The sequence below is a fragment of the Castanea sativa genome, chromosome 11 (genome assembly GCF_040712315.1).
Source record: "Castanea sativa cultivar Marrone di Chiusa Pesio chromosome 11, ASM4071231v1".
Classification (NCBI taxonomy): domain Eukaryota; kingdom Viridiplantae; phylum Streptophyta; class Magnoliopsida; order Fagales; family Fagaceae; genus Castanea; species Castanea sativa.
The window spans coordinates 14,266,069-14,328,635 of NC_134023.1; the positions used below are offsets into that span (position 1 = coordinate 14,266,069).

Sequence of the window (62,567 nt, forward strand, 5' to 3'; positions counted from 1 at the left end):
TAGAGGGTGGCAAGAGCAAAAAAGCAGTGATAATTAGTGAGATAAGGGGGAGGAATGCTTACCCGAGTGGAACGACGAAGTTTAGGACCAACAAGAGACTTGGGAGAGGGTGGTGCCACAGGATCCAAGATAGGCAGGTCATACGTTGGGGACAGAATCGGAGATAAGTCGTCTAGAAAGGAAGCCGATGTCAAAGAGTCCTCCACAAGCTCAGGATAGAAAGGGAGGAAAAGATAAATAAAAATGGGAGACAAGGAGGAAGAGGACACAAGAAACTGCTGAAGACTCGTGAAATGACGATTTTCCCAAAACTCAACATGACGGGAGGCACGAAGGCAATGAGAAATAAGATCATAGCAGCGAAACCCATTTTGAGATACACCATAACCAAGGAAACAACAAGATGAGCACGAGGTTGGAACTTTGTTCGTTCATGAGGAGGAAAAGAGACAAAGCAAGCACAACCAAAAACCCATTGAGAGAAGTAGTCAAGGGTTTGACCAGCTCAAATGGTGATTTGTTGTGTGCAGTTGGTAAAGGAATGCCATTAATGGTGTACACGACAGTGACTGTGGCCTCACCCCAAAAGCGCTTAGGAAGAGAAGCAAAAATGAGAAGGGTACGGACAACATCAAGAATGTGATGATGTTTTCGTTTTGCACGACCATTTTGTTGAGAGGTGTAAGGACAAGACCATTGAGTAAGGGTTCCATGACTATCTAAAAATGATAGGAAAGATTTATCACTATATTCTTGAGCATTATCTGATCGAAAGACTTTGACGGTGCAATTAAACTGTGTTTCAATCATTTTATGAAATGTTTGGTAAATAGATACAAGTTAAGACCTATGATGAAGCAAATAAATCCAAGTATATCGAGAAAAATCATCTATAAATATGACAAAATATCAAGATCACCCCTCAGTGGGAACAGGTTCAAGACCCCAAATATCAGAATGTATAAGATCAAAAGGTGCAGAAGAAAATTAGTCACTATTATTAAAGGGCAATATTGTTTGTTTGCCAAAATGACAGGAAGTACAATCAAATTTTTGAAACTGAATTGAACCTAAATGACCTTGAGAAGCTAACAACTGAAGATGAGATAAGGATGGATGACCAAGTCAAGCATGCCATAGATCAAGTGAGGATGTGGCAGTGGTAGCAGCTACATAAACAACTTGTGAAGGAATCTTCAAGTCATGAACCTCAAACATGCAACTAACCTTATGGCTTGTCCCAAGCACTTAACCTGTCCGGGAATCCTGTACATCCACACCATGATTAGTAAATAGAAAATCTATGCCTAATTCACAAAGTTGACCAATAGAAAGCAAATTGAGGGATAACTTTGGGATATGAAAAGTATTACTAAGGGATAAACAAGAAGAAGAGATTGTTCCTTTATAACTAACAGGCATAGGAGTTCCATTAGCAGTGTAAATGGTGATGAGGTGTTCTAAGGGTGCCTTATTAGAAAGTTGGGATTCATCAAGAGTCATATGGTTACAAAATGCAGTATCAAAAAACCAAGGTTGTTTACCTGAGGTGACAGAAAAGGTAGTGGGAGTTCGGGATAAAACTTGTTGAATTATTGCCTCAATATCAGCCATAGTAAGTGAGGAGGCCAAAGATGGACATATAGGAACCGATGGATCTAAAGGACATACAGCAACTACCTGAGGAAGAGAAGCTTTATTCTGCTCTTACATAAATTTCTTCAATTTGCAACAAATTGAGATGTCATGGCCTTTGGCACGGAAAAACTCGCAGCGAGTACCCTTGGAAGACTAAGAGGTGAGACGCCCAAAGTTTATTCATGAAGGAGTAGTGAATGCAGCAATGGGAGGCTGTGGAGATGGTGTAGCCAATACATGATCAGATGATGACATGTGATGAGTAGGTCAACGGTTCTCCTAAAAAATAAGCTCCTTAATTGCAACATCAAGAGAAGGAGTAGGAGACTGGCTAAGCAGAAAAGCCCTAAGGTTCAAAATCCTCATGTAAATCCATCATGAAGTGCATAAATTTACGGCAATCCTGATATTTGACAAAGAGTTCAATGTCCTTAGAACACACTAGTGGAGGATCTGCAGCAAAGAGTTGTTCCCACATAGTAGAAGTATGAGAATAAAAATAAAAAATAGACTAATCTGTCTCTTGGCGCATTTGATAAAGCTTTGATTCAATGTGAAACTCCAGGCTTGAATCATTAGTGCAATTATAACGATCGGTCAGAAATTTTCAAGCAGTCTCAGCAGTCTTCAGATGAGGAAGAAGATTATGAATGGAGGGAATAGAGGTATTAATAAGCCAAGACAAGATCTTACCTTGAATACTCTCCCATTCCTTTAGGCGTTATTCATAATCATTCGTTGTAACAGCAGTATTAGAGTCATCTTCAACAGTTGTGGCCTTGGACTGAGGTTTTGGTACTAGCTTAGGAATTGAACCAGACACATATCTCCATAGTTTATGACCCTTGAGAAAGACAATTATATTATGAGACCATGCATGATAGCTAGTAGGGCCATCCAACATAATGGTGATAGGACGTATGATATCTCGTTCATTTTGTTAAGCCATAATGAAGAAAATGACCAAAAAGTGGGATTTAGAGACCTCAAATGTAAAAACGAAGCCCAAAATCAGAATCTATGCGAAAAACTAAGCAAGACTGGCCTTGTTTAAAAAATTTGACTTTGGTAAAAAAGTCAACAGTCAACAGTGTTATGAACAGTCAAAGTCAACTGCTAACGTGTGCTAACGTAGGTGGATGATGTAGATGCTAACGTATGCAGGATGACGTCAACCTAGGGCTGATGTGGACAGACATTGATGGTCTTAGGCGCGTGGAACGCGTGGTGCACGTGGCGGCTCGATGTTCGGTGCGTGTGCACTGCTGGTGGCGCGTGTGGGCGCATGTCAAGTCCTTTCTGGCTGTTCTTGGTTGGGTTTTGCTCAAGATTGGCTGTTTTGTCACTCTATGCCTTTGCTTTGTCAGTTGGATGAACAAAACAATGAGATAGTTATAGGGACTGTAGGCGTGACAGTGGTGACTCGCTTCTGACAGTGACGACTCGCTTCTGACAGTGACTACTGGATGAAGGCGAGAGCGGTGGAAGAACGTCGGAGATGTCCACAGGAACCAGAAAGTCAGAGGAATAGCTCTGATACCATGTTAACAATATAAAGTGAGAGAAAGACTGAATAGTCTGTATATTGATATGTAAATAATAATGTACAATAGAGAGTCTTATATAGGCTAAGTATGTATGCAGTACAAGTAATATGAATAAACTACAAGTACAGTAAACTAGGCTAAGCCCAATGGGCTAATCTAGTCTAAGCTATACACTAACATTGAGAAGATAGTAGAGAACTATTTATGGGTTTGTGGGACTAAGAACAACACCGGGTGGCAAGTCGTACATGGCTAATAGTTTTATGCACAAATATGATTAGAATCTTGACGGTGTGTTAAAAAAAGTGTTCAAAGGGTTTGAACTTTGAAGTTTGAAGAGCAAGCAATGTTGGGCTTTGTGGAGCCTAATTGTGTTTGATCCGAATTATGACCTAACCCGAAATAATGTTGTTACAATTTTTAATGGGAGACTTTTTTAAGGCTTAGTCTATGGAGCGAAGGCTTAGGCTGTTTTTGTAGCCCATTGTGAATCTTGTGCGCAGAATATAAAAACTGTTGTTTTGGAGATTAGGGTTTTTTTTATGTCATTTTTTTGAGAGAGAAAAAACTGTACTGCCAGACTCTGTATTATTCCTTGAGAATATTGAAATCCCTGCAACTCCGTAGACATAGGCAAACTGCCGAACCACATAAATATTGTCTTGTGTGTAATTATTTTTCTTTGGCGTATATTTTTCTCTATTTTTGCATCTCACAGGTTTAGGAATTTCGTACATATTCCCATCAAGCAAGATTTTTTCTCTTTTTGGAAACAAAAGAGAAAGTAATATTGAAGTTAGATAATCAATGGAAGAAGATTAGGGACCTTAGGGTTGAGGTTTTCGAATACTTATAGGATTATTATCAGAGATACAGAGAATGCCGGTTTAGTTAGGGATGTGCTCCAAATATTCAAAATTTAGGATTATTTTCATAAATTTCTCAGAAAATAAAATGAGAATGACGAGAAAATTACATACCATGAAGGGGTCATGGATGGCAAAACGTTTAAAGTCCTTCACTGACATGTCATAACATGCACTTACTTCTTTGTCAGTGATAATTCCTTTGAATGTCTTCTAGGCATAGCCTTCGTCTAGTACCAAGTTAGGAGGACGAGGGGTTGAAACTGAAGGATGAACTCTCTGAGGACCTTTGGCTGCAAGGGGAGAAGTTACCATCTAGACGATTGAAGGAGAAGCTTGGGGAGGGACTGCGTTCACTGCCGTGTCGTCCAGGGATACCATTGTGTCTTGAGGCCTCGAAACTTTGGGAAGAGGGGTCTTGCCAAAATTTGGCATCTTCTGGCCTCTACGACTTGGGAGGTCTCCAAGGTCAACATTGCTTGAATTGCCCTTCCTCTTCCCAATAGAAGTCTGGACAGCAGGCTTCTGAACGGTAGGGTTTTGGACGATAGACTTCTAGACGGACAAGGGAGTTGGATCGTCCTGAATCTAAACATCGTCGTCTTCTTCAGTGCCACTTGCCACATTTGTTCCTTTGTTTTCCTTTGTAGTGGCTAACCCTATCATAAGGAAAGATAAAGGAATATTAAAAAATAAAATAAAAAATAATGATGAAATGAAGATAGACGACACTTACTTTGACAAGTGGTCAACTCGTGGGCGAGATTCTCTTCAGTAAGCTCTAGACTAAGTCCTTAGACAGCAAAACAACGCAAAGTCACTAGGTTGTGGAAAGACCTCTCTAGATGAGCATGGGCTCTGTTAATGCAATCTAAATGAAACTTTTCTAAACGTGGACAAGTAATGGCTGCACAAACATAAAACAGAGTTAGACGAGGAAAAGACTAAGTAAAACAAACAAAGTAAAGGAAAGAATGACATACCTCAAGACAAAGACGGCCTAAGGCACTGGTAAAAGGAGGAAAAGGGCAATTATTTACATCAATTTGGTCCCTAGCCCAATCTCCAGAAATAAAGAAAAATCCCCTCTTCCATATCCTATCAAAAGAACTACGACCCTTAATCAAACTAAATTGAGGGCCCCTAGATGAAAACTAGTAAAAACCAACAAACTGCTTAATCTCTGAGGGTTTATAACAATAGAGAAACTTGTCCACTGTGATTGGACGGTTCCCCACAAAAACCTCACGCCATAACACTTGCATGGCTACTATTGTCCTCAATCCATTAAGATTGAGCTGGTTTGGTTCAATACCCAACCTATGGAAGAGACTCTACAAAAAGAATTGAGAGCAAACCTAAGACCTACTAATAGGTAGGAAGTATACATGCCAAAACTAGAAATAGGAGAACAACATCATTCTCCACTTTCAGGTAGACAAGGCCTAATATCATCAAGAAGCTAGTATCTGCCTACAAGGGTTGCCAACTTACTTGAATCTAGGGTGGACACCACCTCAGGGGCACAACTATAAATAACATTTTCGTCCTCCTCTTCATCTTGAGGAGGGCTTACTGATTTACTTCTTCTAGAAAAGCTAGCCTCAGCCCTAGAAGTCATCCTACGTTGCATCTCTAGGAATTCCTTTAAAGGAAAACTAGGAACCCTAGACGAATAATGCTCGTCTTAGGAACTGTTGTTACCACTACTACTACTACCCTCACTACGACTCTCACAGCTGCCACTACTACCAGAAGACACATCCTGATACTCATTTATTGCTCTCTCTGTACTACCACTAGACACAGACATATTTATAAAAATGTGTAGAACTTCCTAAAGACCAAAACCTAAGGAAGAAGGGAAGGAAGTACTTGACGAGAGACTACAAACGAATAATGCTCGTCTTGGGAATTGTTGTTACCACTACTACTACTACTACTACTACCCTCACTACTACTCTCATAGCTGCTACTACTACCAGAAAACACGTCCTGATACTTGTCTATTTCTCTTTCTGTACTACCACTAGACGCGGACATATTTATAAAAATGTGTAGAACTTCCAAAAGATGAAAACCTAAGGAAGAAGGGAATGAAGTACCTGATAAGAGACTACAAATGAGGATGACTAGATGAAGCTCTTGGACAAGATGCTAGAAGGGAAAACATTAGAAAGGTGAAAGGGTAGGAGAGAGAATGTACATATTTATAAGCCCCAGAGGTGGGCCAACAAAGCGACGTGGACCAATCAAGAGCTGACACGTGGCATATACAACGAAAAAGTGAATCAACTCGACAAGTCAACCAATAAGATTGTGGCACGTGGCATGATCTGAAGCGACAAAAATCTACCTACACAAGGACGACACGTGGCATACTAACTAACCATTAAAATATCGAAGTTCTACTACAGTGTTTAAGACAACCCTTGGACTGAAGGGGCAACTGATGGTGGACCAAAAATTGAACCATGTCCTATTCATCTAGAGGGTCATCCAAATCAAAAAAGGTCGTCCCAATCCAAGAAGTTTGTCCAAAAGTAAGACAGTCGTCCAAGAGTAAGAAGGTCATCCAACATCAAAACACCTGGACGACCTCCCGACACTTAGAAATTTTTAGGATGAATTTATATCCAAAAGCTTATAATCCAGCCACGTTCTATTATTATGAAGTATGAGCAAAATCCTTATTCATTGCTCTAACTTCCTACTAAGTTCTTAACATCTAATGACAGTTGTAGAAGATAAGTTTGAACCTTCTAACTTCTATAGCAGTTGTAAAAGATAAGACTAAACCTTCTAACTTCCATCCACGTTAAGGAAGTTACTAAACAAGTTACCACTCCGAAGCTCACTATAAAAGGACTCATCCATATCAAATGAAGGTAAGTTTTCCACCACCCCTAAAGTTGGAATTCTTGAGTTCTAGCGAGAAAAACTAACTTAAGCATCGGAGGATTCTTAGCCAGTTCACCCCGGTCACCTTTGATCTAGTGCTTCTTTCTTTTTAGGCCTTCCAAGCAACTACTAGCCCATTGAAGCCCGGAGCATTCAGCCTACTGATTTTTTATGCATCATCAGATTTAATATTATTTTATGATAGCAATCATGATCTTATTAAACATGCTATGTTTATAATTTTATGGAAACTAATATTTGTAAAAACCAACATAAAAATTAATTACAGTGAAATTAAAAAAAAAGTCACATGCTCATAGTGTTAGACAATTTCTTTCGCACACATACAAATCAATAACAACAAATAAAAATGAGAAATAGTAACATAAAATTTTTACTACTTAGGAAACTTAATTTAATCTAATAACACACATATAAACATAACACATATCCAGATGGAACCCTTGTTGTAGGAGAGAATACAAAATTTGATAATTCTTGAATAATAAATAGATAAAGCATAAATATTTATAGAGGTTATATAATGGATGTTATAAATTTAAAATTGCATTTATGACTCATAAGCAAATCCTTACAAAAAAACACAAAAACAAAGAAGAGAAATACATGCCTATAATAGTTTGGATGGTATGTTTGATAAAGACTTCTACTATAGATTTCACAAACATCAAATTGCCTAAGTGATAAGAAAAAGAAAAGGAAAAAGAAAAAAAAAAAAAAAGGAGAGTTAGATTTCTAAACAATATATAAACTATAAGAGATTGAGAGTTATTGATAATGGGGGAGAGAAAAGAAGAAGAAGAAGAAGAAGTTGTGCCTAAGAATCTATAAGAATACACTGAAGAACAAAATATATATATATATATATATATATATATATATATATATCTTTGTGTGTTTGTGTGTGTGTGTGTGTGTGAGGACGAGAATCCGAGGATAGGGTTAAAAGTGAGAAGTCCAATGTTAGAAGAACATACCTTGGAAGGAACTGACAACGAGCCCTCAGGAAAAATATGAGCAATTGATCACAAATCTAGGGAGACTACAATGCCCGAAGACCCTGAGGACACTCTTATGTCCTCAGAAGGGTCAAAGACCAATTCTGAAGACCATCAGGCATAATAAACCAAGGAAGATGAGGAAGATTTGTCGACAAGCAAAGAAGGGAATAATGTAGATAAAGCATCCATCACCCTTGCATTCAATACTCTAAACCCACTTAACTGGCCACATTAATAGAGAAATGACTCATAAACAGTGTCATCACAGCTTATAGCCTAGTGTAGAAGCCTTCCAGTGGAGTCCTAATGGGACAAGTATCAAGAGAAACAAATCCAAGCCCTCTAAATGGAAGACTAAGATACAACTTGGGAGGCTATATAAGGTGGAAAGACCTTTGTAGAAAGGGGAGGAACAGATCAGAGAAGAAAAGATAGCAATACAAGTAGTGTGATGTACCCAAGAACAAGTGTAACATGTACCTTGGACCAAACCTAAGGAACATAATATAAGCCCCCGAAGCTCATTTTGACCAACTCTCATTTTATACACTTATGCTTAATACTAATCCTTCCATTTCTAGTTCATCCAATACAACTTAATAGGGGTATTAAAGGTTGATTAGCATCCCACATAAGCAAGTCTGACTTATACATGCAAGCCAAAGAAGAAAAGGAAAAAAGAAATTATACTGGGATGGTTGGAGGCATCATCTGCAGGCTATAGCTAGTGTTCAAGTTTGATCTCTCAATCGATATCATCCCATGTCTTCAGGGGTGGCACTGCATTGATGGCAGGGGTTTCAAATGAACCCCCTGATTTGAAGAAAAAAAAAATTTTATATGGTGTATTTTAAAAAAAATTTTGTTTTGACCCCCTAAAATATAAACTTAAACAACCTAACCCAAAAAAAGAAGAAGATGAAGATGACAATATAGAAAAATTCACAACGCAGGATTAGAGAAATGTTCATTTTGCAGTAGAGGAGATCATTTTTCGCAGCTTTGCAGCAGAGGAGGTCCCTCTATCACGGTGGCTTGTAGTAGTGGCCATGCTAGTTGTAGACGGTAGAGGATACCACACTCATGGGCTATGGCTTTCTGGTGATCTCCATAGAGAGAGAGAGAGAGAGAGAGAGAGAGAGAGACTAGTTGGTCAACAGCAAAATAGAAAGAAAGAAGTTTTGAGATAAGTGGGGAAATTAATTGGAATGACACGTTCTAATTTGCTGAAAGTTAATATTTATTTTTAAAAAAAATCAATATATTGATAGATTGCCCCATTGTGGCATTGCAACCTTTTTTTTTTTTACGGTCAAATATATGCACAAAACAGTGAAACACTATCTAATAAATGACCAACTAAATTAATGTTTGCAGATTTTTTTAGAAGGAAATATGTATAGTAAATATATTATTATAAATTATTAAATTACTAAATAACTATTATAATGTCATCTAACCAAGAATCACTCTTTTTTTTTTCAATTTTTTGATCCACCAATCTAATTTTTAAAACCAGTGATAGAAGTATTGAAAGACTTCAGAGAAAATAAGGAGGTCTTTTTTAAAACTTTTGATTAGATAATAAGTTTAATATATGTTAAAACGGTACACCAGTATATACACGATTACTCGAATATTCCATTCCATTAGTCAACTCAAATTATTCACTAGAACATATTTCAAAACCTTGTGGTTATTATAATGATAAAGACCAATAAACTGTCAAAATTGACCCCCCTAAAAAACATTTCTGGAGTCGCCATTGCATGTCTCCATCTTTTACTTTTTGTGTTCTTCCCTTGGAAACCAATAGTTAGTCATAACCTGAAAATCAATCAAAGATTTATGTCAGTTAAATATTTAGTTTTGATAGTATTGTAAACATTTCGTTGAAGCCGTGTCCACTGTGTGAATAAACCTCAATATGGTGTAGCATGAGATATTTGTATCGTTTAGTGTGATTTTACCAATTTCAATTTGGATCTTATAGAGTATTTCATGGTGGCATTGAAGTATTATATGAAATCTTAAAGAAAATATAAATCTGACACTTAACTAGACAATGGTTATATTGGTATTATAACCTATTAGGACTTGATGGAAATCTTAGTGAATCGCTAGTATGCATATTCTCATTGGATATATCCTTATGGGATGGGAATACCTCTATTAGTCTCAAAGAGATAATATTAAGGAGAAATTAATAATATATTATGGAGGATTGTAGCGATGTTTAAAGATTAGTAAATTATTAGGAAGTATCCCTTACATCCATATGGTATACGACAAGGTGGATTAATTATATAATTGTGTTACTCCTTTACTTTCAGGTGTGGAGAAAGAGCTCATTTGATTTTAGATCTAGACTACGAGTATTAGCAAGAAAGGTAAGTAATTATACATGATATGCACAAGTTTGTTCAGTAGCAATTCTGGTAAAAGTATTAATTGAATAAGTTCCCTTACAATTCGTCATTGCCAATAATAGGTACTGTCTCTAAACCTCTTGGGAAGAATGCAGCGGCCTCTAAATAGCACACCAAATAGCAGACCACCACAACAAATCACAACCATGGTAATCTCCAATTTCATTTTCCAAATGGATTCCTTAGCTTGGGTAGTGGTTATGGAATTTGAAGACAGTTGAAGACCTTCAAAGTAAAGAGGATCTGACTTTGATCGCCTGCTTTCAATAGTTCCCTTAGCAATTTCAGCCTGCTCTGCATGCAGTGGAGGGAACTGAACTTTAATCCTTGTTTCACAGTCCAATGAACCATTTTTAATCGAATTTTTACATCCATTTGTATCTATCCAAATCATTTAAAGCTGTAAATGTATACAAATTCTTTGAATTATATTAATATATTGAAATAAATGCATCTAACATAAATGCTAAATTTGGATAAGGTGGAAGCTTAAATTAAAAAAAAATGTAATACAATGCGCCACTTGGTAGAACCTCATACTCACCCGCATGAGATCTCTGTTTATATATAAATATTGAATATTGACTAGTGTGTAGCCGTGTGTATATGCATTGATAGAATTAAAAACAATCGCAATACGATTAAAATTATACATTTTTTTAGAAGAGTTTCAAATTATACATGGTATTAGTTTACACTTTTTTTAAACCATGCATTTCTAAAATATGTAATTTTTTTCTCATTATATATATATATATATATATATGATTTAGAATTTAATTGGCTTTAGACTCTTCGGTTTTTGCACTCAATAATTCACTTGCTACAAAAATTAAAAACTTAGATAAATGCATGGTGGAAAATTAGACTCTAATTGAAATTCAATTTAGAATCTAATTGGATTTGGATTCTTCAATTTTCATTTAATAATTCACTTGGCACAAAATTAAAAATTAAATGGGATACATGACGCAAAATTGAGTATCCAATTAAAATCTAATTGGATTTCCTTTAAGCTCCAACAATGCTAGCCATCAAGGAAACTCTCCAACTATTTGTACCATAGATAAACTCTATAGAGTTACCCCTAAGATTTATATTTATAAGTTAGTGGGCAAAAATTGTAAATTACAAGTGAGATTTTAAAACTAAGGATGAAAAATAGAAAATAAAATAATTTTAAAATTATCTTTTAAAGTTCACTAAATTTTTTGTTTTTAAGGATTTTTTTTATAAACATTTAAATTTAATTTCTTAGCAATATATATATTTATTTATTAATTTCGTAGTTTTATATTTCTATGATTTATTAATTATTTAATTTATTTTGTTAGTTCATACATCAGAATATATCATGTTTATGTTTATTATTTTTTCTCCATTTATATATTTTTCAGTTGTGTCTTTGTGTGTATGTGCACGTGCTCACTCCTCTATATTTGCACCTTTGACACTAACATTTCTTTGTTAAAAAAAATAACCTATGGACATCACCTTGAGATTATTAGGCCATCTTCCATTTATATCAATATCAAAGTAATTGTTTATATAAAGCAAATCTACATGAATTATTTCTGCACCAAATTAGTAAAATAATAAAATTTATCAATACAATAATTATAATTTTTTTTAAAAAGGACAACAAATTAAGAAAGCTAAAGGAGATGATAAAAAATTAAGGTAACCACTAATAATAATAATAATAATAATAATAATACTTATTGACATCTAAAATTAAGGTAAATACAAGTTGTCATGGTTTACCTCCAGTTATACTGTATTAAATACATTGATTGAAAATAATAAAGTTTTGTAGACTGTGGAGCTCACGTGTTTTTTTATTTAAGACTAAAATAGAAACACTCACGTTTTTTTTTAAGAATTAAAATTACTCACATTAGTTACATTTAGAATTAGAAATACTCACGTTAGAAATACTTTTTACATCACCAAGAGGAAGTGCTAATTGGCGCAGGTTGTAAATTAGGCCCAGATAAGATTAGCTTAGGTCTAGGCCTATCAAATTCGATTTTTTAGGAATAAAACCTGACCCAATTTGTATATGCTAATTTTCTAAACATTCATAGCTTTTTTTTTTTTAAGCAGACACACCTCCATAAATAAAGGAGAAAATAAAATTCAGCACCCCCTCTCTCCCTTTACATTAAAGAAATTCTGGAGGCTCTATTTTAAAGAATATTATCAATGGCATTTGTGAAGTGTCAGTTAGCACACTCGCAGTGCCAACAGCCATTGGCCTTAAATCCTAATAGGCACGTGTAGAGTGCTGATTGGCTGATTGACTTGCCTTCCATAATCATGATTTGTTTGCCCATTTCAATCAATTTTTGCTGCTAATTTCAAACCAAATCAACTTAATTTTTGGCTTCTATTTTTTATTCATTTTTTTTATCTACTTTCCTATTTTTAGCCATGTTTTATATATAGTATGCACTCATTGTAATCAATGAATTAATTTTTTTGAATGAAAATCAAGACAAACGTGAAGTTTGCTTCTTCTATTGGTTCTTCAAAAAACCTGTGAATTTATCATGGATTTTTCATTATGGCATTCAAATTTTATACCTTCGATTTGTGATTCAATTATAATCATTGGGTCGAGGTTTGTTACTTTATACCTTTGGTTCGCGTTTCATTTATAGACGTTGGGTCGGGGTTTTCTATCAAAAATTTGAATTTTAGATTTCTTGGGCAAATATTCCAATATTATTTGTTGGTTCTCAAAGCGTGTTGATTGAGGTTCATATCAGGGAAAAATGATATAAATAAGTAGAATTTCAAATCAAAGATAAAAGTGCAAAATAAAATAACTTTATTGTTTCCTTTTAAATTTTTGTATATAAACATTTAAATTTATGTTATTAAAGTATATTTTTACTCATTTAGTTTTTATTTGTTTCTCTAAATTATTAATTTTTCGTTTAGTATGTTATGTATATACTTATGTTTATGTTTATGTTTATGCTCTGGCTTTTATTCCTAACTACTTGTGAACCTGTTTGAGAACATATTCAATAATGATAGTAACCAAGCTATGATGTAGAAAAAAATATAATGATGAACTTATCTTGTTGATATTACTTATGGATGAAATAATATTATTTAAATTATTTAAAAACAGAAGAAGACATATTTCTTTAAGTTCAATATAATTCTCCAAGAATATTTAATGTGACCAAAAGAAAAAAAGAGCAAGAGACATGAATGTTACATTGTGATTAGCAAAAAAGAACTCTAGTCAATTTATATCATTCTCTAGTGTCTCGTGCTTAAGTCTTAGTTTGTTGAAATGAATAAATAACGTCCTTAAGATTTTCAAACCATAAGGTGAGAGAAAATTCAATTAAATCTCAAATTAGAGTCTACTTTTATGCCATACTAGCATTATTCTTGTGCGTTGCACGATCTTGGCAATAAACTTTAAGAATAATTTTATTAAAAATCACTAGAGTCTTGATCATATAAATTGTATATAAAGTATTATTCTTTAGATTCAAGCAATCACACAACATATTTATATGAAAAAACTTCCTAAATTTAATAATTAAAATCCTAAGCAAACTTAACCAAAGGTTTTTCATTTTCCAAAATATTTGTGGTTACATCTAAAATGTGTTATGCACTTGAAGAGTATAGACTACATGGTATTTTTTTTTTTTTCAAAATTTATTTAGAGTTACATTTTGATACACAAATGGATGGGAACTCCTTAAAAAAGAGTAGAGTCGTGAAAATTTAATATTAAAGGAGTCCTAAGGGATAAAAGAGATATATAAAATTGTTAGAAAAAATTATTAGTGAAAGCAAATAGTTGATGTGAATTCCTTTTCATGATGTAGATTTAATATTATTTTATGATAGCAATCATGATCATACTAAACATGCTATGTTTAAAATTTTATGGATATTGATATTTGTAAAAACCAACATAAAAATTAATTACAGTGAAATTAAAAAAAAAATTACATGCTCATAATGTTAGACAATTTCTTTCGCACATATATAAATCAATAACCAAAAAAAATAAAAATGGGAAATAGTAACATAAAAATTTTACTACTCAGGAAAATTAATATAATCTAATAACACACATATAAACATAACACATATCCAGATGGAACCCTTGTTGTAGGAGAGAATACAAAATTTGATAATTCTTGAATAATAAATAGATAGAGCGTAAATATTTATAGAGGTTATATAATGGATGTCATGGATTTTAAATTGCATTTGTGACTCATAAGCAAATCCTTAAAAAAAAAAACACAAAAACAAAGAAGAGAAATGCATGCCTATAATAGTTTGGATGGTAGGTTTGATAAAGACTTCTATTATAGATTTCACAAACATCAAATTGCCTATGTGATAAGAAAAAAAAAAGGAGAGTTAGATTTCTAAACAATATATAAACTGTAAGAGATTGAAAATTATTGATAATGGGGGAGAGAAAAGAAGAAGAAGAAGTTGTGCCTAAGAATATATAAGAATACATAGAAGAACAGAATATATATGTGTGTGTGTGTGTGTGTGTGTGTGTGTGGGGTGGGGGAGGACGAGAATCCAAGGATAGAGTCAAAAGTGAGAAGTCCAATGTTAGAAGAACATACCTTGGAAGGCACTGACAGCGAGTCCTCGGGAGAAATATGAGCAACTCATCACAAGTCTAGGGAGACTACAATGCCCGAAGACCCCAAGGACACTCTTATGTCCTCAGGAGGGCCGAAGACCAGTTTTGAAGACCAACAGACATAAACCGAGAAAGAGGAGGAAGATTTTTCGGCAAGCAAAGAAGGGAATAATGTAGGTAAAGCATCCATCATCTCTACATTCAATACTCTGAACCCACTTAGCTGGACACATTAATGGAGAAATGACCTTTGAACAGTCGCATCACAGCTTATAGCCTGGTGTAGAAGCCTTCTAGTGAAGTCCTAATGGGGCAAGTATCAAGAGAAACAAACCCAAGCCCTCTAAGTGGAAGACGAAGATACAACCTGGGAGGCTATAGAAGGTGGAAAGACCTCTGTAAAAAGGGGAGGAATAGATCAGAGAAGAAAAGATAGCAATACAATTAGTGTGATTGTAATTCAAGAACAAGTGTAACTTGTACCTCAGACCAAACCTGAGGAACATAATATAAGCCCCCCGAAGCTCATTTTGACCAACTCTCATTTTATACACTTATTCTTAATACTAATCCTTCCATTTTTAGTTAATCCAATACAACTTAATAGGGGTATTAAAGGTTGATAGCATCCCATCTCTATAAATTAATTGTGTGAGAAAAAAAAGCAAGACTTATACATGCAAGCCAAAGAAGAAAAGGAAAAAAAAAATTGTATTGGGATGGTTGAAGGCATTATCAACAGGCTGTAGCTAGTGTACAAGTTTGATCTCTCAATCGGTATCATCCCATGTCTCTAGGGGCGGTGCTGCGTTGATGGCAAGGGGTTCAAATGAACCCCCGACCTGAAGAGAAAAAAAAATTATATAGTGTATTTTTAAATTTGTTTCGTTTTGACCCCCTAAAATATAAATTTGAACACCCTGACCAAAAAAAAAAAAAAAAAAAAAAAAAAAAAAAAAAGAAGAAGATGAAGATTAAAATATAGAAAAATTCACAACGCAGGATTAGAGAAATGTTCGTTTTGCAATGGAGGAGATCATTTTTTCGCAGCTTTGCAACAAAGGAGGTCCCTCTATCACGGTGGCTTGTAGTGGTGGCCATGCTAGTTGTAGACGGCAGAGGAAACGGCACTCATGGGCTATAGCTTGCAAGAGATCTCCAGAGAGAGAGAGAGAGAGAGAGAGAGAGAGAGAGAGAGAGAGAGAGAGAGAGAGAGAGAGAGAGATAGAGAGAGAGAGAGAGAGAGAGAGAAACTAGTTGGTCAACAACAAAATAGAAAGAACGAAGTATTGAGATAGGTGGGGAAATTAATTGGAATGATATGTTCTACTTTGCTACTAGTTAAGATTAATTTTTTTTTTTAAATCAATATATTGATAGATTGCCATGTTGTGACCATGCTAACGTTCAATTATATGCACAAAACAGTGAAACACTATATGACCAACTAAATTAATATTTGTAGATTTTTTTAGAAGGAAATATGTATAGTAAATATATAATTATAAATTATTAAATTACTAAATAACTATTATAATGTCATCTAACCAGGAATCACTCTCTCTTTTTCTTTTTCTTTTTTTGATCCACCAATCTAATTTTTAAAACCATTGATAGAAGTATTGAAAGACTTCAGAGAAAATAAGGAGGTATTTTTTAAAACTTTTGATTAGATAATAAGTTTAATATATATTAACACAGTGTACCGGTATATACATGATTACTTGAATATTCCATTTCATTAGTCAACTCAAAATATTCACTAGAATGGAATTCAAAACCTTGTGGTTAATATAATGATAAAGACCAATAAATTGTCAAAATTATCACCCTAAAATATATTTCTGGAGCCGCCACTGCATGTCTCCGTCTTTTACTTTCTATGTTCTTCCCTTCGAAACCAATAGTTAGTTATAACCTGAAAATCAATCAAGGATTTATATCAGTGAAATATTTAGTTTTGATAGTATTGTAAACATTTCGTTGAAGCCGTGTCTACTGTGTGAATAAACCTCAATATGGTGTAGCTTGAGATATTTGTAAGGTTTAGTGTGATTTTACCAGTTTCAATTTGGATCTTATAGAGTATGTCATGGTAGCGTTGAAGTGTTATATGAAATCTTAAAGAAAATATAAATTTGACACTTAACTAGACAATGATTATATTAGTATTATAACTTTTTAGGACTTGATGGAAATCTTAGTGAACCGCCAGTATGCATATTCTTATTGGATCATATCCTTACAGGATGGGAATACTTCTATTAGTCTCAAAGACATAATATTAAGGAGAAATAATATATTACAAAGGATTGTAGCGATGTTTAAAGATTAGTAAATTATTAGGAAGTATCCCTTACATCCATATGGTATATGGCAAGGTGGATTAATTATATAATTGTGTTACTCCTTTACTTTTAGGTGTGGAGAAAGAGCTCATTTGATTTTGGATCCAGACGATGTGTATTAGCAAGAAAGGTAAGTAATTATACATGATATTCACAAGTTTGTTCAGTAGCAATTCTTGTAGAAGTATTAATTGAATAAGTTCCCTTACAATTCGTCATTGCCAATAATAGGTACTGTCTCTAAACCTCTTAGGAAGAATGCAGCGGCTTCTAAATAGAACACCAAATATCAGACCACCACAACAAATCACAACCATGGTAATCTCCAATTTCATTTTCCAAATGGATTCCTTAGCTTGGGTAGTGGTTATCGAATTTGAAGATAGCTGTAGACTTTCAAAGTAAAGAGGATCTGACTTTGATCGCCTGCTTTCAATAGTTCCCTTAGCAATTTCAGCCTGCTCTGCATGCAGTGGAGGGAACTGAACTTTAATCCTTGTTTCACAGTCCAATGAACCATTTTTAATCGAATATTGATCATTCAATTGAAAATCAAGATGCCGACATCCTATCATGCACAGGACACCAGTATCCCTATCATATATTCCTTCAGCAGAAATATGGACAAATTTGTATATAGCATCAGCTCCAAACCTAAAATCAGGTGGAGGTGTGAAGCCAATCCTGTAACTCATATTCAACATTCTGCTATGGTTACTTTTCAGCTCATCCTGTTGTACATAAAGCACATCTCCCACAAATTGTGGCCTTAAGAAACCCGACGCTACCTTTCCTTCGGTGTTCCTCACCAACATATCAAATCCCATGTCCTGGGAAAACCCATCAGGATAAGACTTACCCTTGCCCTCAACAGTTTCCTCCCCTAGTGCACAAGAATTTCTTACTTCCTCAATTTCAGTATACTCATATCTAAGACCTTGGGGGTCAAAAGGTCTTTCCCAACTCTGAAACCCAATTCTTCCAAAGTATTCTGAATCATTCACATCTTTCTTGCTCCAAATTTCACCCACAGTGCTTCTCCAATTCCTCAATGACAAAACCGCCGGAAATCTCAAACTCAACCCAATCGAGCAATCTCCAACAGAAGCATTAGCCAAAATTCTGCACGCAACACCACAAAACTGGTTATCTTTCTCATCCCAAGCACCCTCAGCAATCAATGTCGCATTAGGACCAGGAAATTCAAATTCCATACCACTACTAGGATTAGGAAAACCAATCAACATCTGTACCTTTCTGCTGTGCTGGTCACACCGAACCCTGCGAAAAGCAATCCAATTAGGCAAATACCCAATACTCCCACCTAAAGGATTGCAATTCACACTACCACAATCACTCCAATATTCCAATTCATAAACACTAGTCCGTCCATCGAAAATGAAACAAACACCACGGTCCAATTTGCTTAGAGACAAATTAATATCAATATTATTCTTATCTCTCCCACCTCTCTCCCCACTAAAACAACTCACGTTATCAACCAGTTGATACTGATAATTTGGATTCTGAGACAAACCCATTATCACAATCGGTTCAAAGTAATTATAATCACTTTCCATATGCAAGCTCTCTAGTGTACCATCAATTAAACTGCCATAAATGGTATTATTCTTTGAATAATTAAGCTTAAGAACAACCTTAGAATAATTCTTCCCCAATCCGACCATGCAGAGCTTCCCAGAAGATTCTGACCAATACCCATTAACGTAAAACGCCAAATCTTCTTCCCAAAACTTAATACTTCCCAAATGCCACCAACGGGAAACAGAGTACTTTAACGGGTCTCGAATGTACAGGGTGGCTTTGAACTTGTGAACGCCATGGGAGGCGGTGGTTTGGATATATGAGGGGTTGAAGATTCCGATGCCGCCGGAGAAAAATGAGAATTCGAAGCGGAGGAAATCGTCGGAGAGGGAGAAGGGGACATTGCCGGAGGATAAATGGGGCTCGGGAACGACGCCGTTGCAGTGCTGGGAGTACAGGATTTCGGGTTTCCGAAACGGGTTTCGGAAAATGGCGGCGGTGGTGGTGGTGGTGGGGACGTTGAGGAATAAGAATAGTAAGCAAAGGAAGGGACTGAGTGTGAATTTCAATTTCCTGGGTTTTGAAGACGAAGAAGAAGAAGAACATGAGTTTGAGCCCATTGGTGCGGTGAACGTGAAAGAGTTTGCAGACAAAAGGTTAACAGAGGGAAGGAAGACTGAAAAACATTGAATTGCTTTTCACATTTAAAAGATGGAAAAAGAGAGATTCTGTTTTATTTACAAGAAGGATGGAAAAGGAGAGATTCTGTTTTATTTACAGACTGCTTGAGAGAAAAACTGGTGTTTAATAAGTGAGTTGAGCTGAGATCGTTTGGACATTTGCAATAAGTGATGGTGGCTTAGAGGATGTTTGGTTAGGAGAAAAAGTGGTGTGTTTTGTTTTCGTTTTCAGTTTTAAATTAGAAATCAGTTCTAAAAAACTGGATTGGCATTGTTATTTGTACTCGGTTTTCATTTTTAGAATCCAAAAATGTGAGTTTGAAAACAAAAAATGAATACACCTGTTTTGCTGTTTTCGTTTTCACTAAAAATGAATACAATGACATTTTTGTAAAAAGAAAAAAAAAATTTAAAACTAAGAGTTTGTGTTGAATTTTTAATTGAGAAGTGATAAAAAAAATAATAATAACAAGAAAAAATTAGACAAGAAAATTTGTGTCAAACATAAGATGAGTTGGAAATAGAAAATGAGTACCAAATATGAAAAGTGAACGCGAAAGAGTTTTAAAAACAAAGCTTAACAAAGAGAAGGAAAACTAAAAAGATTGAATTACTTTTCAAATTAAAGTGAATTAAAGATTACAAGAATCAAAGAAAAAAAAAAGATTGTTTTATTTACAGTAATAATAACAAAGTTCTTGAGAGAAAATCTAGTGGGAGAAATAGTTACTTTAACTACCCATTAAATAAGGTGAATACAGGTATCTAATCTATTTCTCTAATTGTGAGTTAAGATGATATCGTATGGACTTTTGCAATAAGTGGTGGAGGCTTAGAGGATGATTCATGTTTGGTTAGGAGAAAAGAGTGGTGTATTTTGTTTTCATTTTCAGTTTCCAATGAGATCCACCGCTGAAAAATTGGTTTGGCTTTGTCATTTGTACTCAATTTTCAATTTTAGTGTCCCAAAAAGTGAGTTTGAATACAAAAAATGAAGACATTTTCTTTCATTTTCATTGAAAATAAATACAATGACATTTTTGTAAAAAAAAAAAATTTTTAAAAACTCAAAATTTGTGTCGAATTTTTAATTGAAAAGTGAAAAAAAAAATGTAGACAAGAAAATTTGTGCCAAACATAAAATAAGTTAGAAATAGGAAGAAAAAAAAATACAAGATTTGAGAAGGAGAAAATGAGTATAAAATATGAAAACTGAAAATGAATACTCACCCAACACAAACCAAACAGTATTATCACAATAGAGTTGTTTCCAAGGAGATTTAAATTGACAAAAAAGAAGAAGAAGAAGGTAATATGTTAATGAGATAAGGGGTAGTAGTGAAAGCAAAGGACCAATAATTCAAAGGCAATTGAGCAGTGGCAACTCCATGAATGTTTTTTGGAGTGATCATTAAGAAACTTAAATTATACAAAATATAATAAAAAGATAATTGCATATATCGGAAAAAAAAAATACACACACAAATACATAAAGTCTTACAACTTTTTTTTTTTCCTTTTTTGAAATCTTTGCATGATAGTCTCATTATCAATGCTGTAAACAGTCTTTTCAAATTTCATTTCTGTCATTTATTTATTAGAAAAAATCTAATTCTCTTCTAATACAAGTCTACAACCCATAAATTTTTTATTTATTATTATTTATAATTAAAACCCAATTCCATTTCCATCTATTGATTGTAATTTTTGGATCTACATTCACACCCATGACGTAAAGAACTGTCGATATGAGATTGAAAATCCTTTTCAGTTAAGCTATACTCATGCACACACGAGCTTGTTACCAAACAACCCAGAGAAAAAAATTAAGGTAGTGGCAAAGCAAACCAGGATGCCATTTAAGAACCTCACAAGCACGCTACATATACGATATCATTGATCATCAAAATTAATCATGACTAAATTTTTTTTTTTATAAATTATATATAAAAAATTCCGTAAGAAATATGTATTCAAAAAATGATAAAAATGAAATATTTTTATCCGTGCAAATTAAGAAATGATAAAAATGAAATACTGTCAAAGTAGTGTTTTTTTACTTTCTATTTAAAAAATTAAATTGAAGTTGCTCCATCTTTTGCTCAATGAGGCATTGAGGCATTGAGGCCTTCAGAAATGTTGATCTTATATATCTCACTCCTTCTTTGAAATGCAACAAATAACATAATTATCCTGTACAATAACAAAAATAATGAGATTTAGGACCCATACGATAATTAATTGAAAAGCGAAAAAAAAAATTGTGATATAACAATTGTCACAAGAAACGGAGCAAGGATGTTAAACAAAGAAGGTAACTTATAAATACAAGATTTTGAATTAAAAGAACATTAAGTAAATTTGGACAATATGAAACATTAAAACCAAAAGTGGATCACCATAATTGTAACCAAATAAAATGGGAGAGATTAAGCATTTAATTAAATTCGGACTCATTATGCTTAGAAGTTAGAACCCATTAGCACCCAATTCCCAGAATATGTAAATTTAAAAAGCCACGGTGTTGTTCATCTCACACACATTAATAACTTTGAACAATATGCAACATTAAGCAAGAATCATTAAAAACCAAAACTGGGTCACCATTATTGTAAACCAAATAAAATGGGTGATAATTACTATTGCAGTGTAACAAGTAATATTAATTATCAAAAAGTAACAATTTATATCACACACTGTGTCCAAAAGTCCCAGACCACAAATTCGATCACATTAACTAAAAAACATAACCCCCCAGAGTCCACTAACAAGTAAAACCATGGAGTTCCAAACAAACATTAGTTAAAGTTAAAACCCCAAAAATCAAAATTGGCCACTTGAAAAAACTGGTCAAAACCTCAACTGGTAGGAGTCACATAAATTCAGTGACTGAGATCTAAGTTACAAATCAATAAATTAAGGAAACCCCATTTTAGTTCATGACCCAAAAATCATAATCCTGTCCTAAATTTATTAACTTGGAGACAGATACAATCCCCATATATATAGACAGAGAGAGCGGTTTCAAAGAAAATCAAGAAACAGAGCATCAAGAAAATCAAGAAACAGAGCATTAGAATGGATATTAAAAAAAAATCAAGAGTCTTACATGATTAGCCGTGTTTCCATACACTCCGTCGAGCTGGAATTCATGCATGGTCCATCTTCCCATGCCGTTGAAGCCATTCTTGGCGACGAAAGTGAAACTTCTCTTTGAACCATATTGTGTTTCGTTAAGAAAAAGCTGTTCATCCTTTTGACATCTCCAAGTTCCACAGTGTGTAGATCTCTCAATTCGCTTCCCTTTCGGATTCTTCTTCTTTAGTTTTACGTAAAAATAAAGACGCTCCATGTGGGTTTCTTGAAAGACTTTGATCCATGCGTTAGGATCCCCATAAACATCACATTCAGTGATATAATTCATTGAATCCTCAAACATTGGCTCTCCATTGACCCTGTTGAGAAGATAGTAGAGAACAATTTCTGGGTCTGTGGGACCAAAAACAACACCGGGTGGCAAGTCATACATGGCTAAAATCTTGAGCACAGATGTGTGATTAGAATCTTGGTGGTGTCTTAAAGAATGTGTTCAAAGGGTTTGAACTTTTGAACTTCGAAAAGCAAGCAATTTTTTTTTTCTTTTTTGGAAACGAAAGAGCAAATAATACTGAAGCTAAGATAATCAATGGAAGAAGACTAAGATTGAGGTTTCCGAATACTTAAGGGATTATTATATCAGAGATATAGAGAATGCCGGTTTGGGGATGTTTAGGGGTAAATGGGTAATTACAGAAATAAACTTCCAACGGTCAAAATGGTTATGTAAGTGGGAGTGGGACGGCTAAATATAATTTCAAATTTTTAATATTAAATCTGGCGTTAGTTCATTGACGCGATGACTTGTTTAGTTAAGTTGAGTCTTGAGAGTTGAGAGTAAAGAGGCCAATAGGAATGGGAGAGTAAAAAAATGAACAAGTTGGTGCACTAATTCTTTGTGCACCAATTCATTGTAGAGAGTAGAGGTTACTTTCATTTATTATTTTCCAATGACACATATGACTACCAATTCTTTGTGCACTAATTTTATGGGTATTAATATTTTTTTGAAATACTTATATATTAATTTTAGGATAATACTTGTTGCACACACCATACACCATTTCACGATTTTAAAATTCAAAATCATGACTTCAATTTAAAAATAGGACAGGCGTAAAATTGTGTATAACAATTTGTGTATGATAAACATAACCCTTAATTTTATAGTGAATTTGACTAAAGGACTAGGATTAACTCACAATTTATGATTCTCAAAAAAAAAAAAAAAAAAAAAGCACTCACAATTTATGGTTGAAGAGAATTAAACTTTGTTCAGGCATTTTTTTCAAGCTTGGTGGTGGCAGCAAAGTTAACTGAGGCCCACATTTGAGTTAAACATCTCTCATTCTCTTCTTCTTTTTTGGGTTAAACAAGCACTCACATGATTTTTTTTTATTGAAGGATGATATTCCACTGTTTGACACTGACCAATAGTTTGAGCCCAATTCCCATATATATCTCATGACAAATAATTTTCACTTCTAACATTTACTATTGAATTTTTCCTCCGCTTTGATTCTTTTGAGACCCTCTTAATGGCAACTTCTGTGTTGAATTCACTTAATAATCCCCTGTAAACGCCTCTAAATCCTCCTTCATCAGCAAAGTTGCTTTGGAAGTGGGGAAAACAACACTAGCCCATGTCGGCAAAATTTTATGAATATGTTGAGAAATGAATTACCCAGTTTTTACAAGTTCGTTCCTTGAATTTGTGTCAATAACAGACTTTGTTTCGATAATCATGAGTATTAATTATGCTTACTTTTCTTCATTACTCTTGCTTCTGTTTAGTTTTGGAGCTCCAACTTTGCACACACATGCACACACATTCCTACTATATGCACGTACAAGTTTTCCTGATGTTTATGATATGAGGATAATGTCAGATTGATGGATCGCAGGATTACATGATCCTCTGTTCTTGTTCTGTGCTTACCCGAAACTAATCATGTGTTTGGCCACTTGTGCTCCTTGACCCTCAATTTCAAAAACAATATACATGGGTCAAGGCTGGGATTACCCCTGCCTTCCCATATCTTCACTCTGTTCTAAAGGTTGTTGGCAGTGCATCATGCTCTGTTTTGGACAAAAGGCAGAGTTTGAGCCAATCATGGTTCTTCTAATGTTCACTGTTCTTATTTACTTAATGTCTCAAATGGGGCGTGGACAAAAAGAAATAAATGATTAACTGTACATTGATAAAGCAACTTTACAATTCTATACAAAAAAATTAAATGCAATTGCTTTTGTGGTCACCAAATAACAACATAGGCTTTTGTAGACAAGTGTGCCTCTCTCCCTATGATAAAGTAGAGATCATAGGTACCTCTGGGAAGGAATAAATATGAGGAGAATGCTATTCCAATTGTGTGGCCTACTTTGATAATTAAATTAAAAGAATTTGGGTTGGCCATCCCATCTATGACCCAGTTTAATTGGCCAATTTAAATATAAATGTTATCTATAGTACTTGCGGAACTTTCAGGCACACACAAATATGAAGATAATGCTCAGGATTCGTTAAGTTCTTCACTACCCAAGAGAAGGGTATTTCCATCTTGGGTTCAATCCCTTGGATACGAACAAGCTTGATTTCTACATTATCAGATGGATAGCAAGACTCCACATTTTCACTCAAATATTTCTTCCCCTCTTCTGAAGGAACCGTCTGTTCGTTCTCGTCTTCATCTCTTGATGATTCCTCATTTGTTGAGGATTTGTTTGGAAAATATTCAGGAAGAATACTTTTTACTGCATCTTGTAAGGTGAAGTAATTACCTGCAGTTCAAGAAATTTAGCAATGAATAGTCCTCAAGATGCTGAAACAGGTTGGCAGGTCACCACTAGATAAGATGTGCATGCACCAGGATGAATGTTACAGTTAGAAGACTAGATGAAAACCAAGATAAAAAGAAGGAAATGAATCGGACACACATCTCTCAAATATCATTCTCCTAAACCAGTTATTATCTGCAATTTCATTAAGCTTAATATATATTCTAAAAACTGAACCAGAACATGAGCCAGAAAGATGATCCAATCATGATTCAACATTACAAGGGGATATCAATTCTTGAAAATTTAGGACACAACACAGTGGGGATACAACGATTGATTAATACATGTTTTTAGGTATATTTTATTTATTTATAGGCATATTTCATGTTCATTTTAAGTTTGAAAATTAATAATAACTGTCCAACTCTTTATAATCATATCTAAAAACAAAAAGAATTTTTTTTTTTAAATTTCCTCCCAACACAATAAGGATAAATAAGTACAAGTATCACTGGTATGTCTGACATGGACACAAAATGGGAGGTTTTGAAGTGTCTATAGCTTCTCAGCCGATACATCATAAACACAACTACTAAATACTAAATCAATTTAAAAACAATATAATTGTATTAAATCCCTTATTCGTTTTTTGCTCAAGTAAATCCCTCATTTGTTAGAGAGCTTCATGATTGAGATTTTTTTTTTTGGGGGCCCTCGTTGGTGCTGAATAAAAAAGATCAAGGGCAATGATCAGCTGCAGCAACTGTCTACCTGGGCAGCACTATGTGGCTCCTTATCCACTAAGAACTAGTGCTTGAGGGATCTACAAGGACCAACAAGGGACTTGAATCTAGGGCTTGCTTCTTCGATGATTTATTATTGTTTGAGCAAGCCATGTGGATGAGGACAAGATGTTGTGGCTTTCTTCAAAAAGGGGTTTTAGGTGAAAAGTTACTGCAAAGCTATGTGATTGGGAGGCAATTGTGCTTTCTCTTGGAAGTGTTTGAGTAAAACCAAGGGTGGCCTTCTTCATGTTGTCTGCAGCAATGGAGAAAATTCTTATGACATATATTTTGAGAGGGGTGGCACTCATGAGTTAATGTTAGTGCCTAGTAGATGAAGTGGAAATACAAGGAAAGATAAGATATTTGTTTAAAGATAGGGTTAGCTAATATTGAAGAAAAGGACTTGTTAATTAAAGAGGTGACAAGAATATGGATAGGATAAAATCGCAGAAAAGAATACTTGCAGTCAATTCCAATTAGTATGTTGAGGATCCATAATCAACCCCAAAAGCTCACATAAAGAATGACCAAGGAAAAAGAGTATGGGTAAAGCCCAAAACACAGGTATAGAACTACAGTTAACAGGGGGTATAATTCATATGTAATCACCAAAACACTCACATAAGGTGGTTAATTGGCAGTAAGATATATCAATTTTCTAGACAGCAATTGTGTACTACTTTTTTCTCTGTCGACTAGCCATAAAAGTAGGTAGTCTATTCTATCCAGATGATTAATTCTTTTTTCCTGTTACAATCTATTGCATAAGAAAACTAAAAACACAGAATGAAAACGCAACAAATTTTCACCACATTTACAGACTCCAAACAAATTGTTCAAACAATAGGGAACTGCTTACCTTCTTCTCCATGGATCTCAACAGGCCGATTTATGTAAGAAATTTTGTCCCAACTATCAATTTGAGGTGCATCTTCTAGATCATCAAAATCCTCACTGACACTCCAAACATACAATCGAACTGGAACTCTACCTAATAATAGCTCCAACAATCATAAGCTTATTCACAGCAAAGATTAGAAAAAATAGGAAAGAAGTAACACCTACAACTCCCACTAAAAAAATTAATATGGCTACATATTTTGAAAATCTAACAATTGGATTGCATATTCTCTAAGTTCTTAACATGCATGCCAAATTTCATGTCAATCGGACATTATTTACTATTCGATTCATAAGCTTATCTTTTATGCATAATTTTAGACTACAAAAACTCAAAATTTAAACATTTGATTGCTGACATAGTATTGATCTTTGATCTTTTGAAAATTTTGCAAGCATGAAATATATAAGAAGAAAATGCAATTCAATGGTGAATTAGTCAAAATTTACATCCAATCAAAAAATATTGAGTGGAGTTGTAGCTATTAAATACAAACTAGTTTGTAGCCAAACTTTGTCCCTAAAAACATAACAAAATAAATGTTTTGAAAAAGTAGTTGTAAAAGGCAGACTTTATCAAGTAAATTACAACTTTGAAAAAGTGGTTATAGCTCAATTTTCAAAGTCACTAAACATAAGCATTCAAACCATATCAACCATACTGCCAGAAGCTCGTAAAAAAAATAATTTGACAGGTTCCTTAATGGGTTTGAAAGCAAAATGTAATCCAATAACATTGGAGCACATCTCCATGGACATTGAGAAGGAGAGAGCTCAAGCAGAAAGGATTTCTTTAAATTTAATATACGCACAGATAAAATCCTGGAAACCATTTCCTAGGAAAAAGGGTTCCCAAGAAGAACTATGTGCAAGAAATTTAAACCCCAGAAAGAGAAAAAGACTCAAAATAAGGATACCTAAATGAAAATAAAGAACAGAGAAAGCAAACCATGGATTATTGGTGTAGTGGCTCATACAAAGCAGAGGGCACAGAGGCTCAGAGGAAGAACAAAGTCTCGTAAAAATTAGACTATCAAGAAAAGTAAAAAGTAGATAGTTTTACTTCATTTCCCCTACATGAGACGTAAACTGGCCTAGTCTAATCGATATTGAGAATAGTATTTAGGTTTTCACATAAGTATGTCAGTGGTTTGGCTTCTTTTGATTTTGTAACTTGAGGAAACTAAGCTAATTTATAGATATCCTCCCTCACTAGCTGTAGTAATGGTCCACTCGTTTGTTTTAGATTTATTCTCATATGAAAGTATATTGCTTGAATAAAATAATATGTTTACATAGTTTAAAAATTGGTCACCGCCAAAAACTAGCAATATGTTCAGTTCTCTAACAATTTCAATCTTGCACATTAGATAGACCTAAGTAAATCTTTCAAAACCATTAACTTATGAACATGATATAAGGTGAGCTCCGTATAAACTAATTACCATCATTACCTGATGGACCTAGAACATAAGGGTATAAAATATGCTACATACAAGAACAACAACAACAACAACAACAACAACAAAGCTTTAATCACAAAATTTTGGGGTTGGATATGGATTCTCAACAAATTAGTTAAGGTTGGCCACATGTATTCTTTTCCTCCATTCTTATTATATCTAAAGTTATACTTTCTATTACTTCCTTGATTGACATGTACTTTAATGTTATTTTTGGTCTTCCTCTACCTAAGTCTATCTATTGCTCATGGAAACATAGAAATGATTCGTTGACATTTATTTTTTCATTATTTAACATGTTTGTATATCAATTACAGTGAAGCACTGAGACTGGAATGTGCTTTCAGTAGACTTTGCTCACCTGTCTTGACTTGTCCTTGTCCACCACCATCTGCGTATTCATCTCCAACTGTTCCGAGCTTAAGTTTAGATGATATACGTACGTAGGCTTCCAAATTACCTGCTATACAATGTCTGTTAACACACTGAAAAGCTCAACAAGCTAATGAAAATGCTGCATTCAGTGCTCAAAACCCAAAGTAAATGCTTTTTGAGGAAATATAAAAACTTCTTTTTTTTTTGTGTTTCAAAAAACTAATACAAAATACAATAATCCCAAGAAGTATAATCAAATTTATAATATGAAAAATATTTTTATGCTTATCAGTCAAATAATTTTTGTGCTACAATGATTTTTTTTTTTTTCCTTGGAGAAACAATGAACAAATATGGCTTATCTGTTTTACAATGAATAAATAAAATTAATAGAAGCAAATTTAGATTGGGCTTAACTGTTTTTTTTTTTTTAATATGATAATTTAATGATTAGGGGATTTAAATCTTGAATGTCTCCATTGCAAACGCCAGGAAGTGCTAGTCAAGCTACAAGACTCTTAGCGGCTTTTATCTGTTTCTACTTTCTACCTCATTTGGTAATGTAATTTTCTAAAAGTCATTTGTAAGAAAAGTATTTCCTTCAATTTTTTAGAAATGGTCAGACAGCAAACTTATATATGAAATGTCTAAACAACTACGGCGTGCCCATACTAACAGGTGCATTTCTTAATAGGACAAAGTTTGAAAGGTAATAGATAACCTTATTAATTTCTGGGTGAGTAGCTGAGGCTCCTGGAACAAGCTTGTCTATGGCAGCCAACATCTTATGGACACCAAGTAACATCATTTGTACTTGGCAGCTTAAAATATACGATCTGTGAATCACTGGCAATGATATGAATTGTACATGATAAAGTAACGGGTGAATTATTGGAATCTAAGCAACTCAAGGTACTAGCTTGAATCATTTGGCAGGGCCAGCTCTATGCATAGGCTCCCAAATTGTGCGTCATCAATCAGTTTCAACAGGATTTTTTAATTAAAAAAATGTGGGTTGTGAGCTCTCTCCGCACTCTTAATGCCCCACACAAAAATCACTTTTTGTAAGCCAATCTCCCACACAATGGATTGTCAACATTAGCAATCAAATCTTCCACATGGCCACACACCAAAAAATCTCTCTCTTCACCAAAATCAAAATTGGAAATTAGGTTTCAGCTTTCCTTCACAACGCATCATGTTACCCAAGGTAAACTGAAATTCCTAATTTTAAAAAGTAGTACATTTTCATCTATTTTTAAAAGATTTTATGCTTGAACCATGATTTTAATTATCTACATAAAATTAGTTATGGTTTGGTTAGAATTAATTGATCAAATAATGTATTAAATTCATATTTACTTGAGCAGGTTGGGGCTTTTGCGTGATTCCATTGTTAAGTGAAACTACAATAGTATCTTTAATAAAATAAATTCTATGCATTGAAATTTATTTTAAAATTTTCATATTATAATTTTATATTGTATTAGTATTTTTTTTATTATAAATTTCTTTTAGAAAATAGCAATTTGGATATGAAAAACTTAAAGAAAAATATGAGAGAGAGAGAGAGAGAGAGAGAGAGAGAAGAATAAAAATAATAATTTGATCTCAAATAACATCTCTAAATAAATTTTTGCTAAAAATATAGATAAAAATCTCACGAATGAACAAGAAATTTATCAAAAGAGTTAGAAGATAATGAAATTATATAATATAAAACATACACGGGAAACAATTAGAACAATGTTCAAACATGTAATATAATAATTCTTGATGATATAAAGATTAGATATTTTTTATAATGCATGTGTAGAATTTTACCACCAATATTTAATCTAACAATTAGATTATCAAAAAAGAAGTTTTTCAAAATTACAATAGATAAAATCCTACTTAAAACCAAATACATCACAAGAATATTAAACGGATTACACAAATTAACAATTGGAAAAATGATGTCAGCAAAATTTAAATACTAACACTTAAATAATAATTTTGTATGTAAAAAAAGCATGAAAAATGAATTTTAAATAGAAATTTTTTGATAGGTAAGAAAAAGTATATTCAAAAAACTGCTAAATGCAAATTAGCACCAGCATAACAAAAGTACAAGAAAGATGAAAAAGCAAAAACATAGAAAGGCATTAATTACAAAGAAGAAGAGGGTTAAGGAATAGAGGAAGAGAGTCACTAGATGTGAGTCCCAAAGCCCTAGCCCAATCAAAAAGGGAATCAGAAAAGAGAGCAAGCAATTGATTCTCAAATCTATCCAAATCCTCAAACGTCCACCAATTGTGTCCCCTTCAAATACACCACATCAAACACAACGAAACTAGATTCCAAATGTAAGATGAATGCTTCCCTAACCAATTCCACCAACTAAATAGAAAATCTAACACCGTACATGAGGGAACCCATGAAATCCCAAAAATCCTAAAGACAAAGCACCACAACCGATAAGCTTTTCCACAATGTAACAACAAATGATCCACTATTTCACCACAGCACCGATACATAATCCACCAGTCAATGAAGTCAAAGCCCCTAAGCCTCAAGTTGTCTCCCGTGAGGATCCTATCCCATGCGGCTGTCCAAACAAAGAAAGAGGCACGCTGGGGTGCCTTAACCTTCCAAATATTTTTCCATGGAAAAACAACGGAAGAAGAGCCATATAACTTACGATAATATGAACGGATAGTAAAATCCCCGGTTTTTGTCAACTTCCATCTCAAACGATCACCATCATTCATTGAAGGTAAATTGGATGCCAAGAATCAAAAGAAATCATCCACCACATTTGCCTGCCAATCATTAGGACCCCGAATGAAACGAACATCCCAAGTTCTCCTATCCCATGCTCCTTGACATATCAAAGATGATTCTACGGATGCCTCTGTTTGCAGCAAAATTGTACAAGACTGGAAATGTCAAATGGAGAGGAAGACCTTCGCACCATCTGTCTGTCCAAAATTTCACTCTATCCCCCACCCCAACCTTATACTGGACATTTCTGTTAAAAACTTCCCAACCTATTCGGATACTTCTCCACAAACCACACCCATGAGTACCCCTTCCCAACTTAGAGGTCCCCCCCCCCCCCCAAATTCTTCCCCAAATTTCAAAGCTACCACCCTCTTCCAAAGCCTATTCTCCTCGATTCCAAAACGCCAAAGTCACTTTCCTAGTAAAGCTTTATTGAAAGTGGTCAATTTCCTAATAACCAAACCACCATTAGCAATAGGCATATACACCTTATCCCAACCCAATAATTAGATATATAGATATAAATAAAAAATTGAATACATAATCGATATTTGAATATAAAAATGGTCCTACTTAAAGTTGTTGCTTTTCAGATTATATCAATTCGGTCCTGTCATTAGGATCATGCAAAGGGCACTTCATTGTTCATAGTGTTACATTTCACCTATTGTGTTGATAATGATATACAAATTTGCCTTCATTTTAGCATTTATGCATCAATTCAAAGCATCAAGATGTGGGAAAAAATATGTATCATCTCCTAGTTATTTAGAAATTAGCAGACATACCATTTAAAACAGAGCGCCAAAGCTCCACCTGATCAGGTTGAGACATGTTCATGACATTCTTGCAGTTTCCATTGATTATATATGCTGCCTGTTTGTCAGAAATAAACATTATTGTTGACAATCATTTTCTTGGTGTACATAACAATCAACTTCAAAAATTTGTACATTTCCATTGATAGATTTTTATTTTTAATAAGTTTGGCCCCAAGGAGAGGGGGAAAGGGAGATTTGATTGAACTAGTGACATCCACTTCATGAGGCGTGATCCCTAGCGAATAGTGCTACCCTTTGGCCTTTCCATTGATATGTTATTACAGTTTCCAATCATAATAAAAATATATATTAAAAAATAAAGACAATTAACAAGAAATGAACAGCTGCATTCCATCAACAAAAATTTTTGCACCTCGGTTTCTGGGTTACAGATTTATTGTTCAATACTCTCACCATATTTTTCTCCGCAATAGCTAGGTCGTCAAGTAAACCTATTTCACTCTTTCCTATCATTTTTAATAGGGCCTAGGTCTTTGTATGAAAAGGTAGGGGGATTAGGGTGGTAATAATCATAAGATGCATTAGAACTGTAAGGACTGAGTTCTCAAATCTCGTAAAAGAAGATGCACTTGGTCGAAATCATTTCAGTTTCAATTCCAGACATTAATGAAAGGTCAACTTCAGGACCATAAAACAAAAGCCTATGTAAAATATTCAAGCCAGATCATACACCAAAGCAACACATTGGATTTGGCTTGGTATCTTGTAATTTGTTATCTCAATAATTAAGAGCAATGAAAAGATTTTTACTGACCGTAAATCATCTTAGTTAATGCAGGATAAGCCTATCCATGACTGCATGCAGTATTTCAAACAGCAGAACAAACTTAAGGGAAGTTAGAATAGGACAACGGTGAAGAAAATAAGCACCCAAACTAACCCAGGAAAAGATGCTACTCAATGAATATTGATATTGATAGGTGTTCTGCAAGACACCACCCCTCCCCCACTCCTATCCCCAGCGGGTGCCAAAAGAAAAAGCCCAGTTAGAATTATCCAACCTATCCTCACAACCAAGGTAGAAGATGACAATGTCCCAAGGCTACCCAAAGTAGAGCCTTAACTGAACCCCACTCACAGAGACTATATCAACATGAGGATAACTCTTTCTTTTTTTTTGGGTTAGTAAAGAGGATCTCTTATTTTAATTGGAAACAACATATTATAAGCACACAGAGGCATGCAATACACACAGGTTTATGAAATGAAACTTAAAACAAGCAACCTCAAGACACGATAGGGACAAATTGTGAAGGGAACTGATATCTAAAAAAAAATTCCAACAAAATAGAGCCCTATTTTGAAGGGATACACCAGCATGTACTGAAAGGAGCAAACTCTATCAGAACCAAAGAGTCAGAGAGCTTAATTTTATTTCTGCCCACAAACATAAGCACAGTTACCCCCTCCAACCCAACCCCCAAAAAAAAAACAAAAACAAAAAAAAAACAAAAGAAGAAATCCCAAGGCCTAAGTTGACATTTTATTCCAACAAATAACCTAACAAAAAGCCATCACTTGTAAACCACCATTATAATCTCAAATAACTTTTCTTAGCATGAAGCTAGAGTTCCATGTAAAGGTTGACCAAAAAAAAAAAATTCTATTGAGCTCTAGCTCAAACAGCATCTCCTCCCCCCAGAAGAAATGAAGGGTAAGATTTTGGGATCAAAACCAACTGGGCGTGTGTATAAACTTACCAATCAAAAAAATAAAATGAACAAAAAGTAAAGTGTATACATTATTACACTGGAACTTAAGAAAATAATGATTATTAAGTAAGTTCAGTCCTCTTCATAATTTAAATGAACTTTGGATTGTATTATCAGACTTCAAAATTCTCTCATGAGCAGCCCAGTCAAGCAGAACAATACCTAACAACCTAGATCAGGCTAGGAAACTATCAATATTGCTTAGGCTAAATATGCAATAAGTACCTCAAACATTTTCTTCTATTTCCCATTCGGTATTGCCCCATCACATTTTCAAACATTTTCAACAATTATATCCCATTTTCAAACATTTTCTTCTATTTCCCATTAATATGCAAATTTCCATATTTTGATGCCACGGTGAATTACATCAAAATTATTACAATCCAACAATTATAGACTGACCTCTTTCAAAGAATTAATAAAGCTCCATTTTACACTATCTTCACCTTCACACGGGACTAATATATTTGATGGGTATCCTCTAAAATGTACCTGTAGAAAGAAGATCCAAAAATAGAAATTTCACATAAAAAATGTTGCATAGGGAAATGGATATAAAAAAAAATTAAAAATTAATAGAAAAGAAAAAGAACCAGATTATTCCATCATCCGAAACATGCAGTCTGTCAAGAAAATATTCCTTGACTTGTATAAGAAACATAATTAATAGATTTTCCGTTGCTATTATCATATCAAATTTGTCTTGACATGGCAGTCTATATCATCCAATTTCATCTACTTTAATAAATAAAGGAAACTGATGCATGTAACTTTATTTGTATCAACACATATTTGCATGGTTTTTCCTTAAAATCCTAAAATGAATTTCTCACTTCAAGGTTTTTCTTAAGGTTAAAATGTATAGGGGAAGTGAATGAATCCCAATACTCAGTGCATGAGGCTCCCCACTTCTGTGGGATCTGAGAGAGGCAATTGGTACGAATCCTTGTCCCCATTTTTGGGGAGGGAGGCTGATTCCCAGAATTTCATATTGCATAAAAAAAAATAGAAATATTTTGTTGTTCACAGAAATGGGGAAATCTGGTTCCATATTATATATAGGAAAGCAGCTTCTGAAATAACATTATGTGTCCCGTTATCAAATTTATATGAATCCACAACTATTTTTGGTTGTTTTGGACCAAAATTTGTTTCATAATTTACCTTTTCATTCTTAACCTACCAGGGATAATTCAATTTGAAATAACATAAAGCAAATTTAAACAATGACCAGTAAATCAAAGCAGCTACAAGCATCACATAGCAATTGCTCAGACTTCAAAGACAAATTCAGACTCTTTTTCGTCCTTAGTGAGCCTTATCTCATACTTCAATGGCAATTCAAATTATGAAAATACCAAAGCCATCAACATACCGTTAGATTCCAAGGTCTTTCTGGTTCAGCACACAGAAGGTCAAAAAGAACTCCTGTTGGTATATACCTACAAATTGGAGACAAATTCAATCAACAAAATTTTTAAACCTGTGAGATAATGAAAGAAAATACAACTTATATATAGGATCAAATAAGTATGCTACTAACACAAGATGCTAGTATCAGCTGTCTCACATACATATAAGAATATGAAAATTATGTAGACATACAGAGTAAAAAGAAATATCTTCTGTATATAACACAGAGCATACATCCCTATTTTTCTTTTGTTCATTAAATTACACTTTTTTTTCTTTGTTCTTGTTTTTTTATCAGTAGGTACACATGCACCCGGTGGATCTTGAACTCTCGACTTCACCCTCCACCTTTCTACTAGAAGTTATAAGGTGAGGAGGTGGCTACATTACGCTAGTATATCGTATCAAAAAGTTTTCAGATTCATTAGAAATACAAAAATACAGGCACCCCATTTGTTTTATAGCACATGAAAGCAATAAATGGTAGCAAGAACAGGCACCAGTAGTTGTAATAGTTAACCCATTTAACAGTTTTAAACCGTAATAATAAATTTCTGTACAATATTCAATGGTGAATATTAAAAATATCGACCAAAAAAATATTACAGTATTAGCTACCCACAGTACTATATAATGTAAAAACATTCCCAATCTTGATGAACAAATAGTTTCAGGCTCTATTGTACTCTATGTAATTTGATAGTCCTAAAAATCATATCAAGTTAGTCCTTTCGTGGTCTTGCCATTTCATGGAAAAATTTGACAAAGCCATGTGGAACTCCATTTTAAAGACAAGGCTATAGAATAACTAAGTTAGTAAATCCATAAGTTTTTGAAGACTACAAAAGAACTTTCCTGTTAAAGAGGTCAGGGACTAAGATGTTGTCTGTGTTTATTGTATCTAATTCTACTTTGAGTGCAAGTAAAGTAATCCAAGTCTTACTTCAAGTACAAGCAAGGTCATTCGATTGTTAGTTTAGCATTTAGCCACCTATAAATACCTATTAACAGATTCATTGTAATACATATTTTTAAATTCCACAAACTAAATAAAATTCTTTTACTCAGCAAAACCTACCGATAACTAATCCCACCCGCCAGAACTAATTGTCAGCATTCCCCTCGATGGGCAAAACAATTTATACTCATGCCCAGAAGCAAAAACTTGAATCAACTTTTGTCACAAATTGTTTTATTTTTTTTTAATTTATAACAAGGATCCCCTCGAGGTATGGGCCAATGGGACCACCCGACGGAGTTATGCACTCGCCACATGAGCAAGTTGTGACACAACCTGTGCCAGTTGTGCCACTTTATATGACACTATCATTATTCCCCCTGACGGGGTAAAACCTCGAGTCAAATCACTTTTTACAGTTAGTGCAGACACTCTCCCTTATCGATATATTTTTACCCAAACTAAATAAAAATAAGTTAAAAAGTAAAAAGGCAGACCATTTGAGGGGCAAGCCATTGTAGTCGAACCAAACGGTGTCAGGGGAGCCAGGAGGGAGCGCGTTACTGAAATGAGGCTTTATTTGAGGAACCAACAAAGGCAAGTATCCAATTCGAGGAGCCAAGATCTGAAATTTCACATAAATAATAATTTTTACTTTTTTGAGAGCTTTTGAAAATCAAAAAAAAAAAAAAAAAAAAGCAATAATTAAGAAAATTTGTTGTTGAAGAATAGGAATTTACCAGTGCGGGTGGAGGAGTAGGGAGAGTGGTGACTTCGGATTCATGGAGATGAATTTGAAGCGGAATCGCTCCTTCCCATACGTACTTCTGTGCTTCTTCCATATTTTCCCAATCTCTGCGTCTCTCTCTCAGTTTCCAAGCTCAATTTTGTATTTCTATTTTCTACGCTTCTTTTGTTTTCTCTTCACGTTATTAAAGAAAGATTGAAATTACACTTTTTGTACCTTTATAATTGGGATTATTTTTATTTTGCTTCTTTAAATTGGGATTATTTTTATAATATGGATTATTTTAAATTTGATCCTACTTTAAAAAAAAATCTTCTTCTTTTTTTTCATTTTTATGACTGATTTGATTATTAAGTGCTAACAAAAAAAAAAATTCTTCTAAAAAAAAGTGCCAACAAAATAGTGTCAGCGTTTTTTCTTTTCCCTCAAATATTTTAGTACCAAAAAAAAAAAAAACACAAATTTTGTCATAATTTTCCATATGATTGACTTTGATTAGTAAATAAAATATAATAAGGTTCATATGAAAGTGACAGAAATTAATCACAACTTGCTCACATGGCGAGTTATAAATGGTAGAGATATGATGTGAGTCCATGTGGAGATACACATCTACTACTCATAACTCACCACATAGACGAATTGTGGTACAAGTTATATCATTTTATGTGTCCCTAGCATCACCCGTGATATTAGTCTACTGCATGAATACTTCTCTCTCATGGGCCATTTTTTTTTTTCAGAGATAATTACAATATGCTGCTAACCCAACAGTTCGAACTCTTTCCCTCCCTAAACTCTCAAATACTTTGTACATGACGAGGTGTCAATTCAACTACAAAGCCCTTGGCGCTCGTAGACCAAACTGGTCAGGGACATTTAACTAAAATTTTTTTGAAAAATAAAAAAATAAAAGCAAATTTGATGAATCAAAATGAAAAATCTTAAACTTAAGTATTAAAATAAAAATAATACAAAATTTAATGGTCAAAATCAAATAAAATCTAATTCTAGTTTAGTTGTTATTTTCTTTGTCAATATGAGTCAAAATTGAAATCAGTATATATGACTTGGATTTTTCACCTATTTTTTCTTAAAGAAATAAAAATCACTTATTTAGTTTTTTTTAGATGTAATTTATTAAATCCTAACTTATTAAAACATCTACAGAATATCCTTCAAAAATAATAATCATACGAAATTTTGAAAAATAAGAAATAGTAGTTACCACTTTCCAAAGTAAGTGGAATCATAGGAAGAGCTTTTCCCTACCCAATTTGTATATATAAGCTTCATTAATTTTTTCACGTTATTATAAAGAGTGAAATTACAAATTTGAAATTTAAAAGTTGGGTTATTATTTTATGTTGGTAATTTAAGATTGAAATTTCTCATTTTGATCTATTTTAATTTGATTCTGATTTTAAAATAGTCACTTTGTTTATTGTTTTATGTTTGTGGGGGCATTTTTTTGTGACTTTTCAAGCCCAAGTGCCGTGGCTAGATATAAGGCTGTTTGGATCTTGGGGTTTCAAGGCCCATAGGGCTTCACCTTTCAAAAGAAGTTGGGTATGGTTCCTCCAGATAAGTGAATCCGTTTGTAGAACCAACCCATGCACAAAGAGCAAATCCAAAATAATAATCTATACTACTATTTAAGGGTTTTTTCTGTTTAGATTCCTCATTTTTTTAGTTAAAAAATGCCCCTACATCCCTGTATTTAAGTAGGGGCAAAACTAAATGACAATCCGGTAAAAAAGCAACTCTAACTCCCACTAAAATATTGCTTAAAAAATAAAATTACTCTTCTGTTAATTTTCAAATTGTTTTATCCACTTATAAATTAAATTCTCAAAATAAAAATTATATATATAAAATAAAAACACAGGTTTTATCTTTTTTGCTAAAAAAACAAAACCCTCATTGCACGCATTTTTTTGCTAAAAAAGAAAGGCTCATCGCACGCCCGATGCACGTGTGATGAGACTAGTAATAATAATGAAAGAAACAACATTAATGGTTAAGTTGTTATCTAGTCTATTCAGCAAAAAAAAATAAAGTTGTTATCTAGTCCAAATAACAATGCATATTATCGGTTCCTTTAAAAACAATACATATTATCTAGATTTGTCACAAAGTCTTCGAACCAAATTTCCACAGCCTTAACGTTTTGGGCCGAAGGCCTGTAAAAAAATCACCAAAAAAGATGTCTCATCTAGCTCTCTAACCTTATTCAAATTTTTGCAATATGTTATGTTACTCTTCAAAGTTGTTGATTTAAAATGGAAAAAAAAAAAATTAAAAAGGCCTTTTACTTTTAAAAATTGTTTAGATAACTCTAAAGTTTGCAAAATTGGGAAGCTACACCAATTTTTTTAATAATTTTTTTTTTTCATTTCATTTTATTATCCTTATGTCATGTAACATGCTTTGAATATGTTACAATAATTAATAAAAATGCCTTAAGCAAAAGTTTATTGCTAAAGTCTAAATGGTTTTCTTTCTCAAAAAAAAAGTCTCAAAATGGTTTTAAGGTTTCTAGAAATTTAAAAATTTTGTTTATTATTTTTTGTGTTATTTTAATACAATAAACTATTTTTTGTTTAATAATAATAATAATAATACTAATAATAATTAGATATTACAGTGTGCATGCATTATATGACTGAAATGAGTGAATTTAAGTGTTTCACACATATACTTGCACTATGTGTCTCAAATCGTATGTGATTTTGTCATACACCACTTTGCTTCATTCTAAAGCTCTAAATCCCTTGTGGCTTTGCAAATATAAAAAAATGGTCTTTGTTGTTTTTGGCTATAATTTCTGATGTGGTCCACTTAGTAATCAGATCTAAGTATTGTACATGCACATTGAGTCACGAATTTTTTCATATCTGAAAATATTTCCTCTTTTCTTTTTTTCCATTTTTGCAAGAGAGTAAGAGTAATTGGAGAGAGAATGGCTTAGTTGAGTCAAGCTCATTGATGGTGTTGCTGCCAAGAATTGGCGGCAACGACGAACGGTGGTGGAGAGAGAGAATGAGGGGCTGGCTGGCAAAGAGAGAAATGGTTGGGCTTTTATTTTACTTGGGTTGGTTAAGAGAGAGAGGGTTGGTGGCCTGGTGCTAACTGTGGTTAAGTGAATTTGGTAACTTTGGCTAGTCACGTGACATGCACATGGTCCAGGACAGATATTAGCTTCACAACTTGCCACATAACACTGTCTACAGTAACTCCTACAAACATGTATGTAGGAAATCCTTGTCCAAGAAAAAAAAAATGAAGAGATAAAACAATCTGTCCATACAAAAGGGAAAAGGCACAATATTTGGTGGACCCTGCTACATGCTGTTCCATGGAAAACTATGCCTTGTAGAGCCCATATGGGCATCGTACTATGAATGAAACCTCAAATGTGGGCCTCGACATTACTCGATTTTCAATAATAGAGGAGGGGAAGATTTATCTTTTCAACTTTATTAGATTTTTTTTTTTTTTTTTTGGGATCTTTTCAACGTTTTCATCTAGTCTTCTAACTGTAACATTCATCCTGGTGCATGAACATCTTATCTAGTGGTGACCTGCCAACCTGTTTCAGCATCTTCAGGACTATTCATTGCTTAATTTCTTGTACTGCAGGTAATTACTTCACCTTACAAGATGCAGTAAAAAGTATTCTTCCTGAATATTTTCCAAACAAATCCTCAACAAATGAGGAATCATCAAGAGATGAAGACGAGAACGAACAGACGGTTCCTTCAGAAGAGAGGAGAAATATTTGAGTGAAAATGTGGAGTCTTGCTATCCATCTGATAATGTTGAAATCAAGCTTGTCCGTATCCAAGGGATTGAACCCAAAATGGAAATACCCTTCTCTTGGGTAGTTGAGAACTTAACGAATCCTGAGCATTATCTTCATCAGGCAGTTGTATAGAAATGTGCAGTTGCATTATCAATGTACAGTTAATCATTTATTTCTTTTTGTTCACGCCCCATTTGAGACATTAAATAAGAACAGTGAACATTAGAAGAACCATGATTGGCTCAAACTCGGCCTTTTGTCCAAAACAGAGCATGATGCACTGCCAACAACCTTTAGAACAGAGTGAAGATATGAAAAGGCAGGGTTAATCCTAGCCTTAACCCATGTATATTGTTTTTGAAATTGAGGGTCAAGGAGCACAAGTGGCCAAACACATGATTAGTTTCGGGTAAGCACAGCACAAGGACAGAGGATCATGTGGTCCTGTGATCCATCAATCTGACATTATCCTCATATCATAAACATCAGGAAAACTTGTACGTGCATATAGTAGGAATGTGTGTGCATGTGTGTGCAAAGTTGGAGCTCCAAAACTAAACAGAAGCAAGAGTAATCAAGAAAAGTAAGCATAAATAATACTCATGATTATCGAAACAAAGTCTGTTATTGACACAAATTCAAGGAACAAACTTGTAAAAACTGGGTAATTCATTTCTCAACATATTCATAAAATTTTGCCCAAATGGGCTAGTGTTGGCTTCTCCACTTCCAAAGCAACTTTGCTGAAGGAGGATTTAGAGGCGTTTACAGGGGATTATTTAGTGAATTCAACACAGAAGTTGCCATTAAGAGGGTCTCAAAAGGATCAAAGCGGAGGAAAAATTCAATAGTAAATGTTAGAAGTGAAAATTATTAGTCATGAGATATATATAGGAATTGGGCTCAAATTATTGGTTGGTGTCAAACAGTGGAATATCATCCGTCAATAAAAAAAAAATCATGTGAATAAGAAGCACTTCAAGTGCAAAAATTCATACGTGCTTGTTTAACCCAAAAAAAGAAGAAGAAGAAAATGGGAGATGTTTAACTCAAATGTGGGCCTCAGTTAACTTTACTGCCACCAACAAGCTTGATAAAATACCTGAACAAAGTTTATTTCTTTCTTCAACCATAAATTGTGAGTTAATCCTAGACCCTTAGTCAAATGCACAGTAAAATTAAGGGTTGTGGTTATTACTCACAAACTGTTATACACAATTTACACCTTCCTGTTTTTTAATTGAAGTCATAATTTTAAATTTTAAAATTGTTGAATGATGTATTTTGTGTTCAATAAGTATTATCTTAAAATTAATACATACATATTTCAAAAAAAATTTAATACCATAAAATTAGTGCACAAAGAGTTGGTAGTCATATGTGTCATTGGAAAATAATAAATGAAAATAACCTCTTTATCACCAACTTGCTCATCTTCTTCCTCTCCCATTCCTATTGGCCTCTCTACTCTCTACTCTCAACTCTCAACTCTCAAGACTCAACTTAACTAAACAAGTCATCAAGTCAATGAACTAACCCCAGATTTAATATTAAAAATTTGAAATTATATTTAGCTGTCCCACTCCCACTTACATAACCATTTTGACCGTTGGAAGTTTATTTCTGTAATTACCCATTTACCCCTAAACATCCCCAAACCGGCATTCTCTGTATCTCTGATATAATAATCCCTTTAGTATTCGGAAACCTCAATCCTAGTCTTTTTCCATTAATTATCTTAGCTTCAGTATTATCTGCTCTTTCGTTTCCAAAAAAGAAAAAAAAATTGCTTGCTTTTCGAAGTTCAAAAGTTCAAACCCTTTGAACACATTCTTTAACACACCACCAAGATTCTAATCATACATCTGTGCTCAAGATTTTAGCCATGTATGACTTGCCACCCGGTGTTGTTTTTGGTCCCACAGACCCAGAAATTGTTCTCTACTATCTTCTCAACAGGGTCAATGGAGAGCCAATGTTTGAGGATTCAATGAATTATATCACTGAATGTGATGTTTATGGGGATCCTAACGCATGGATCAAAGTCTTTCAAGAAACCCAAATGGAGCGTCTCTATTTTTACGCAAAACTGAAGAAGAAGAATCCCAAAGGGAAGCGAATTGAGAGATCTACACACTGTGGAACTTGGAGATGTCAAAAGGATGAACAACTTTTTCTTAACGAAACACAATATGGGTCAAAGAGAAGTTTCACTTTCGTCGCCAAGAATGGCTTCAACGGCATGGGAAGATGGACCATGCATGAATTCCGGCTCGATGGAGTGTATGGAAACACGGCTAATCATGTAAGACTCTTGATTTTCCTGATTTTTTTTAAATATCCATTCTAATGCTCTGTTTCTTGATTTTCTTGATGCCCTGTTTCTTGATTTTCTTTGAAACCTCTCTCTCTCTCTGTCTATATATATGGGGATTGTATCTGTCTCCAAGTTAATAAATTTAGGACAGGATTATGATTTTTGGGTCATGTACTAAAATGGGTTTTCCTTCATTTATTGATTTGTAACTTAGATTTCAGTCACTGAATTTATGTGACTCTACCAGTGAGGTTTTGACCAGTTTTTTCAAGTGGCCAATTTTGATTTGGGAAATGCTAACGATGTTTTGATAGTTTTTTTATTTTCCATAAAAGCGATGTCAAAACTTTCATAAAATGGATTATTAACCAATGCTCTAAGACATTCATTAGCACGACTCTTTTGATTTTTGGGGTTTTAACTTTAACTAATGTTTGTTTGGAACTCCATGGTTTTACTTGTTAGTGGACTCTGGGGGGTCACGTTTTTTAGTTAATGTGATCGAATTTGTGGTCTGGGACTTTTGGACACAGTGTGTGATATAAATTGTTACTTTTTGATAATTAATATTATTTGTTACTGCAATAGTAATTAGCACCCATTTTATTTGGTTTGCAATAATGGTGACCCAGTTTTGGTTTTTAATGATTCTTGCTTAATGTTGCATATTGTTCAAAGTTTTTTTTTTTTTTTTTTGAGAAACATTGTTCAAAGTTATTAATGTGTGTGAGAGAACAACACCGTGGCTTTTTTAATTTACATATTCTAAGAATTGGGTGCTGATGGGTTCTAGCTTCTAAGCATAATGAGTCCGACTTTAATTAAATGCTTATGCTCTCCCATTTTATTTGGTTACAATTATGGTGACCCACTTTTGGTTTTAATGTTTCATATTGTCCAAATTTACTAAATGTTCTTTTAATTCAAAATTTTGTATTTATAAGTTACCTTCTTTGTTTAACATCCTTGCTCTGTTTCTTGTGACAATTGTTATATCACAATTTTTTTTTTTCGCTTTTCAATTAATTATCGTATGGGTCCTAAATCTCATTATTTTTGTTATTGTACAGGATAATTATGTTATTTGTTGCATTTCAAAGAAGGAGTGAGATATATAAGATCAACATTTCTGAAGGCCTCAATGCCTCGTTGAGCAAAAGATGGAGCAACTTCAATTTAATTTTTTAAATAGAAAGTAAAAAAACACTACTTCGACAGTATTTCATTTTTATCATTTCTTAATTTGTACTGATAAAAATATTTCATTTTTATCATTTTCTGAATACATATTTCTTACGGAATTTTTTATATATAATTTTTTTTAAAATTTAGTCATGATTAATTTTGATGATCAATGATATCGTATATGTAGCGTACTTGTGAGGTTCTTAAATGGCATCCTGGTTTGCTTTGCCACTACCTTAATTTTTTTCTCTGGGTTGTTTGGTAACAAGCTCGTGTGTGCATGAGTATAGCTTAACTGAAAAAGATTTTCAATCTCATATCGACGATCCTTTACGTTATGGGTGTGAATGTAGATCCAAATGTTACAAACAATAAATGGAATTGGAATTGGGTTTTAATTATAAAACAATAATAAATAAAAAATTTATGGGTTGTAGACTTGTATTAGATGAGAATTAATTAAAATTTTTTATTATAAATAAATGATAGAAATAAAATTCGAAAAGATTCTGGTGGCAATACTTCACCTTCCCCACTTCCTAAATGTAATGTAACGTTTGCAATGATGCACATATATAGGAGGGACACACTAGGAAGCCTACAACTAGATGTAACTCGAGAAAATATCCCTAGACAAATGTGTTGGAGAGAAATTCTCAAAGAAATAGAAGTGTTTTGGTGATTCATACGGTCTCATAGGATTCATGACTTTTTTTTATAAGAAACCTTGTCTTGAAACCAACTTAAGGTATTCCTTCTTGTTATGTTGTTGGGTGTAGGACAAGGGTGTTGCACTAAAAAAAAAGGACAAGGGACTAAAAGAAACACTCGAGGGAATAGTAAGCTTTGGAGATCATTGTTAGCGTAAAAAAACATATAAAAAAAAGTGTATTGGAGAAAAGTGCCCTTAAACTAGAACTGTCAAACTGTTCGGGTCAAATGGGTTTGGGTTTGGCCCGATTGGGTACGGGACAAATTGGGTATGGATCAGAAATTCATTAGACTAAAATGGGTTGCTATTACAATGACCCTTACTTTGTGTTTGATGTTAGGAAGACACTTAGGATTAGTGTTCCTTGATGAGAGATTTTGATTCTTGATGATTGAATGATAGAATTTGGGGTTTATGTACTATGAGTGTGTATGAAATTTTCAATTTCAGCTAAATAAGTCGTTCCCAAACAAATCTTACACATGCATTAAGTGGCAGTAAATTGCTAACTCTGAAAATGCATGAAACGTGTCTTAGACAGACTTTGAGCTAAGTATGCCGTATCTGTGGCTTGCATCTATCTGTGCCAGCAAATTCCTCTCAATCTCAAGGGAGTACTGGCTGGCTTACTGACACAAGTGCATTTGACCACTTCACACCCAATCTGTCTACTCTACAGCAGCACCAACTAATGGTACTAAGACAGTCACTCTGGGAAATGGTTTTGAACTTCCAATTACTCATGTAGGCAATGCCGCAATGGTGAGTTTCATACTCATAAGTTTCTCCTGAAAAACATACTTAGCTTACCTTACTTAGCTTCTAATCTTTTGTCTATTAATAAGTTGTGCAATCAAAATAAATGGTTATTGGTTATCAGTTATCAGTTATCAATTCCGGATTTACCTTTAGGGAGAATCGTTTACAAAGGCCCGAGTAAGGATGGAGCTAGTCAATTCCTTCAGTTGCTTCTTTGAACTCTTTTACTGCATATTCTACTTACAGCACCTCACCTAAGCATAATAGTTTGTAATTCTACTACTCAAAATCAATTCTTATTGTGGCACAATTGATTTGGTCATCCTAGTTCTAAGACTTTGCATTCTGCTTTGATCAATGTACATGAATTTGTGTCTTTGTCTCATGTTGGTATTGTTTGTTCCACTAGTAAATATTGTGCAAGTGCAAAGATGCCCAGAATCCCACTGAACAAACATGAAATGTCATCAATTTTCCCTCTGAATTGATTCACAGTGATGTTTGGTGTCCTGAACCCATTACTTCTCCTCTTAGTTTTAGGTATTATGTGATATTTGTGGATTGACTCATGGATATTTGTGCATTTTTAAAACTCTAATTGAAACTCAATTCTCTACTAAAATCCAAATTCTAGGAACTGATGGTGTGGTGAATACACTAACACTGAGTTTTAATCTTACTGTTCTACCCATGCCCTCATATTCCTCAACCAAGGAAGCATGGAGATAATTACGAGTTTGGATACAACATGGGTACGTGAGCAATTTTTGAAAAAAATATAATATGACATGGCGGGCATAACACCGATACAATAAGAGTATGACACCAATACGACACTAGTACAACCTCAAATAAAATGTCGATCATATTTCTAAGAAAAAGTATAGGCATATATTGTAGAGACTAGTCTTGCTTTGCTTTACAAGTCTCACTTACATTAGCGGCTCCGCATTGAGTCCAGGGTGGTCACAAGACCACCTGAACTGACCACCCTAACTTAGAAAAAAAAAATTGAGATTTAAAAATTTTATGATTTTCTTATCTTAAAAAAAATTTGTGACCAACCTAATTTTTTTTAGGCCCTAACATAATTAAACTTTGGACAAAATTTAGCAACAAACTTGGTTGTAGACTAAAGCTACAACTGTACTCATATGGAGCGTCTCTATTTTTACGCAAAACTGAAGAAGAAGAATCCCAAAGGGAAGCGACTTGAGAGATCTACACACTGTGGAACTTGGAGATGTCAGAAGGATGAACAACTTTTTCTTAACGAAACACAATATGGGTCAAAGAGATGTTTCACTTTCGTCGCCAAGAATGGCTTCAACGGCATGGGAAGATGGACCATGCATGAATTCCGGCTCGACGGAGTGTATGGAAACACGGCTAATCATGTAAGACTCTTGATTTTCCTGATTTTTTTTTAATATCCTTTCTAATGCTCTGTTTCTTGATTTTCTTGATGCTCTGTTTCTTGATTTTCTTTGAAACCTCTCTCTGTGTCTATATATATGGGTATTGTATCTGTCTCCAAGTTAATAAATTTAGGACAGGATTATGATTTTTGGGTCATGTACTAAAATGGGGTTTCCTTAATTTATTGATTTGTAACTTAGATCTCAGTCACTGAATTTATGTGACTCTACCAGTTGAGGTTTTGACCTGTTTTTTCAAGTGGCCAATTTTTAATTTTGGGGGTTTAACTTTAACTAATGTTTGTTTGTAACTCCATGATTTTACTTGTTAGTGGACTCTGGGGGTTATGGAATGTAGTTGTTGTTGTCCAATTTGTGGTCTGGGACTGTTGGACACACTGTGTGATATTAATTGTTACTTTTTGATAATCAATATTAATTGTTACTCTAATACTAATTAGCACCCATTTTATTTGGTTTGCACTAATGGTGACCCAATTTTGGTTTTTAATGACGCTTGCCTAATGTTGCATATTGTTCAAAGTTATTATTGGATCAGATTAATGTGTGTGAGAGAAAAACACCATGGCTTCTTTACTGCACGCAAATATTAGTGTGAAATTTAACATATTCTGGGACCAAATTTACTGAATGTTCTTTTAATTCAAATTTTGTATTTTATAAATTACCTTCTTTGCTTAACATCCGTGCTTTGTTTCTTGAGACAATTGTTATATCACACATTTTTTTCCCTTTTTAATTAATCATCGTATGGTTTTCATTTTAAACGTATTCGGCTAAATCTCATCATTTTTGTTGTTGTTACAGGATAATTACGTTATTTGTTGCATTTCAAAGGAGTGGGATATAAAAGATCAACATTTCTGAAGGCCTCGTTGAGCAAAAGATGGAGCAACTTCAATTTAATTTTTTTTTATTAGAAAGTATAAAAACACAACTTTTTGACAGTATCTTATTTTTATCATTTCTTAATTAGTATTGATAAAAATATTTCATTTTTATCATTTTTTGAATATGTATTTTTTACAAATTTTTTTTATATATAATTTTTAAGAAAATTTAGTCGTGATTAATTGTGATGATATCATATGGGAATGGGATCAATGATATCCTGGTTTGCTTTGCCACAATCTTAATTTTTTTCCTTTGGGTTGTTTGGTAAAAAGCTCGTGTGTGCACGAGTAGCTTGACTGAAAAGGATTTTCAAACTCATCTTGACAGTCCTTTACATTCGGAGTGTAAATGATCCAAAAGTTACAACAATAGATGGAAATTGAATTGGGTTTTAATTATAAATAATAATAAATAAAGAATTTATAGGTTGTAGTTGTAGACTTGTATTTGAAGAGAATTAAATTTTTTATTTTTATTTTTATAAACAAATGATAGAAATGAATATCAAAAAGATTGTCGTGGCAATATTTAACCTTCCCCACTTCCGAAATGAATGTAACGTTTGCAATGATGCACATAAATAGGAGGGACATGCTAGGAAGCCTACAACTAGATGTAACTCGAGAGAATATTCCTAGACAAATGTGTTGGAGAGAATTTCTCAAAGAAATAAGGAGTTGTTTTGGTGATTCATACGGTCTCATAGGATTCAAGACTTTTTTTATTAGAAATCTTATCTTGAAAGCAACCTAAGGGATTCCTGTTGTTGGGTGCAGCTTAGTCCAGGCCATATGTGTCTCATCTGCAAAACAAAGTTAACAACAGGCAACGATGTAAGTTTTTCAACTATACTATACATATTTGAAGGGTTTTAAAGACTACCATGTTGTGAGAGAAAGGAGTGTACCTGTGAAGGAAAGGGAGTAGAGAATGTAGAAGAAGAATTTAACTAAGGAAGTTGGCATCTTGTTCTTAATTTGTTTTGGATAGGAATTGATTGCTTGCACTTTTGTGTTTTGAGAAAGTGATCGTAATAGGGAGAGTGAGAGTGGTGAAGTGGTTTCCTTCTTTTTCGCTACCATGAAAGTATCATGATACATCAGTAGCAAAAAGCAAACTGCATGATTTTTTTTTAAATTAATTATATTTCTAATTGGGAGCAGTTTTTTTTTTTTTTCTTTCCATAAAAAGTATAGACTTATAGGTTTTAAAAAAAAAAGTGAATTTTTTTTAAAACATGAGTTTAGGGGGTCATTCTACTATACCCTTCTCTTTATTTTTGGGGTACGGTACCCACTCTAATCTTAACCTTTCATATTACTTCCCTTTAATCCTGGTCGTTAATTAATTTTAGTGTGGATACAAGTTACCGGCTAATCTGGTTAGCGTATAAAAACAAAAAACAAAAAAAAAACAAAAAATCGAAGAGGTCTCAAGTTCTGTTGAAAGAGAACCTTGAGAGGCGATGTGCCACAGCTGATGCCTATCTCTACTACACAACAGCCGCCACCGCAAACCTTCCACCATTACTATCAGTAAGAATTTTTATGGGCAATTGAGAAACTGTGTTTCTTTTTATTTGATTTGGGTTTTACTTTTGGTTAGATTTGATTCAGTATTTCATATTCTAGGTTTTGTGTAAGATTTGTGCATTTATTTTTAATTTTTGGGTTAATTTGTTTTGGGTATTTCGCCTTTCAATTTCCTCGTATGCCCTCACTACCTATTCCTTCATCGAGCTTGCTGAAAATTTTGTTCCCAAAAACCATGTCTCAAGGAGAGAGACTTGAAAGGCGACTGTTTTGACAAATTAGTTTTATTCCTCTTGTACTGGTTTCGTATTTCGGTGCCAAATATGTAAGTATCATCAACTTAAAGCATTGTAGTTTCAAATTTCTAATTTTGGATTTGATTTTATTTTTTAAGGCACGCTTGGTGAGAAATTCGTCCTGAAAGTATGTTTCACCATTGCTAGTTATCTTGTCTATCCATCCTATCTTTTGTTTTCCTCTCATATATGTGGTTTCAACATCTTGTACTGTAATCTATATAATATTAAATCTTCAAGCTATAAATTACATACAATGATGAGTCTTTATAATAACTTGGGGCTCTATTCAATAGATTAAGAGCTTCTAATATGAGAGATAAACAAATCTAAAATATAATTCAAGTTCTTCTTTCTACCTATCAAAAATTAAATGCTTCTTTCTATGACAATGTGGCAACTATGTTTTAGCTTGGACATGCCATACACAATTACAAATTAAGCATACAGTTCAACTTGCTCTTAAGCAAATTTGAAAGATGCCCACCTTTATAGTTTGTACATTTATCCCTGCACACACAAATGTAATAGCCCGCAAATCAAATACTTTGGAAGTCCAGGAGAGTCAAACTTAAGTTTTGGTTTTTAAGCAAAGTCACCCAACAGTTCTCCCTTTGTGGGCTTTTAAAAGGAGCATAATCATGATCTTGTACCTCATGAACAAGCTCACATGTTGCCCTCACAAAGAAAAGTAACTGCTACCCAAGCCATTGAAGTGGATATGGCCTGTAAGTATGGGATTCAACAGAAACTTTATGAGTAGTCAAGTAGAGGTTCAAGAAAATTTGGGTTATCTTTTATTAGATTATAACAACTATTTGTGTTCAAGGAGGAGAAATGCTATGACAGAGGAAAATGCAGGAGGCTTGCTGATTTATTTTCAGAAGCAACAAGCTAAGAACCCTTCATTCCTTTATTCGATGCAAAGGATATTGAAGATGCAAATGTACTTAAAGATAAAGATGGCAATAATGAATTAATTATTGTAGATAATTTGAACAACCTAATTTAAATGGGCTGAAGAAAAGGATTATGCTCCTGGTGGTAAACATCAGATCAAGAGTTGTCATGAGAAAAGTTCAAAGAAAGAAAAAGGTGGAAGTAACCAGTTGTCTACCCCAAATACTGTTCCTGGCAGCTAGGTTTTGCTTTAGCCATCCCTAAATACCTTTCCTCTTGCCTATATAGTTAGTTGTTCATATAGTGGCTGCATTAATTTATTTTTTTTTACTTTAATGTGCAGAGTTCAAGTTCCCAGCCGTCAAATTTGGTTCATTCCTTGTCATATCAGCATCCGCTATATATGACCATTGGCAAGCACCCTTCCTTAATCCACAAATGGAAGTATGGTAGAAAGGATTTAGTCCCATTATGGTTATTTTAAATTATATCCTAAAGTCACTTGCTTTTTGCTCTTTTGACATAATGTTTACAAGTTCTCGAGAGAGTACTAACTTACTAATGCTAGTTATTCATTAGCACCTGACCTAATTATAGGTCCAAAAACAATTTTCCATGCCAAAACAATCATCAAGCTTTTGTATGAGCAACAGATCCAACCAATTTTTTTCCTTTTAGGTTTGTATTATTAGTTTACTCTGTTCGTATATATTATTTATTTTTATTTATTTCCTCTCAATGTTATAATTTATAATTTCTTGTGATTTCTACATTCTCGTCGTAGTTCTGTGTATATATATGGTTAAATTAGAGGAGATTAGTTAAGTTTGTTCCCATGGAATGCAAATAGAGGAATAAAATGTCTTGGTGCTTGATTTTGATGCACAGGGTTATGTGTCATTGGCGGTTGTAAGATGAGACATTGTAGGCTATTTTATTTTTTATTGTAGAAATTGTGTAATGTGGGAAGTAGATTAGGTATATTCTGCGAATTTCAAAGAATCATCCCAAAGGAGTAGGAACTCACTTTCCATTTTGTAGGAATGCATATTTTTGGCAAAGAATGTATGCCCTTGTGGTGACATATATAATTGAAGTCATCAAATTCCATTTCATTGAATTTAATTTCCAAAAACCAAACCATTCTTGGACCTAAAAATTTGAACAATCTTCATTTCGTCACATTATTGCTGTTATTTTTTAATAAATTTCCTTCCTAGACTTCCAGGTTGGCTTCTCAAAAAAAAGAAGTTTGCAACGTTATAGTTCTGTCAACTTTAGGATCCCAATTATGATCTGTCTTCCCATAGATATGTGTGTGTGTGTGTGTGTGTGTGTGTATTCTCAAGCTTTGTGTCTAAGTTTCCCCAACTTGGCAGGTAGTTTGACAGTAAATTGTGCTTTAGTCGTTGAAGTTTTGATTCAAAGTTTAATAACTTGGGTTTTGCTTTGTGAAGGATCTTCTTTGTCATCATATTCCTGGTGATAACCAATTGATTTTCTTAATGTGAAAATTGATTTGTTAATATGTTCCTTGGTTTAAACTTGGAGTGTGTATAATCTTAACATTGATCTCTACATATTAGATTTTTAAATATATTTTATTTTATTTTTAATTTTGGAAATGCATAGGAGATATTTGTAAATTATCTGTTAGAAACTTTAAAGTGATGTTAAGCTATTTTATATGCATGTTATGCAGTCTTAAAGGTGATTCGTCAGATTGAGAAATGCACCAGATTGCAGGAGCTCTCAAAAGTTTACTATGCTCCTATTAGACCCTTGGAATGGTAAGTCAGGGAAATCTTGGACTGCCCTGGCAAAACCTCCTACACCATGTCTAATTAATAACTCTTTTTTTTATTCCAACTGGTCAATTGCAGTTTTGGCCTTAGGGAATGCAAGAATCAGGTTTGGCCGCCTTAGGGAATGCAAGAATTAGGTTTGGCCCTAGGAAAAAATATGTTGAAGTATGGACTATGGAATAGACTTGTCATGAGTCATGACTATGACATTATTTTTGCCTTATATTGTTGCTATTGTATAATCAAATCACAGAGCAAGTTGTTGCATCTTTATGTCGGAGTTAATCTTGTCTTGATGAATATATAAATTTTTTTTTTTTTTTTTTTTTTTTTTTGCAGATAACATATTGTGAATGAGTTCTATATATGAATCACTAGAACTCGGTCCTGTACTCAGTCTTAAAGGCTTGCTTAAAGGCTTGAGTTTCTTAAGCAATCTCGAGTCTTTAAGACTTAAACTCGATACATGAATATATGGGAAACGAAAAGTCTCCCCCAAGAAGATGCATTCTATAGCCTTAATTTTCCTATACAATATTTTCCTTTTACTTGAAAAAATCATAAAGAATGATGTATTCATGTGACCAAATCCAATCTGGTCATAGAAATATAATTACAAAGTTAAAAAATGATAATGATATATGTGGATTTCAATTTTTCTATTCCAAACAGTAAGTAAAATTGATAATATACAAATGAGTCAACTCGTGTTAGGGATATTTGTTCCTTAATATTTTTTTGTATGTGAAGCTGTTTCTCTGCTGTGGTTTTGTGTTTTTAATTGTGTTCCTTTGATAAATAATATTACTTACTAATTGTTTTTAAAAAAAGAATAAATCTTCATTCATTGGAATAATATCGCTTTCATATAGACACTCATCATTGACACAATTTTTATCATACCGCAATGAAAACTTGTTTCCATAAGTAGTTGTGAGATTTTTTTTTTTTTATTTTTTTTTATGGACCTTTATTATATCTGTACATATCTATTCTATTTACTTTGGTTAAGTTTACTACTTATAAACATTTAGTGTCAGTCAACTATTTGCATTTAAAGTTGATAGCAAATTATTATCTCATCCCTAACTTTACAACAACAACAACAAAAAATCCTTGATCCCATGAATCAATGGTTGGATTCCTCATCTCTTACTAAGGAGGAAATTTAATGATCACTGATTAAGTTACGTGATCATTAATAATCATAGAGAAACTTGGATCCCAATTAGAAATTAGAATTTGGAATATACTAATATACCTTTCTAGCTAGCTCTTCGAAAGGGTGATAGACTTTGCTTCTTGTTGAAACAACATGTTACTAGATATTTTTAAATTAAAATAGTTTTATATCTTGACTCCCAGCTTTGCCCGAATTTAATCCAACTTGTATACTTTAAAAAAAAAAAAAATTATGAAGATGCAAAATTAAGCACAGAAAGAGTCAAGAGAAGGGTACAATCTAAAATAAATTTAGGTATAATCTTGAATAAATTAGTTATGTCAGCAAGACAGATGTGACATGACAAAACCTACTTCTTAATCATTATAATATGTTGTCTGATTAGATAGAAGCATCTTGGTGAATATGGCACTTTAGTGAAGGATATGACCATCCACAAATAACAAATATTATTTCCATTTTATAGTAGTGACACAGGTTATTGTATAAAAATAAAATAAAATAAAAATAAATAAAAACGTTGATCATCTATGTTGTCTAGGACAAAGTTTGCAAAGAAAAAGTTTGCAATTCCCACAGCTTTCAATTGTGATTTTTTTTTTTTCAAATGTATGTTATTGCTTACCTTGTTTTTATTTCATGTTATATTAAGATAGGAGTATGGGGAGAGTGGAAAATATTGAAGAGCAGGGTGCTGTCCAAGTTCCCCCCCCCGGAAAAGACCTGTTGGACCATTTTTAATTTATTAGTAAGATTCATTTTCATTATATATTTCCTATTGTTATATTTAAAATAATATGTTTCATTAAATTTGGATTTTCAGTAAAAAGCAATTGGAATTAATGAAATCTAAGGGCATTTTTGATAAGATAAGCACAACTGTAAGTGAATAATATTTATAGTTTTTAGATTATTGTTATTGTTTAGTTGACATGACATATCTATTACAGGTTAAGAAGGAGATTAGAGAAAAGTGGATGAATCTTGATGAAGACTCTAAATTAGAGTACAAGAAGGAAGCGCGTGAGAATTTTGAAAAGTATGCTAATTTGTCACATAATATTCCTCACAAAGCACGTAAAGTAAGTATTTACCTATGAAACTTTTAGCATTCAGGATTATGTATTAAATTTCATAATGAAACCCTTTTTATTCATTATATAATGCAGGTTTCATTATATACTCGGTGTGCCCCTAATCGTGTTCATTTGATGGTTTCAAACTTAAATGAAAGACAAAGATTTGTTATTTGAGAAATGGGATTTGGTAGTATGTTGGATTTAAGGTCTATACAGTTGAATAGAGATTTTTGCAAATGTTTAGTTGATCATTTTGACCACAATTCTTGTGCATTGGATATTTGTGGAAGGAGGTTACCAATATCCACTAAAGATGTAGAATTTATTCTAGGAGTAAAATCAAGTGGGGTAGATGTGTCTATTGTTGCAAGCGCTGAAGAGATAAATCATATATGCCAACAACATGGATTAAATGTGGTAGGGGATATACCAATTAACCTCTTAGAGGGTAAGTTGAAGGAGATGAAAACATCAGGAAAAGAATTTGTTGGTTGTTTTGTGCTGTTTGTATTGGGTACTTTATTATGTCCCAATCCTAAACCTTATATCAAACGGTCCTTTATCTCAATTCTCCTTAATATTGATGAGTTCAAAAGCTTGAATTGGGCGAAGTTGGTGTTGGATTTTCTTATTCGAGGTGTGTGCAAATATAAAGAAAAGAATCGTGTTGGCGTTAGTGGTTGCTTGCTATTTTTAATGGTAATTTGTAGAAAATAATTACTTTCAAGAATATGATTTTCTTTTTTATCAAATTTGTATGACTCTTTTGACTAAATTTCTATGACATACATATTGCAGTTGTTTTATTTTGAGCATGTCAATGTTGAAACGAATATTGAACATGTGTCCAAATAACCTCAACCACGTATCTGTTATTGGGGGAAAACAGAAGTTAACCAAAGGATGCTTAAATTACATTTAATTGGAAGTTTTGACAGTCCTAAGGTAATAATTGACTTTTGTTAATGTTTGACTATTTATTGCTAATTCCAGAAATCCAAACAAGAAAACTCATTCATCAAGCTAATCAAAACTGAAACAAAATGTTATTCATCAAACAAAATCTCATCCCTCTCACCCCAAAATCAGTGAGCAAACAAGAGGAAAAAAAAACCCACATAGAAAAGAAAATAAATTAAGGAGAAAGAGAGGGTACCCGATGGCCACCAGCGTTGGTGATGTCGTTGAGAAGCACCGCCAGAGATGGTGGTGTTGGGGCAGGCAAAAGCTTGGCCACGGCTGGACTTGAGAGAACGAGAAAAGAGAGGGGCCTTAAGAGTAGAGAAGGTTAGACCGGCAAGCACCGCCGGTGGTGGTCGGTGGGCTTCGGAGGCTTCCAGTTGTAGTCATGGTTATGGAGATTAAACTTGTTGGAAGAGAGAAAAGTTTTGAAAATTGGATTTGGTGAATCTGAAGACAATAGAAAGGGGAGAGATGAAGAAAGGTAGCCCAACACTAGGTGAGACACGAATCGATGACGTGGTAGCTAGTTACAACTGTTGGATTAAACCAAAGGCTGAGATTATGAATCCAATTTTTCTTATATGAAAGAGCAAAACGGTGGTACTACTCAATAGGGACTTCCATAAAAGTGCACTGACATGTGATATTAGTGTTGTATAATGTGAGGATAGTACCATCAAATGTGAAGAAAAATAAAAAAGAGAATTATGAATGTGATAAAAGTACAGTCACATGTGATGTTGGTATTATGCAATGTGAGGCTGGTACCATAAAATGTGAGAAAAAAAACAAGGGAACCACCGAACATGATAAAAGTACAGTCACATGTGATGTTAGTACAGTCAAATGTGATGTTAGTATAGTCACATGTGATGTTGGTATTACGAAATGTGAGGCTGGTACTATAAAATGTGATAAAAAAAATAAGGGAACCATCAAATATAACAAAAAAAATAGTCACAGGTAATGTTGGTACTGCGCAATGTGAGGATGGTACTATAAAATGTGAGAAAAAAAATAAGGGAACTACCGAATGTGACAAAAGTGCAGTCACGTGTGATGTTGGTACTGCACAATGTGAGGATGATACCATAAAATGTGAGAAAAAAAAATGGAACCATCGAATGTGACAAAAGTACAGTCACATGTGATGTTAGTACTGCACAGTGTGAGGATGTTACTATAAAATGTGAGAAAAAAAATAAGGGAACCATCGAATGTGACAAAAGTATAGTCAAATATGATGTTGGTACTGCACAATGTGAGGATGGTACCATAAAATGTGAGAAAAAAAAAAAGGAACCACCGAATGTAACAAAAGTACAGTCACATGTAATGTTGGTACTGCGCAATGTGAGGATGATACTATAAAATATGAGAAAAAAAATAAGGAAACCATCGAATGTGACAAAAGTACAGTCACATGTGATGTTGGTACTGCGTAATGTGAAGATAGTACCATCAAATGTGAGAAAAAAATAAAGAAACCATCGAATGTGACAAAAGTATAATCACATGTGATGATGGTACTGCGCAATGTGAGGATGGTACCATCAAATGTGAGGGGAAAAAAAAAGGGAACCATCGAATATGACAAAAGTACAGTCACATGTGATGTTGGTACTGCACAATGTGAAGACGGTACTATCAAATGTGAGAAAAAATAAGGGAACTACCGAATGTGACAAAAGTACAGTTACATGTGACATTAGTACTACACAATATGAGGATGGTACCATCAAATGTGATATTTTGGTAACTTGGTATAGCAGGTTGACTACTAGTAGGTACCATACCCCCCAAAAAAAAGGGGGGGTACGCTAGAATTACCCGAGTTTAGGTAGCTGGAGCATTTCAAATACCTTAAATAGAAAGTGTTTTGTCTCTACTTAAACTTAGAAATGTTGAGGGTATTTTGGAACAAAAAAAATTCAGTCCAAATAAAAGAAACCCTTTAAATAGTAATATAAATATTACAATCATTAACATAATTTACTTTAAGTGAAATTCTAATATAAAAATTTTAAGAAAATAAAATACTACTACTAAAACTCCATTATAAAAAGTTTTTAAAAACTTTCATTATTTATTTTAAATTATTTTTTAATCCATAACAATATTTTATTTTTAACAAAACTATCTTACACAGGTCATGTCAATCAGTAATATATGGGTCATTCTACCATACCCCCTCTTTTTTTAGGGGGTATGGTACCCACCTAAATTTAAACCGTTAAATAAATAAAAATTTGATCCAGACCATTCATTTAATTTAGAATAATTTAAAGTAAACACTGGCTACCGGTCAAACAAGTTATATATATATAAGTAAAATAAAAAAAAATAAAAAAAAACCCAGTCTTCACTGTGTGCTTTTCTTTCTCAAGAACAAAATTCTCTCTATCGCGCTTCTTTCTCTCACGCCTCGGACTCTATCACGCTTCTGATTCGGTTTATCTAAAGAACCTAGAATTCGGCTTCTTCTCTTACTAATCAACCACAAGAACCCAAGGCGGCTAAACAAAACCCAAAGAAGAAGAAACAGTATTGGCCTTCCTCTGCCCGGCGACAATATTTGAAATAGGTTTGTCTTTCTCTTTCTCTTTCTCTCAAACGAAGTTGATTTTACTGCTAATATACAGATTATTAAAGTTTCTTTGACTATCAACGCATGATTTGTATTTAGTTTTATTCATTGTTAGTAATCCCCAATGCTATTAACTGATTTGGGTTTTTATTTTTATTATTTTGATAGGAGATTTGGGTATTGTTTGTTAACTTATTTTGGCTGAGAGATTTGTTGCTTCTGCTGTTTTTGTTTCTTCATGGGTTGTGGATTTATTTGGGTTTTTGGCTGCTTTTGAGACCTGCCCATTTTGGGTTTTGATTATAATTATTGTTTTATATTTGTAGACACATAGATATCATTAGAATCAGACCCCTGTGTTTTTTTTTTTTTGGTGGGTTGGGAATAAATGGATAAAGGAGTTTTCTTTATTATGTTTCTCATTCAAGAATCATGATTGTGTTTATGGGCTTTTGATAAAAATTCAATTTTTAACATTCTTTAGTGATAAAAAAAAACTTAATGGGTATTGTAAAGGCACTTCCAGAATAGTGTTTGTGTATCCTCTATATGCGAGGTGACCCTCTGAGTTTGGCAGATTTTGGAATCTATTTATGTGTGCTGCTGGGGAGGTGAGGGTTAGATATGTCTATCTCTATGTGCATGTAGTGGGCATAGTTCCGATAGCAAAGGGGAAAAGAGCAAAAATTACAAATTTGTCGGCTTAAAAGTACAAATTTGTATTGAGGTTTTAAAAGTATTACAACTCAAAAAGAATTATAGTATTTGGTACTGAGTTTCAGATTAGTAGGACTAGGGACCAAAGTTAATTCTTCTGGTGTCCAAGTGGTTCATATGCTTCTAATACTTTTTTTTTTTTTTTTGAAATGATTGAATGATGATGAATTGGATGTGATCTGATTGCTATTGAACTGTGATCTCATTAATCTAGAGATATATTGCTATTGTGGGGTTGGATTGCTAATAGGCAAGCTACACTTCCACATTGCAGCCAATCCTGTGTTTCATGAGAGGACGAAACACAGAGAAATTGACTGACATGTTGGAGTTCTTTTTGACTACTTTGAGGTATATGTTCTTGGGTTTCTTCAGAAATGAGTTTTCCCAACTGGGAAGCATCTTAGAGTTGGTTTAGTTTTGGTTGTGGTGAGGTTTGTGTATGCTACTGTGAGAGAGAGAGAGAAGGTCTAATTGTTGACCTGTGAGTTGGTTTCGATACATGAATATATGGGAAACGAAAAGTCTACCCCAAGAAGATGCATTCTATAGCCTTAATTTTCCTATACAATATTTTCCTTTTACTTGAAAAAATCATAAAGAATGATGTATTCATGTGACCAAATCCAATCTGGTCATAGAAATATAATTACAAAGTTAAAAAATGATAATGATATATGTGGATTTCAATTTTTCTATTCCAAACAGTAAGTAAAATTGATAATATACAAATGAGTCAACTCGTGTTAGGGATATTTGTTCCTTAATATTTTTTTGTATGTGAAGCTATTTCTCTGCGGTGGTTTTGTGTTTTTAATTGTGTTCCTTTGATAAATAATATTACATATTAATTGTTTGTAAAAAAGAATAAATCTTCATTCATTGAAATAATATCGCCATCATATAGACACTCATCATTAACACAATTTTTTCATACCGCAATTAGAACTTGTTTCCATAAGTAGTTGTGAGATTTTTATTTTTATTTTTTTTATGGACCTTTATTATATCTCTACATATCTATTCTATTTACTTTCGTTAAGTTTACTACTTATAAACATTTAGTGTCAGTCAACTATTTGCGTTTAAAGTTGATAGCAGATTATTATCTCATCCCTAACTTTACAACAACAACAAAAAACCCTTGATCCCATGAATCAATGGTTGGATTCCTCATCTCTTACTAAGGAGGAAATTTAATGATCACTGATTAAGTTACATGATCATTAATAATCATAGAGAAACTTGGATCCCAATTAGAAATTAGAATTTGGAATATACTAATATACCTTTCTAGCTAGCTCTTCGATAGGGTGATAGACTTTGTTTCTTGTTGAAACAACATGTTACTAGATATTTTTAAATTAAAATAGTTTTATATCTTGACTCCCAGCTTTGCTCGAATTTAATCCAACTTGTATACTTTAAAAAAAAAATTATGAAGATGCAAAATTAAGCACAGAAAGAGTCAAGAGAAGGGTACAATCTAAAATAAATTTAGTTATAATCTTGAATAAATTAGTTATGTCAGCAAGACAGATGTGACATGACAAAGCCTACTTCTTAATCATTATAATATGTTGTCTGATTAGATGGAAGCATCTTAGTGAATATGGCACTTTAGTGAAGGATATGACCATCCACAAATAACAAATATTATTTCCATTTTATAGTAGTGACACAGGTTATTGTATAAAAAATAAAATAAATAAAAACGTTGATCATCTATGTTGTCCAGGACAAAGTTTGCAAGGAAAAAGTTTGCAATTCCCACAGCTTTCAATTGTGATTTTTTTTTTTCAAATGTATGTTATTGCTTACCTTGTTTTTATTTCATGTTATATTGAGATAGGAGTATGGGGAGAGTGGAAAATATTGAAGAGCAGGGTGCTGTCCAAGTTCCCCCCCCCCCCCACCCTCCCGAAAAGATCTGTTGGACCATTTTTAATTTATTAGGAAGATTCATTTTCATTATATATCCATTTATAATATATTTCCTATTGTTATATTTAAAATAATATGTTTCATTAAATTTGGATTTTCAGTAAAAAGCAATTGGAATTGATGAAATCTAAGGGCATTGTCGATAAGATAAGCACAACTGTAAGTGAATAAAATTTATAGTTTTTAGATTATTGTTATTGTTTAGTTGACATGACATATTCATGGAGATCTTAATTGATTTTGAATATCTATTATAGGTTAAGAAGGAGATTAGAGAAAAGTGGATGAATCATGATGAAGACTCTAAATTAGAGTACAAGAAGGAAGCACGTGAGAATTTTGAAAAGTATGCTAATTTGTCACATAATATTCCTTGCAAAGCACGTAAAGTAAGTATTTACCTATGAAACTTTTAGCATTCAGGATTATGTATTAAATTTCATAATGAAACCCTTTTTATTCATTATATAATGCAGGTTTCATTATATACTCGGTGTGCCCCTAATAGTGTTCATTTGTTGGTTTCAAATTTAAATGAAAGGCAAAGATTTGTTATTCGAGAAATGGGATTTGGTAGTGTGTTGGATTTAAGGTCTATACAGTTGAATAGAGATTTTTGCAAATGGTTAGTTGATCATTTTGACCACAATTCTTGTGCATTGGATATTTGTGGAAGGAGGTTACCAATATCCACTAAAGATGTAGAATTTATTCTAGGAGTAAAATCAAGTGGGGTAGATATGTCTATTGCTGCAAGCGCTGAAGAGATAAATCATATATGCCAACAACATGGATTAAATGTGGTAGGGGATATACCAATTAACCTCTTAGAGGGTAAGCTGAAGGAGATGAAAACATCAGGAAAAGAATTTGTTGGTTGTTTTGTGCTGTTTGTATTGGGTACTTTATTATGTCCCACTCCTAAACCTTATATCAAACGGTCCTTTATCTCAATTCTCCTTAATATTGATGAGTTCAAAAGCT

At 33.5% G+C, this 62,567-nt stretch overlaps 2 protein-coding genes and 1 long non-coding RNA gene across 7 annotated transcripts; 1 reads left to right on the forward strand and 2 right to left on the reverse strand.

Annotated features, from left to right (window-relative positions):
- Positions 1 to 17,614: 17,614 nt before the first annotated feature.
- On the reverse strand, positions 17,615 to 19,564 carry LOC142616118 (uncharacterized). The gene has a single exon (XM_075789003.1). It carries the CDS (start codon positions 19,562 to 19,564, stop codon positions 17,615 to 17,617), a length of 1,950 nt encoding a protein of 649 aa, XP_075645118.1.
- A 5,329-nt stretch (positions 19,565 to 24,893) lies between these two features.
- On the reverse strand, positions 24,894 to 37,647 carry LOC142617923 (autophagy protein 5). Of its 5 annotated transcripts, none has more exons than XM_075790896.1 (8): positions 37,459 to 37,647; positions 37,216 to 37,343; positions 35,723 to 35,789; positions 34,750 to 34,839; positions 32,579 to 32,666; positions 29,011 to 29,109; positions 27,146 to 27,277; positions 24,894 to 25,501 (listed from the first exon to the last, which is right to left on the reverse strand). In XM_075790896.1, exons 1-8 carry the CDS (start codon positions 37,558 to 37,560, stop codon positions 25,185 to 25,187), a joined length of 1,023 nt encoding a protein of 340 aa, XP_075647011.1. In that variant the 5' UTR covers positions 37,561 to 37,647; the 3' UTR covers positions 24,894 to 25,184. The 5 variants fall into 5 exon arrangements, with proteins under 5 accessions (XP_075647011.1, XP_075647010.1, XP_075647014.1 ...); XM_075790895.1 differs by having other exon boundaries at positions 29,011 to 29,112; XM_075790897.1 differs by lacking the exon at positions 24,894 to 25,501 and adding an exon at positions 25,512 to 26,539 and having other exon boundaries at positions 29,011 to 29,112.
- Positions 37,648 to 52,127: 14,480 nt separating this feature from the next.
- Positions 52,128 to 53,381, forward strand: LOC142614578 (uncharacterized). Its single transcript, XR_012840474.1, has 2 exons — positions 52,128 to 53,095; positions 53,189 to 53,381. It is a non-coding gene; the product is annotated as an uncharacterized LOC142614578 (long non-coding RNA).
- The last annotated feature ends 9,186 nt before the right edge of the window (positions 53,382 to 62,567 follow it).

Coding starts and splice junctions, on each gene's coding strand:
- LOC142616118 (XM_075789003.1), bottom strand. CDS start 19,564: ATGGGCTCAAACTCATGTTCTTCTTCTTCTTCGTCTTCAAAACCCAGG.
- LOC142617923 (XM_075790895.1), bottom strand. CDS start 37,560: ATGGAAGAAGCACAGAAGTACGTATGGGAAGGAGCGATTCCGCTTCAA. Junction 29,113..32,578: donor TTGGCGCTCTGTTTTAAATG/GTATGTCTGCTA, acceptor GACATTGTATAG/CAGGTAATTTGGAAGCCTAC. Junction 25,502..27,145: donor TGAGATCCATGGAGAAGAAG/GTAAGCAGTTCC, acceptor CTTGAACTGCAG/GTAATTACTTCACCTTACAA.